At 48.2% G+C, this 67,217-nt stretch overlaps 5 protein-coding genes across 13 annotated transcripts in view; 3 read left to right on the top strand and 2 right to left on the bottom strand.

Moving 5' to 3' along the window:
• The window catches only part of LOC135248590 (centriolar coiled-coil protein of 110 kDa), a 16,188-nt gene extending 11,566 nt beyond the window's left edge, over positions 1–4,622 (top strand). Inside the window, exons 5-14 of the mRNA XM_064323398.1 lie at positions 774–895; positions 1,138–1,237; positions 1,715–1,824; positions 1,958–2,077; positions 2,381–2,510; positions 2,946–3,000; positions 3,355–3,432; positions 3,518–3,583; positions 3,876–3,935; positions 4,044–4,622. Of these exons, the coding sequence (XP_064179468.1) occupies positions 774–895; positions 1,138–1,237; positions 1,715–1,824; positions 1,958–2,077; positions 2,381–2,510; positions 2,946–3,000; positions 3,355–3,432; positions 3,518–3,583; positions 3,876–3,935; positions 4,044–4,119 (917 nt within the window). The 3' untranslated portion in view covers positions 4,120–4,622. The remainder of the gene's footprint in view (positions 1–773; positions 896–1,137; positions 1,238–1,714; positions 1,825–1,957; positions 2,078–2,380; positions 2,511–2,945; positions 3,001–3,354; positions 3,433–3,517; positions 3,584–3,875; positions 3,936–4,043) is intronic.
• Positions 4,623–10,505: 5,883 nt separating this feature from the next.
• LOC135248684 (rho GTPase-activating protein SYDE1) lies at positions 10,506–31,258 on the bottom strand. The gene is made up of 8 exons (XM_064323530.1): positions 30,904–31,258; positions 21,087–21,986; positions 19,476–20,369; positions 17,623–17,852; positions 16,998–17,124; positions 15,988–16,169; positions 12,826–13,096; positions 10,506–12,552 (listed from the first exon to the last, which is right to left on the bottom strand). The coding sequence occupies exons 1-8, from the start codon at positions 30,986–30,988 to the stop codon at positions 12,065–12,067; spliced, it is 3,177 nt and encodes a 1,058-aa protein (XP_064179600.1). The 5' UTR covers positions 30,989–31,258; the 3' UTR covers positions 10,506–12,064.
• Positions 31,259–32,805: 1,547 nt separating this feature from the next.
• Positions 32,806–51,408, top strand: LOC135248689 (cytochrome P450 4F3). 2 transcript variants are annotated; one of them, XM_064323542.1, is made up of 14 exons: positions 32,806–33,180; positions 33,272–33,305; positions 34,545–34,764; positions 41,697–41,841; positions 41,974–42,027; positions 42,992–43,119; positions 46,135–46,256; positions 47,325–47,604; positions 48,080–48,146; positions 48,475–48,604; positions 49,403–49,536; positions 49,843–49,907; positions 50,058–50,140; positions 50,616–51,408. In XM_064323542.1, the coding sequence occupies exons 3-14, from the start codon at positions 34,546–34,548 to the stop codon at positions 50,785–50,787; spliced, it is 1,599 nt and encodes a 532-aa protein (XP_064179612.1). In that variant the 5' UTR covers positions 32,806–33,180; positions 33,272–33,305; position 34,545; the 3' UTR covers positions 50,788–51,408. The 2 variants fall into 2 exon arrangements, with proteins under 2 accessions (XP_064179612.1, XP_064179613.1); XM_064323543.1 differs by lacking the exons at positions 32,806–33,180; positions 33,272–33,305; positions 34,545–34,764 and adding an exon at positions 35,129–35,133.
• Positions 51,409–52,948: 1,540 nt separating this feature from the next.
• Positions 52,949–60,299, top strand: LOC135248690 (E3 ubiquitin-protein ligase TRIM39). The gene is made up of 6 exons (XM_064323544.1): positions 52,949–53,729; positions 55,566–55,661; positions 56,944–57,174; positions 57,913–57,935; positions 58,231–58,349; positions 58,856–60,299. Exons 1-6 carry the CDS (start codon positions 53,319–53,321, stop codon positions 59,389–59,391), a joined length of 1,416 nt encoding a protein of 471 aa, XP_064179614.1. The 5' UTR covers positions 52,949–53,318; the 3' UTR covers positions 59,392–60,299.
• A 2,622-nt stretch (positions 60,300–62,921) lies between these two features.
• Positions 62,922–67,217, bottom strand: part of pnpla6 (patatin-like phospholipase domain containing 6) — a 39,887-nt gene continuing 35,591 nt past the window's right edge. For all 8 annotated transcript variants that reach the window (XM_064323522.1, XM_064323526.1, XM_064323521.1 and 5 more), the window contains 6 exons: positions 66,650–66,798; positions 66,365–66,517; positions 65,247–65,363; positions 65,067–65,154; positions 64,248–64,393; positions 62,922–63,733 (listed from right to left, as the gene is read on the bottom strand). In XM_064323522.1, the coding sequence (XP_064179592.1) occupies positions 63,656–63,733; positions 64,248–64,393; positions 65,067–65,154; positions 65,247–65,363; positions 66,365–66,517; positions 66,650–66,798 (731 nt within the window). In that variant the 3' untranslated portion in view covers positions 62,922–63,655. The remainder of the gene's footprint in view (positions 63,734–64,247; positions 64,394–65,066; positions 65,155–65,246; positions 65,364–66,364; positions 66,518–66,649; positions 66,799–67,217) is intronic.

Here is a 67,217-nt window from a genome sequence, read left to right as displayed (position 1 = left end):
CAGCTCAGTCACAGTCACAGTCTCAGCTCAGTCACCGTCTCAGCTCAGTCACCGTCTCAGCTCAGTCACAGTCTCAGCTCAGTCACAGTGTCAGCTCAGTTTCAGTCTCAGCTCAGTTTCAGTCTCAGCTCAGTCACAGTGTCAGTCACACAGTCACAGTGTCAGCTCAGTTTCAGTCTCAGCTCAGTCACAGTCTCAGCTCAGTCACAGTCTCAGCTGTTTCAGTCTCAGCTCAGTCACAGTCTCAGCTCAGTCACAGTCTCAGCTCAGTCACAGTCTCAACTCAGTTTCAGTCTCAGCTCAGTCACAGTGTCAGCTCAGTCACAGTCTCAGCTCAGTCACAGTCTCAGCTCAGTCACAGTCTCAGCTCAGTCACAGTCTCAGCTCAGTCACAGTCTCAGCTCAGTCACAGTCTCAGCTCAGTCAGTGTCAGCTCAGTCACAGTCTCAGCTGTTTCAGTCTCAGCTCAGTTTCAGTCTCAGCTCAGTTTCAGTCTCAGCTCAGTCACAGTCTCAGCTCAGTCACAGGCTCAGCTCAGTCACAGTGTCAGTTCAGTCACAGGCTCAGCTCAGTCACAGTCTCAGCTCAGTAACATTTTCTGCCATATCTATGTGTATGGATGAGGCTTTGTCCTTCTGTGTATACCCATGCATGTTCGTCTGACTGCATGAATATGAGGCAGTCAGAGTGACTGTATATCCATCTCTGCGTTTGTTTGTGTACCTCCATGCACGTGTCTGTGTACTTACACACACGTGGTTTGCGTGTCACAGAGGAGGTGCAGAGGCGGGTCACGGCTCTGGAGGAGGCGCGGCGGCAGATGGAGGAGGAGCACGCCCAGCAGCTGTCCCTGCTCATCGCCGAGCAAGAGAAGGAGCAACAGCACCTCCGACAGGTGAGCACGTGCAACTGCAGCAACAGCACACATGGACAGCCCACAGACAGGTGAAAACACGGCTGGGATCAATTCCATTCCGATTCAGGAAATGAAGAATCATAGAACATGACAGGCATTTTTCAGCTGGCTCCCTGAGTGATGGAATGGACCCCAGATCTGGTGGAAGCCGGCGCACGGGGCAGTCTGAATGTGCATGTCCCTGCTCAGACGGGTCTGTGTCCCTCTCTGTGCGACTGCAGGAGCTGGAGGAGAGAGACTGGGCACTCAGAGGGCAGGGCGGAGACCAGGCCTTGAGTGACAGCCTGACCACTGCTGAGCGATCTCCTGCGCATAGCATCGGTAACACAGTGTGAATACTGTACGAGCAGCACAGACACAGTACAAACAGCACAGACACAGTACCGTCACAGTACAAACAGCACATACACAGTACAAACAGCGCAGATATGGTACACACACAGTACAAACAGCACACACACAGTACAGACAGCACAAACACAGTACAAGCAGCACAGACACAGTACAGTCACAGTACAAGAAGCCAACCACTCAAACTCAACATCTGACCTTTTGCAGAATGGTGGCTGAAACATGGTAGAACCCATTATATAGCCGGGAACTCCTCTTTGGAACCATGAGTTCCCTTTCCAGGTGTTCTAGAACGGATGGGGTCAGAATTCCAGTTCTAGACAGCTGTTTATGAGCAGAGTTTGAGTTTGAGTGAGAGACGGGGGTTGAGACTGCTGTACCCTGACTGTTACAGAGCTGCAGTTTGTGGTGGGAGGGGTGCTCATGCTTTCTCGTGTGCTTTTTTAGGGTGCCTCCCTGTGTTCAGTCCTGGGGTCCCCCTCCCGGCGGCCCATTCCCCTGCCTACCGCCGGGGGCCCTCCTGGGGGGCCGGCAAACCCCGGAGCAGACTGAACCAGGTGTGTGTGTGTGTGTGTGTGAAAGTGTGTGCGTGCGTGTGTGTGTGTGTGTGAAAGTGTATGTGTGAGTGTGCGTGTGTGTGTTTATGTGAGAGAGAGACTAACTCTTGGCTCCTGTTGTTGCTCCCCTCAGGTGGTGTTTCCTCCAGAGCTGCAGGGGGCGCTGTGTCGTTTGAGTGCTGTGGCACGGGGCTTCCTCACCCGCAGACTCCTCAAAACAGAGAAGCTCAAACACCTGCGCCAGACTGTGCTGGTGAGGACACATACACACACACACACAAATGCACACATACACACATTGACCTCATTAGCCTACACATACACACACACAAATGTACAATAGAAAGAAAAATCCTTGATTTCTGATCTACCAGTCCTGTTTCATTTGAGTTCAGCTTTTCATTTGAGTTGTGACTGTGTGTGTGTGTGTGTGTGTGTGTGTGTGCGTGCGCGCGTGTGTGTGTGTGCGTGCGTGTGTGTGTGTGTGTGTGTGTGTGTGTGTGTGTGTGTGTGCGTGCGCGTGTGTGTGTGTGTGCGTGTGTGTGTGTGTTTTCAGGACACTCGGGCGTTCATCCAGTCGTTCCAGACTGAAGCTCTTCTGAAGAGGGGCTCCCTCTCTGCACAGGATGTCTCTCTGCAGGAGAGGCTCAGAGTCCAGGTAACAGCCTGCATTCACACACTGCCTATCTACTAACCTTACTGAGTTAAACCCTAACCCTAACCCTAACCTTACTGAGTTAAACCCTAACCCTAACCCTAACCTAACTACCTTGAGTTAAACCTACCCAACCTTACGAGTTACCCTACCTACTACCAACCTACTACTACCTTAGTGAGTTAACCTCACGCAGCTCAGGGAGGCGCGGCCTGTGATCTGTGTGGTTTGTGTGCGTGTGTGTGGCAGTGTGGCGGTTGGTGTATGGTGTTGTGTGTGTGTGTGGGCACGGTGCGTTGGCTGTGGTGTGTGTAGTGTGTGCGTGCGGTGTGTTGTGTGTGTGGCTGGGCGCGCTGGTGTGAGTGGCGTGGGGCGGGTGTGTGCGCGCTGGTGGCTGGGTGTTGGTATGGTGGTTCTCTCCCAGGAGGCTCCGTATGATGATGAGGTTCTCGTGACCGCTGGAAAGACTGCCTGCTGCAGCAGGACAGAGAGTTGCGTACTGAGAGGAAGCTCAGAGAGATACTGACCCCCTAACACAACACAGCAGCACCAACACACACACATTAACACACATCACACACACACACCCCACACACACACACACAACACACACACATCACACACACACACACACACACACACACACACACACAACACACACACCAACACACACACCACACATACACTACACACACACACAACACAAACACACACACACACAAACACACACACACACGACAACATTCACTAGACACGTACACACCATGATACACAACCATACAACAAACACTCACGCTGGACTGACAACATATAGCCTGGAAAGACTAATGTGCAGTCTCAGATCAGAGATGCAATTGAAGCCTGTGGTCCCTGCAGAACAAAGGGAGGAGCCCGAGGGAGAGGGCGGTCCTTTCAGCCGCCACTCAGAGATCACTGGACAGGAAGAAGCAGAGGTGAGTGAGCGGCCATCTTCAGGCTGGTTTTTACTGCAGGTGGCTGAGCAGATCAGTGTGCTCACCATTGCCTCTGTCTCCTCAGGGTCACTAACACACCAGGACAGGGCAAGAGGTCACAGCAGAAGCCAAAGAGCCCCCCTATCAACAGGTACCCCCCCCCACACACACATACACGCACGCACACACCTCAAATTTACAATAGAGACAAACTCCACCCACAAATGATACAATGCACCCGAAACGGTACAGTTTATGTGCACACTCCCCCACCCAGCCTTACACACACACACACACACCCCAAAGGCACAGTGTCATACTCACCAACATATATTTCACCAAATAGATTCCAACTGTTCTGTTATTTCACAAGAGCATTCATGACAAATGCTCTGCCTGTTTCACTGCTCTCTTTCTCTCTCTCTCTCTCTCTCTCTCTCCAGAGTTCTGCAGCCCAACCAGGGCTTGAACGCCCCTCTCCCAGGCCAGCCTCTGAGACACGGGTGAGCTCTCTGTCCGGAACATTACTGTTTCCTTGGAGACTCAGGTCTCATTGTTTCATCATAAGCCACCTGACCATCTCTCCCCGCCCCTCTGTGCCTGATTGACAGGAGCCTGAGCAGGAAGAACCCGGAGGAACGAGTGAAGCGGGTGGACAGCCTGAAGAAGCCCAACTCGCTGGGTTAGCCCCCCCTCTCCCCACACCACCACCCCTTACACACTTATGACACTACCCCCCACCTGCAATCTAATCTCAGCACACACCCCCCCCACGACCAATACACCGACGCCTGCAAACCTTCAGTCCCATGGCAACATTTTCCATGCCAACACCTCAGCATTCCTTTGACCCCCCCCCCCCCCAAAGCACCTCTACATGTCAAGCCCGAGTGCCAAGATTTGCAAACGTCCCACACTAAGACCCCAGACCACCCCCCTTCCACTTCCATACCCACGTGGGCCCTGAGAGGGGGAGGTGGCGAGGGGGTTGCCAGTTCTGCTGTTCTGCTCTGGGGAACACAGCCTGCTCCGGAGGCAATGGGGGAACATAACCTGCTCCTCCAGTCTCCCCTAAAATCCTCACCGTTTCCCTCCGTCTCTTTTACACTCAGCATGGTCCCCCGCTCCCTCAGGCAGATGTGCTGTTTCGGTGCTCACGCAGATGTGCTGTTTCAGTGCTCACGCAGATGTGCTGTTTCGGTGCTCACGCAGATGTGCTGTTTCGGTGCTCACGCAGATGTGCTGTTTCGGTGCTCACGCAGATGTGCTGTTTCAGTGCTCACGCAGATGTGCTGTTTCGGTGCTCACGCAGATGTGCTGTTTCGGTGCTCACGCAGATGTGCTGTTTCGGTGCTCACGCAGATGTGCTGTTTCAGTGCTCACGCATTGCCAGGATGGCGCCTGTGACACGTGGCCCAGGTGCAAAGCCTGTTAAGAGTTCACGTTTCTGCCAAACTGTGACTTCTGAGAATGCTGTGAGAACACAGGGGCGACGCCTGCGTAGTTACCTGAGGGTGGGCTGTCTGTGATCCCATTCCCCGTTTAGCACTGGACCCTCAGGAGGGAGGGCACAGCTGGGATTGCGTGCCATTGGCCGCTGTCATTTTAGGCACATGGGCGAGTAGCTCCAGAGAAGAAAGACAATCTTTCCCTCGTCTTTTTCATTCTCCCATCCTCTTCCGTCTCTTCTTCCTTTTTCCGCACCTGAGGAGTTCCCCAGGTCATCACACACACGGACACGCGCACGTGACTTAACACTCACCACCGCTGTGACATTTTATTCTTTTCTTCTCTCCAGAGTTAGGAAAATCAAATGCCCTACACCTCTCAATTTGTGCCGGTAGTAGAATTAGAAACAGGTTCTTTTCGTGAAAGTTTGTGTCTGTTGTGTTTTTTTTCCTCAAAGTTTCAAAGTTTTAAGGCCTTACCTCGCAGCTTTCTTTGGTGTCCGCCTTTAGCATGTTGGTTGAGATTCACGTATTCTTACCTACAAGGCGAGGTAGCGGGAAGGAACACTTCAGTGCTACATAGTAATTACTTGAATGTTCGTGGCCTTTCGTTTAGGATTTCTTAAAAAGAAATACCTCGATTTGTGAATATAAGCAGGTTATTTCATGAATTTGTGCAAATGTACAACATACAAATTCACGAGGTAGCAGATTTTTAAATGATTCAGCTTAACAGTCTAAAGGCAGTTCCAGTCCTGGTTATTGTCTTTTTGGCAGTGCTGCAGTCGTATGTTATTGAAGCACACTATCGCCACCTCCTGGTGGTCTCCGTTTATGCAGCTTCCCTCTCTAGCGTCTCAAACTGACTTGTCACCGCAGTTTCCAGCGGAAGCCAATGTCTCGCCAATCTTGCCATAGCACTCTGTGCAGCAGTGTCACAAAGGGAATTACAACATTTTGTTTTTCCCTTGCATTTTTTTTAAATATGCATTTTGACTGCATTCAGATTTTCTGGCTCAGTGTATTTATTTATTCCTGTTTGTAAGAATGTTATGTTGACAATTCAAAGGTAATAAAATGAAAACTTTTTGCTGACTATTGTCATTTCTCTTGTGATTTCTGTTATGTTCCAGAAAGTGTTAAATTGCCTTGATTTATGTTTTAATTTTATGTGGGGAAGATCAGGGAAATGGCTCATTAACTTGGCATCTCTAAACTACCTGCTCCAATCATGTGTGTAAAATATATTCATCCTTGAAAATCTTGGAGTTATCATCTCAAACTAAATTAAAATATTGAGTTTATTTTTACTTTTGCAACAAGTTAAAAGTATCCATTAATGTTCTATCAAGCCAGATAGTTTTGGTATTGCAGTAACAGGTTAGCTTGCTGACTTGTGCGTTACTACAAGTCCAAATGCAAAAGGTAACATTCACAGTTTCCTTCAGTAGTTAACATAAGCATTTGTCCACGTTTTTACACCCATAATAACAGGACACTGATAAGAATGTCCTGGTCTTATGTCAACAAGATCAGAGCAAAACAGTCATTCATTCAGTCAGATGAATAAATCCGATGCGCCCTCTGTAGTTGATGCACACAGTCTTCTGTTCTCTTCCTTATTTCAGTGTTTCTTTGTTATTGGACTTTTGTGCACAGCCCTCAATATTCACGGACAGGACAGACGGCGGACTCCTTGATCTGACTGCAGCAGCTCAGTGTGCATTTGATGTGGAGTGCACGGCACAGTTATCTTCACTGAATGGCCACCCTCCTGCATGCAGTTCAGAACCGTTTGCTCTGCTGTTTGTGATTTCCTATTTCGAATGGGCCGGTTAGATTTGATTTTTTTGCATCTGAATGACACGCTAAACATAAATTCAAAACCCGCTATGCGCTTAGCTGTGGCTACATACGCAAAAGCAATTTGTCCTGTTCTGCCATCGTAAGTTTTACACTGTCAGTTCTAAGCTCGTTGAATATGAGATGCTTTGCATTTTAACTAGGTCTACCTGAGAAGCCAAAAGGCAGTCATTTTCTTACCATAATTTACATTACATTACATTACATTATAGGTATTTAGCTGACGCTCTTATCCAGAGCGACTTACAACAGAGTAACCAAACTCAGGATCAAGTCCGCTTAAGTCCATTGAACAACATGTAGATAAAAAGCCTTTACTATGATGCATACAATAAGGAGAAACAAGATAGTCTGAACAAAATTTTTTTTTTTTTTTTTTTTTTTATAGTTATGGGAGGGGGTTTAGGGAAGAGGAGAGAGGTACACAGAGAAGAGGTGCGTCTTGAGTTTCCGTTTGAAGGTGCTCAGACACTCTGCTGTTCTGACCTCCACTGGAAGATCGTTCCACCATCGTGGGGCCAGAACTGCAAAGAGTCGAGACCTTGTTGCTGCTCGTGTAGGGGGAGGAATCAGCCGCCCTGTAGTAGCCGATCGGAGCGATCTGGCCGGCTTGTAGGGTCTGATCATCTTCTGCAGATAACCAGGAGCTGACCCCTTGACTGCTTGGAAAGCAAGCACCAGTGTCTTAAACCGGATGCGAGCTTGCACTGGTAGCCAGTGGAGGGAGATGAGGAGGGGAGTGACGTGGGAGTCACGAGGGAGGTTGTAAACCAGACGTGCTGCTGCATTCTGGATGAGCTGAAGGGGTCTGGTGGCTGATGCTGGGAGGCCAGCCAGGAGGGAGTTGCAGTAGTCCAGACGTGACAGTATCATGGCCTGGACCAGGAGCTGTGTGGAATAATTGGTGAGGAGTGGTCTTATTCTGCGGATATTGTACAGGATGAACCTGCACGACCGGATGGTTGCCGCGATATTCTCAGAGAGTGACAGCCTGTTGTCGAGCACAACTCCAAGATTTCGGGCACTCTGTGAAGGGTGTAGGGGAGTGTCTCCTAAAGAAATGGGGAGATGAGAAGTGGGAGAGGTAAGAGAAGGAATATGGAGAAGTTCCGTTTTGTTTGTGTTGAGCTTGAGCTGGTGTTTGGTCATCCAGCTCTGGATGTCACTCAGGCAGGCGGATATGCGATCGGAGACCTGAGTGTGGCTCTCTTTGGCTCTCTCAGCTCAGCATCCTAAACGTCTTTTCTGCCACCATTTGTTTTTACCAAGATGACACCACCTGGCTACTTTCTGATGGGCCCAAATCCACACGTGTGTCTTTATTTCAGCTGCTCAGCCATCAGCGTAACATTTGAATCCTTCTGTGTTCAGTATCTGTGCCCAAACAGCAGGGGGCAGCACTTAGCTACAAACGCTCAGTTGCGGATCAAGACCGTCTGCAGTTGGATGGCTGGCGCTCATACATTACGCACAGAACACGCAAAGCTTGTGTGTTGTGATGCTGCTGAGGCCAAGTTTGGGACGAGAACTGGATCACGCACTGAGGTAGCAAGCTTTACAAGCCCGTGACTCCATTTAAATACAAAACCAGAACTGCTCTGAATGCATTGGCACAACTGCATGCACACGGCACGAAGAGCAGGGTACATTTAGGCTGTTATGAAGGTCAATAACGCGTGTATTTCTGTATATTTACTGGTTTACAATAGCAAAATTCTGACTGAGTAGTCATGGGATAAAAAGTGTTCCTTTTGTTTGTTTGTTTTTTCTACGTCTTTGCACAACCCGGCTCAACCTCTCCCACGATGCTCCCCGGGGTCCTGACTCCTGACCCACAGATTGGGAAGCGCTGCTATAGAAAACATTCCCTTCTCCCAAGGCTGGTACCGCCTCGACATCCGCGAGAGAGTTGCGGCTGGCTCGCTGAGCATCATGGGAAGTCCGCCGCCCCCTTGTCCCCCCCCCCCCCCCCTCCCGCTCCGCAGATGGAAAAAAAACGGTAGTCTTTACGCAGCGAGCCGAGCGTTGAACGCCGGCCCTTGGGTGATCTTCCCTGCTGGTATTCCGGCAAAAGCGCCCAGCTGGGATTGCAGTCTCACGCTCCCGTACCAAAACGAAGCTCGGCTGCGGTCAGCTTGAATTCCCTGCCTCGCACTCGGAGCGTGTGCTAATGCCCATGAATGTTCTGGGTGAGGTTTCTCCACAGATTTAAGCAGAGGCAATGCTAAACTGGATGAAATGACTGCAATTCCCAGTAATAGCAGCTCTTAACGTTTTGGATTTAGCCGGTGGAAACCGTGTTAATGCTGGGGTGTGACTGGAAAAATGTGTCATTTATTTTCCTATTGAAAGCCACGGATAATGGTGTAATGCCACATATTATTTATTATACTGCACTGCGAAAATTCAGCTGAAAAAAAGAAAGAAAAATATGTTCCTGGAGAGCTGCAGTGCAGACCTTTATTGTTTTAAAGTGGCCTAGTACACAGGACTCAAGGAATTGATCCGCTACATTCATATAACTTAAACAACAATGCTGCCGGCTTTCTCTATCATACTGCACTAACAAGGGAGATTTAAAAGCCAACTGATATTTTCTGGTCAATGTATCAGAAAACTTTAATTTTACAACCTGAGCTACTTCTGGCATATGACTGCCAAATTAACACAGTTAATATTTTCCCTTAAGAAAAGTTTGTAGTGTTGTGAACATTTCATTACATCACATCACACAACCATTTGGCAGACACTCTAATCCATAGCGACACAAAGAGAAACTCTTCAGATTGAAGTCTGCATTAATGAGTAATGTGTATCTTCTAAGCAATATTTTCTTTTGTGCGATTAACTGCCTAACGTTGGCTCCAAGAAGTTTTGCGGTCAGCCGTTTATGAACTGTCAACAGTGCATTAAGATCAGACTGAAACTATAAAGTGAAAATGAGATCATAAAAATACCAGCGGTCCCCAACAAGCGTCCACAGCTTCTCTCCATGGCAGTGCCACTTTGTTAAGCCCAGTGCACCCCTGAGAAAGAGCACTGTGTTTAGGAGGCTAGCGTTAGCTCACAGCTCCATGCCCCAGTGGCTGCAGCCACTGCAGCAGATTACAGTGTGTAAGGCCTTCGGTGCATGGCTCTGATAAAAACACTGTCTACAGTAAAGTGAGCTGTAAAAAATGTGTCCAGTCACTTCGGCTGGAAGCTCAGCCGGCCTGGAAAACAGAAAGCTCCTTTCTCCCTTCTGTGGGATGAGTCTGTGCGGTGAACAGGTCAAACTGGTGGCATTTTGCTCTGAGCAGAATTAATGCCTCCTTCTGATTGGACTCTGCGCCCCATGTGACATGTCTGGGGCCAATCAAGGACAAATGCACTTTGCGCACAAAGGGAAAAGAAGCGCATAAACTCTAAGGGTGAGGTGTTGTGAGGACCAAGCAGTGTCATGCTCCATGCACAGGTACCACCAGGGATAGATTCTGCACTGAATTTTCCCATCATGTCATGTGACTGAAGCCAATGCGCATCCAACACAATTACAGGTGCAAGGAACAAAGTAAACGGTCAGCAGAAATTGGACATTGCAGCCTGCATTGCTGCTGTTGCTTTCAAGAGTGAAGATTTGACCGTGTAATCATGTATCCAATCACCACGTGCACAGTAGGGTGTCGCTACCATTTCCCCTCCAGTACCAACATCTCTGTCCTTGACAAGGGTCCAATTTATTTACGTGTTGAAATTCAGAAACAACTAATTGAAACATTATCTCATATTTAATACTGTGCTTTATTTTTTGGTTGATAACACTGTATGGCATGTTACAGTACCCATTTATAGCAATAATGGTGTATTTGCACACACATTTAGAGAAATGCATAGAAAATTTTTAAAACTGTAAGTGCTTTCTGTAGATGTGCAATATCAAGTAATACTGTTTATACAACTAAACAATAGCACAAACAAAACACAAGTAGCAAAAAAACAACAACAACAAAAAAAACAACACAAACACATGAGGTCAACACATGGGCTCCACCACTTCTTATAAGAACTGTTTTTTGTTTTGTTTTTTTAACCCAGAGAGCACAGAAATGCTCCCAGATATATGGCCATCGTGTTCCTTCTGTGGTGCAACAAAATCACAGTTGGCTAAATATTTGTACCGTGTGCAGAAATAATACCAGTAATGCTGACAACAGTAACAAAAACAAATAATAATAATAATAATAATAATAATAATAAAAAATAAGCAGTGAATACAAAACAACAAAAACAAAAATTGACAAGGTGATACTGAAGTGCAATAAAATTATTGGTCTTTGGTCAGCTTGTGAAGTTAATCTGAGAGAGAGAGTGATCCGTAAACGTACACCGTGTGTATGCGTGCGCGCGCGCGTGTGTGTGTGTGTGTGTTCTGAATGTCCATGTCATCTGGCAGCTTTTGTGTGTGCGTGTGTGTGTATGTATGTGTACACATTGGGCTAATACTGTAATGTATGTTTATGTGTTATGACTCTCTACAATATTAAGTTAAATTTATTTACTCCTCCTTAAAAAAGTCATTGAAATTTAAGCTACAAAGAAAGGAAATGTTCCTTTTGACTGAAATTCCTTCCAACAGGACAGGACTGAATGCTGTCCTGCCATTTTTCACATTCTCTTGCAGTGTCATGTGAGCCAAACACAATTCTACAAACGAGCGAACAGACTTTAACCTTTTAACAGACTTTAAAATTAAACAAACCCTTTGCTTGAAAAATGTAAACGAGCTCTTTGTGCCTTAAAAGCAGAAGAATATGGCGGACCAAGTCAATGCATCTGCTTTGCATCTGCCATGCATACGTCACGGTGGTGAGCTGTCACCGCACCAGAGCTAGTTCGAAAATTCTGAAATGTGCCCAGATTTAAGGAATGCCCTTGTCATCATGAAATAAATGATACTGAAAGACATACTTCTGGAATTAGGTATTCAGGGGCTAGCCTCATGATGTCTGCGAGTGTGTATGTGTGAGTGTGTGTGTGTGTGCGAGTGTGTATGTGTGAGTGTGTGTGTGTATGTGTGTGTGAGTGCGAGTGCGAGTGTGTGTGGGTGTGTGTGTGTGTGTGTGGAATACATAAGTAATAAAATAAAGGCAAATATCATTGCCCCTCGTCTGTTCTTTAGTCACTTCTTCAACAAGTAATTGGCATTTCAGAGAAAGCCTTTGGATTTTTGGATTACAATCTGTCTGGCTTTTTCCTCTGTCATGGGGGATGGGGGTGGTTATAACCACTGTCTCTTACCCCCTCCCTGTGCCACCATCTCCCCTCCCCTGTCCTCCGCTGCCTCAGAGGCAGATGTTGATCTGCTTGGAGAGCTCGCGCTCCAGGTCAGAAATGAGCGTGTCGAAGTCCTTCAGACTGAGCCGACAGGTGAAGGGGGCGTCCAGGTCCAGGTCCAGGGCCTCGGGGCCCAGCGCGAACTCGTCCACGTACAGGGGTCCCGGGGGGGCCCACTCGCTCTTCTTCAGGGGCTCCCGGGCCTCCTCTTCCTCGCTGTCGCTCCCCGCCACCTCGTCGTAGTCCGCCTCGGCGCTGGACAGGAAGTCCCGCCCGCAGACGCTCCAGTCGCCCGCGTACCGGTTGCAGGGGGGGCTCTCCAGACGGCCCCGCCCTCGCCGGGACACCACCACGTCCTGGGGCAGGTCCAGGCGCAGGGGCAGGCGCTGCCCCCGGTGCTGCAGGGCATTATGGGACACGCGCAGGGCAGGGGAGGGAGGCTGTTCGGAGACGGAGTCTGGGTTTAGACCCTCTTCTGTGGCATGACCTGTGGGAACTGAGACAGGAGATTAAACATTGAGCTGACATTCTTATCAGAAACAAATACACTCACACACACTCATTCACTCACACTCACACTCTCACACACACTCTCACACACACTCATTCACTCACACACACTCTCACACTCTCTCACATTCACTCACTCACACTCTCACACACACTCTCACACACTCATTCACTCACACACACTCACTCTCACACACACACTCATTCACTCACACACACTCTCACACTCTCTCACACACACGCACACGCACACACTCACTGGGCCAGAGCTGCAGCAGGTAGTGCAGAGCCTCGATGTGCCTCTTGAAGTCCACCGCGCTGGCGATCTCCTCGCTGTCGGTGAAGCTGCGGCCCCCCCGCTGGGCCCCGCCCGCGGCGTGGGCCCCGGGGGGCCTCGGCCGCCAGGACTCCTGGGTGGGGGTGAGCAGCACGGGGCCGAAGCACACCGCCAGGTTCTGACACGTCATGCGGTTGCTGTCGCTGAAGGACGCCACCAGGCTGAGGTGGTCCAGGAGAAGGGCGAGGGTGGCCTGGAGAGAGAGCGGGAAACAGGAAGCCCAGGTGATGATGATGATGATGATGACGACGATGATGATATGCAGGAATCCCCATAATGACACTCTCACATCCCCAGGAGGAGACGAGGATAGTGATGATGATGATGATGACTAGTACAGCATCGGTCACAATTCTGACTCTTCATAATCCCAATATGAATTGATAGCGGCCGGCACGATAATCTCCACCCAAACTGAGAAGCAGCAGCAATGTAGCCGGTTAATATGACAGGGCGTTCTAAACTGGAAGGAAAAAAAGAGGGAAAGAAAAGAAAGTATCTTCTCTGTGATAGTGGACTAGCCAGCTGGCTTCAGGACGGCTTCAGGGAGTAACTCTGTAGACAGTAAATATGCAGAGATAAGATAAAGTCTAAAGCTCTTTAAATGAGATACAGCCACTGGAAGCAGTCATGCTGAGACGTCCGCGTGTAAATCTTAAACTAGCAGACCCCAAAAAATGTTCCTATTCCATAAATACTTATTGTGCAAATGAATTTCCTGTTTCCCAATTTCCTGCTCAACTGCAACTGTAGGCTCATCTTAACAGTGTCCTCTCTGGAGGCAGAACCAACTTGCGTGTTGGCGTGTTCTCAGATCCCTGACTGACTACATTTCCCACTCTGCAATCCGCCAGGTAACCTGCATGGGCTAATGTGCCCACAGGCGTAGGTTTCATTTCGACTCTGGGGGGGGAGGGACACACTGCTCGACCACCTAGTCTTGTGTAGACAAAACGCCAAGTCTCACAAGAATACCAGCTAGAAATGAATTCAAATGAACATATTGAGGGGGTGATGCGTCTCCCTGTCTCCATCCCAAACCTACACATATACCAGAGGACTGTGCAGCAATCAACCATCAACCATTAGAAGACAGGCTGCCAGCTAAATCCCTCCCTCCCTCCCTGGATGGCGCTGTGGGCGGTTATGCATTACATTGCATTACAGGCATTTAGTTGACTTACACAACATTTTATATACCGAAGCAATGCAAGTTAAGTACAGGGGTACAATGGCAGTGTCCTAGGAATTGAACCTATGACCTTCAACAGGTCACAAGCCCAGTTCCATACCCATTATATTATGCACTCATGCATCGGTGCTGGTGCAGTCTGGTTTTGAGCCGAGCTCATCACTACGCTGCTTAACTGCATTTTTTACGCTCGGAAGCTTGGGCCAAACAAATCTACCAGAGAGGGACTTGATTTTATTTCTGCGTGAATGCGAGCTTTTCAAAAGTCAGAGGACCGGAGACTGCATCAGGATATGGGACTCCAGCCCCTCCTTTAACCCGACCAATTAGAATCAGAGAGTCGACTGTGACAGGCGACACGGGAGCCAGATGTCACGGCCCAAGCCAGACGCTCCACTGCATCTGTACTGCCTGGCAGACAGCATCCGTTCCACGCCAAGAAAACAGAACCTTTGGCATCCATCACTGTAGTCTTTGTGATTTAACTGCATTTACAGTCACCACCCTTTGCATTTCATTACAACGTAACATGTCACCAGGAAAACATGCAATACTGTCATACAAATATATGCTATAAATATAATGCTATACTTCTTAAAAACCATTTCATTTTTCAGAACCTAATTCAGGAGAACTGATGTACTTCTCGGCATTACGTTATATTGGATTAAAGGCATTTTAGCAGACGCTCTTATTCAGATATAACTCTTAATTTTTCTTTTGGCATACTATCTATTTAAACAGCGGGATATATACTGAAGCAATGCAGGTTAAGTACCATGGTTACAATCAATAAAAAGTACTTGTGTGTGAAAGTTATTTTCTGTGTAAAACTTTCCAGAGAGTGGCTTAGGCCAAAACAATTATATTTGTCACTTAATAGCAACGGGAGCCAACTGTGAGAAAGAGAGAAGTATGAATGTGTGGAGGGAGAAAAGAGGGGGATGGGAAAGGATGAAAGAGTTTTATTGAAATGCCGGTCAGTTTACCAAGTAGGAAATTTACTGATGCAATTATACCACGGCTACTGCGCAAGTAACGAGTAATTCGCTTGAATCTAAATCTTGTGACAAGATAACTCACTCAGAAGCCAAGATAGGTCTGTCATGCCTGCAGTTACACAAGCATGTTCTTACCCAACAAAAACCCAGCCTCAAGTTCTCTAAGGACTGTATTTACAGAGCGTCTGAGGCCACGCAATGTAAACTGTGACCATAATATTTTGTATCGGGGAAACAAAAGGCTGGGGTGGGCTGGGGGCGGGAGCAAACAGCAAATATACAGAGAAGAAAAGAGTTCTCACAGGGTTAAAGTTTCTCTATTTTCTGAAAGACAAACAAATATCAGATTAAACCAACAAGAAAATGTCCTGGACAGGAAGTGGTTTGAGAAGCAATTCTGAAACATTCTGTTCCGTGGCCCCTAGCCAGAACTGGAGTCTGAGAGAGACTAGTCTGGGCAACCCCCATCCCCCCTCCCCTCACTCTCTGCTTATCCCTCACCCCCCCACCCCTTAATCCCACCCACCCCACCCCACCCCCCCTGCATCACAGCCAGAAAAATATTATTTCAAACCCATAAAAAACTACAATGTTAAAACCAAAATTAAATCCAGAAGGACCCAGCAGAAATGCTGGATGCAACAAAAACCGACTTGTTATCGATCAGTGAGCAGCCATGTTACTGATGTCAGCTTCCATAAACACCTCTCTATTCAGCAAAACATTTATGTGACCTTTAGTGAACTGGTTAAGTTCTTGAGAACACATACTTGAAGATGACCTATGGAAGAGAGAAATCACTGTGAAAGGGTGGGTGAGAGGGTCCATGGATGACAGGAGAGAGAGACAGAAAGGGAGGGAGGGAGAGAGAGAGAGAGAGAGAGAGCACACCTTCTCTGGTTCTGGGAGACACTCCAGCAGGGACACGGTACTGTGGGATCGCTGCACTTCCCCATTGCTTCCACAGGGGGCAGCACGGGGCGGTCGCAGGGTCATGGCCCCCAGCACCACCTCGTACAGGGTCCTCGTGATGAGCGGGGACGGCAGCTCACGCAGGTAGTCTTTCAAGATGCCTGACCAAAAAAAAAAATTATAACATCAACAGCCAAAACTTGAACCCAACTGGAAAGATTACAATATGAACAAACACTACATTCCACAATATTTAGAAGAAGAAATGTCCCTTTTGTCTTTGTGGAGTGTATGCACGCAACACAGAATCTGTCCCTAAATCCACTCTGGAAACACAGCTATGAGAATACACACGCTTACATGACCGGGTTGTGAGAACACAACTGTGGCAAACAAGCCTGCCACAGGCCACCGAAGTGGCTTTCCTAGGGGCCCTCCAGCACAGGGAGTGATGTTCAAACAGTCCATGTTTATTTTCAAGGGTGGCAAGATGGTACAGCCAAAGAGTAGATGTTAACTCTGTCATGACCGAGAGGCTCTCCTTTGTGTGGGTGGGGATGGCAGATTTAACCTGTGCGCACTGCCTCACTACGCACAGGTACAGCCACCCCTGTTCCTGGGTCCAATTAGCCTGGCCAATTATCTAATTAATAACCAATTATCTAATTAGCCAGGTCTAATTAGCTTGACCCAGGGCCGGTGTGGCTGCTTAAACCAGCCATCCCCACACCACAACAACTCTCTCTTCATCCACCCTCTTTTTCTTCCTCCTTCTCTGCACCTCCTTCTCTGCACCTCATCGTCCCCTCATCCCCTACCCCTCCCCTCTGTAATCTCTCCCACATCCCCACTGGCTGATGCACAGAATAGTGCTGGCACTGATGTGATGCCATACTCCATGAATTTTGTGAAACCCCTCCCTTTCTCCCAGCCCTGTCCCACCTCCGCCCCGCCCCGCCCCGCCCCGCCCCGCCCCCCGGGACACTGACCGGTGATGACGTTGATGTCGGGGTACAGCTCTTCGGTCAGGGCGACCGCGCCGCTGTCGCGCTCGAACGCGTCCCTCAGCTCCTTCTTCACCGCCGCCGAGCCGCACAGGCGATACAGGCCCACCACCTGCAGGGGGAGCCAAACCGTCACCTGCCGCTCGGGCAACCGCAACCGTAACATGAACGCGCGGTATTCCCGCGGTCACGACTGTGGGCTAGCTGAAGCCCGGGGGGATATCAGTGTAAATATGGGGGTAGAAGACATGGTGGACACACAGAGTCATGCACAACAGCACACCCATGCAGCAAATGTACATTTAACATGCAGGGGACCGAGCTTATCCCTCACAAACTAGTAAGTGCATCTACCTCGGATTAACAGGGAAAATCTCACTGAGATTATTACACTTTTCCCAAGCAGACTTGGGTGGGACAGTGGCAATCACAGACGACACTTCCACAACGGACACAGAAACGTCACAACAATCCCACAACATTTCCAGAGCAGCACCATGCAGTCACTTTTGAGGATCAAATAACGTGGGGTGTGGGAGGGAGGCCACACACAAAAACAACCCCCCACCTCCCCAGCCTGGGCTCTCTCCACCACCCCACCGGCCCTCACCTTCAGCCCTCTCTTCTCGATCTCAGCCACACACTTCTGTATGATGAGGGGCACCTTGAGCGCAGAGCCCTCCTTGTCCACCAGGCGGCGCAGTCCCACGCCGAAGACGCTGGCGGGCTGCAGGGCGCTCTGGCTGGGGGAGGGCGGGTCCCACTGCTCCAGCAGCGTGAGCTTCACGTACAGCAACCCGCGCGGCTCCAGCTTTACACAGAGCTGCTGGGAGCGAGAGCCTGGGGGGGGGAGGGAGGGGGGGGGGGAGAGAGAGACGAGAGAGGGGAGAGACAAAGAGGGGAGAGAGAGGGAAGAGAGACACAGAGAGAGAAAGAGAGAGTGAGAGGGAAGGGGGAACAGAAAGTGGTAAGTATAGATGAGTGTATAATAAAAAGGGAAGAGTAAATATTGAGCTCCACTGTGGCTCAGAATGTGAATAAAGGTTGTGACCCCTGAGGTGAGGCCCAGCCACCCCTGCAGTGCTGCTGACTGTGGGAACGCGGTACAGAAAAGCCCTGTTTAAAAACCCACAGGTCCCCCTGGAGCAAGGCTGTGCCCCGGTCCAGAGTCAAATAATCATTCAGAACACCTTACCCTTACTTTGACTTCTGATGAATTATAAAGGAAACTAAACAAGAAAAACACGAACACAGTGCCCTTTTCTTTCAATTGGTATGATGGGTTAGTAACGCGCTGCTAAGCTATGATTTCCCAGGGAACTGCGTGATTGTTTTCGAATTGTACCGGCATCTAAAGAGTTAAAGTATTTAAACTGCGCATTCGACCCAGATGTGCTGTCGGTGCATCTCTTCACATTTAAAAGGTTCCCCTTGAAAGGCCTGACCTGCCCCCATTCGGTTACCTACGGCTTATACGGAAGCAAAGGTGGGGAGAAGAAAGAAAAAAGAAGCGTGACCATGTCAGATAACTACGGGATAATTAACAGGGTTATTCTGGAGATAAGCTGAGCAGTGAGTGTGTGTGTATATTTCAGATCCGTTCATCCTAAACGGGTGCAGTGACATTCGTCTTTGGGTATTTATGGAAAGGGTGAAGTCGTACACACGCCTACCTACACTTAAGAAATACTTTAAAAAAGACAGCCGCAGACTCGAAACAGTTTACGAAAAGGAAGTACCAAAATGAAGCCTGAAATTCTTTCTTGGTGTCCACCTACTGAAGCTTCATATGGCCCCATCTGCGACATATTTTAGTTTTATCTACTGCAGAGCGTAAGAGCTCCACAACTTTATTTGCAAATGAAGATTACGGTTACAAATCCACTAGGAAGTCCAACAAACGGTAACATTTGAACTGTATGTCGTGAAGCTGACATCACACGGTCATAATCGTGACATAACGCCCAGTCATGACACGAGTATTTCAGCTTGTGCAGATCTTGTTACGCAGACATAATGTATATCCTCCAGCACAGTTAGATTGAACAGTTATTTTGAAACCTGAAACGACGCTCGTCATGGGGCTATAATGTGCTTGTGACTGGCAATAGTAAATGGTAAATGGACTGCATTTATATAGCGCTTTTATCCAAAGCGCTTTACAATTGATGCCTCTCATTCGCCAGAGCAGTTAGGGGTTAGGTGCCTTGCTCAAGGACACTTCGACACGCCCAGGGCGGGGTTTGAACCGGCAACCCTCCGACTGCCAGACAATCGGTCTTACCTCCTGATCTATGTCGCCCCAATAGCAGGTCCTATGTCACGACCATGGCAGTGATATGTCAGTTTTAGGCAGTGATACGTCAGTTCAAGTAAAGAGCTACCCAAAATATAAGTAGAGTTTTTTTGATACAAAATTCCTCCCCACCAGCCCCCCCCCTCCCCATCCCCCCTCGGTCTCACTTCTGAAGAGCGGCGGGATGGCGACCTCCCCCAGGCCGCAGACGCGGTTTCGGGCGGGCGCGGCGGCGGACGGGGACACGCTGGAGTTGGGGTGGGGGGTGAGCAGCACCAGTTTGAGCAGCCGGGCGCGCTCCAGCTCCAGGTTGAAGGTGTGGTTGAGGGGGAGGGAGGGCCCGCGGCAGGTGAGCAGGGCGGTGCGCGCGCGGGTCAGCCCGTCCACCTGGATGGCGCAGAACACCTCCTTGCCGCCGTCGGCCCGGGGGGCCTTCAGGATCTCCTCGGCCCCCATGAGGTGCACCATCAGCAGGCCCGAAACGCGCTGGGCGCAGCGCGGCTGCTCCGACAGGCAGTACGGCCGGAACGCGGCGGGGTCCGGCACCGCCTCCCCGCCGGAGTGGGGGGGCGGGGCGGGCGTGGCCGCCGTCTCGGCCGAGGGCGCCGCCCCCTGTTTGGGGAGGAGCTCGGGGGAGTCCCCGTCGCTCAGGTAGCCCCCCTTGCTGGCGGACCGCCCCCTGGACGAGCGGCGCAGGGGCCGGGCGGGGGCGCTGGTGTCCAGGTGGTAGCGGCTGATCACGTTGTTGGAGGACTCCTTGCGCGAGTTGGAGGGGGACGTCCCGTGGGAGCCGTCGCCGGCGGGGGTCTGGCCCGCCCCGGGGCGCTGGGTTCGGGAGGACCGCAGGCTCAGCTTCCGCCGCAGCTCCGGAAGCTTCCGCATCTTCAGCGAGAGCCGCCGCACCGTGCCGGGGGACTTTATCCTGTCAATCACGCTGCTGCCGGCCCCGCCCCCTTTCTTCTGCGACCCGGGGCTGTCCGAGGGGCCTGCCCCGGCACCGTTGCCCCCGGCTACAGCCCCCGCCTGCTGGGACTCCACCTGGACAGCCTGCTGGGGTAAATCTGGAGGGCAGAAGGGGTGGGAAGAGAGGATCCAGGAGGAGAGAGAGGGGGAGGGAGAGAAAGGAAGAAAGAAAAAAGAGTGAATGAATATGTCGGACGATTATAAACTATGTGGTTTTGGAGATATTTTGAGATACCTCAGATCTGTTTCACCTAAATGGGAGTTGTGACCTTCGCCTCTCAGTATTTATGGAAAGGGTGAAGTTATTCATACGCCCACCTACACCTAGGCCTGACAGGAAATGCTTTTCTAAAAAGTAGGGTGAGAACTGAAATTGGATAAATATAGAGTAAACAGTATATATAAATTCCGGTAGTGTTAGAATTCCCTTAAAATTTGTCATCTAAAATGGAATTGGACAAAACTAAGGTTGCAAAATGAACACTGCAACCGAGGGTTAATTAAGTAATTCTGAGAAACTTCACAGCGGTTCCGCTGGAAACCAGTACGCCCACTTTGCCGCTGAGCAACGATTGACCAATTGGCCGCAGAAAGATTACCCAAGGTCTGTCTCTTTTTTGGTAGCATGGAAAATTCCAAACAGTTTATTTCATAAATAATGAATAATGCAATCCCAACCATCCACACGGCCCACAAGGAGACTTCCTCCATGTGGCGATGTGTGCTAAGACCTGGTGAAAGTTGCATCCGGGTTCTTAAGACACCACGTCAGTTCTGTTCTGTTGTGTTCTGTCAGGCCTGGGGTGTTTCAATACCTGGGCTCTCCTTGCAGGCTGTGGCGCTGGACTCCACCGCAAACTCTTTGGCGTCACTTCCTGTACCGGGTGCTCCCAGCATGCACTGGGCAGCGTTGCTGCCGTGCCGCTCCAGCCGAGACCCAGAGCTCCCCAGTAACCCCGCCCATCTCTGCGTCCTGCTCTGGGGGTCCCGCCTGTTCTCGGGCGACCCGTCCGCCTCCCTCTTCCTCCAGGGGTTCCCGTAGTCCCCCCTGCCCCCTCCGCCCCGCGGCGGGTCCTCCTCTTCCGGGATGGGGTTATACCAAATGTTGCTCTCCCTGTCCGCACCTCCCGGCCTCCACTCCGCGAGGCAGTTGGGAAGCGATCGAGAGGCCTCTTCGGCAGCCTGGGACTTTCCTGTGGAGAGCACCCAGGCCCGGCTGCTCCTGTCCAGGGTCTGCAGGTAGGCCCCTTGCCCGGAAAGCTTTTCTCCGCTTGAGGAGGCACAGATTTCGGCGTAGCCCGCGGCTGGGTGAGTCAGCTCTGGCAAAGCCGTACCGGGGACCTCGTACGGGATGGCAGTGACGCCGGGGTCCCTCTCGAAATCCTTCCGCCTGCTTTCCGGGCCCTCCTCACATGCGGTCTTCTGGCTCCAGGCCTGTTTTGAAACCTGGGCTTTTCCTGAGCAGCTGTCCCAGGTGTGAGCCCGGGAGCCAAGGCCGTGGGGACCCTCTGTGCTGGGCGGGTCCCGGGAGGAGGAGGAGGAGGAAGAGGAAGAAAGCTTGGCCCAGTTCTGTTTTTTGGCCACGGTGATCTGAGTGCCTCGCCTGCTGGTGTCCTCCACGGGAACAGCCTGTGGAGGCTCCGCCTGTACTGCCGATGATGACGACGACAGCGATGATGAAGAGCTTTGTAAGAAGTCCACTTTCCCATGGATTTCTAGGGGGAATAAAAGGAAAACCTCTATTACATATGTCTCTTCATCCATCATCCATGACCTTTAACCTTCTAACTGCAGAATTCTGGGATTTGCAGCTGAAAAGCAGTAATGAGAAGCTCCATGCTTGGGACTGTCGCACAAACAGGGACAGACTAACTGACTGAACTGGATAATTATGACTGGTGATTGCAAACCCATGCTGTGGCACTTCGCTGGTTATGATTGATGTTCCCAGCCCAAAAATACTCTCTTTCACAAATTGAGGAGAGGTTTATTCCTCTCCTGTGAGTCACACTGTGGGAGTTATTCCAGAGAGAAATAGAAACATAGAAAGAGAGAGACAGAGAGGGCTAGAGAGCAAGAGATAGTTGGGGGGAGAGAGACAGGGAGCAAGGGAAGGACAGGTAAACAGAGAGAGGGAGAGAAATGGAGAGATTTGGGGAGAGAGAGAGAGAGGAAGGGAAGGATAGGGAGAAAGAGAGAGAGGGAGAGAGAGCTGTGGGGGTAAAGGGAGAGCGTGAGAGGGACGGACGGAAATAGAGAGAGAGAAAGAGAGAGACCAGGAAACGAGGGAGAAGGGTTGAGAGGGAGCAAAGTATAAGGAAAGCAGCTGAAAAGTAGGGAGAAAAAGAGGGGAAATGAGAGCGAGAGAGAGAGAGAGGGGAGAGGAAGGGGGCTGTAATATTTAGTGGTCTGTTTAATAAGCCTCCTGCTCTTACATCCTGCACATCTGGCCCCGCTCTCCTCTCTTCCTCCTCTCCTCTCCTCCTCTCCTCCCCCTCTCCTCTCCTCTCTTCCCCCTCTCCTCCCCCTCTCGTGTTCCTGCATGTGACTCCCAGCGAGCGGCAGCTCTACCCCAGGAACGCTGGCCATGAATGGCTGCTCTGTCCGTGCGTCTGTCCGGCGGGCGGCCTCCCGGTAATCCATTTACACACTGTCTGTACGCCTCGCATATCTCCCCACCCATCTCAACAGCTGTCTGCCGAGCCTGTCCGTTTGTCTTGTGTGTTTGTGTGGAGGCGGTCAGTTTTAGCTTCACAGTTTATACAACAGTTCCTTGACCCCCCCCCCCAACCCCCCAACCACAAACAACAGCGGAGAAAATTTAGCTTGATTGAGCTTGTGCACCAGTAATGCACAAGGCCTCAAGCTGATTGGAGGAGAAGTAAGTGAGGTCAGAGGCAGGGAACATCCTGCTTACCCAACTCTCCCTCTATGTCTAATGGCCGATTATGCTTTGGGCAGTGGAGCGGCTGGCTACAGAAGACAATGGCACGGTCAGAACTTGGTCAGGATACGTTCAGGAAGTGGTCAAGATACAGTCAAGATACACAATAGCAGCAGTGAGCCCAGTCTATGTGTCTCAGCTGTTCACACCCTCAGGAGCACTAACAATCAGCTAGCCTATATAGACTGATGTTGGATGTAAAATGTATGCCCCTCAGCATAACTCCTGTTCTGGGGAGCTGGATCTGCTGAATTCTTGTTTTCATCTTAAAACCAGCAACCAGTTTAAACCCAAGAAACCAGGTGAGATGGCTCAGGGCTCAGGGCTCCCCAACCCTGTTCCTGGAGAAATATCATCCTGTAGGTTTTCACTCCAACCATAGCAAAGCACAGCTCGTTCAACAGCTAGAGATCTTCATGAGCAGCTATATTAGTAGAGTCAGGTGTGCCAAATTGGTATTGAAATGAAAGCCTACAGAACGGTAGATCTCCAGGAACAGGGTTTGTTACCACTTGTTACTACTGCGGGGAAAATGCCAAGGGAGGTTTGGCTGGAGCCGAAAAGTTTTTTTTTGCAGAATAAAATGTGACACAATGAAACAACCGGGTGCTTTCAAGCGTTCTTCACACTTCAAACTGCAAGCGAACGGGCCGTGATGCCCCAGAGCACCGTGACACGCCCCTGACCCTGGCAGAGCAGGACAAACAGCAGCGCGAAGCTACGGTCGCTACGGTCGCTACTCCCGGTCAATGACACCGCGGTGTGGCCTTCACAGCGCGCTACATCCCAGCTGCTCTCCAGAACAGGAAGTCGAGCGTCACAGTCTGTTCGCCGCGCAAAGCTTCCTCTCCAGGGAAGGCAGCCAGGCCTGAGAGCGGCGGAGGAGTGGGCCGGGTTCGAGGACCTCCGGCCCCCGTTTTAACAGGCCTTCCGCCTCTGCGAGACCGTCTGTGAGACGGAGGGGTTTAAAAAAAAAAAAAAAAAGGGAACAGAAGGTCGAGCTGCTTTGGGAGGAAAGCTGTCCAGGCTCTGTCAGGCAGATGCGCATTTTCTAGATGCTTCTGGAACGGAGCGGAAGAAGGGAGGGCGAAAGCAAAGCAAAGAAAGACAGATGGATGGAAAGGCAGAGGGAGAAGAAGAGTGTGACTCTGCGCGGGCTCTCGGGGTGACGTGAATGACTGGTCTGTGCTCCCGTCCCCTCCACAGCTGGAGCCGGGGGGGCACGGGAAATGGGCACACACACACACCCCCCATTTACTATTCATTACAGCATACACACAATAACACTCGCTCACACACACACACACACACACACACACACACTCTCCAACAAATATACAGCCTACACTCTCATACAAACTCACAAATAAACGCTCACGCATACACACACACATATACACATACATAAACACTCGCCCTAACCCTAACCCACACACTACGTACATATGTGTAAACATTAGTCTGTCGTATATGGAGAACTGAAACTGTAGCCTCAAAGCACCTGACCATGTCACTGCACTCTCTCACAAGCTCTTGTTGCTCTGATACTTCAAATGAACTTGAGTCAAGCAGACGAAAATAGCCTTTGACTTTCGTTTCTCAAAATACGACATTGAAGAAAACATGATCCTATATCATAAAGTAATACATACTACATTGTAAATTAGCCATTTGAAATGGATTTCTTCGCGTTTTTGTGATGCCATTTGCATAACCTGCAATGGGAAAAATATATATTCTGATGACACCGACACAGTCAGTCCGTAGGCATGTCTCCCCTTTAGATGTGTGTGATGTCATACACTTTTTGAACTTTGGTTTCTTCACCAGTCACATGACATCATCCAAGCTGTCCCTCTAGTCTACCCCGTCTATATATATCAGCTGTGCTCTACACTCAAGTGTCCCTGCAGTTTCTCCCCACTGCCTGAAAACACATGGAATAAAATCCCCGGTTTTTTTTCTTTTAATTTGCACAGCCATCAGACCAAAGTCATCCCCGAAACACATTAAAATAATTCAATAGTTATAAATCTCCACCAGGAAATAAACTGTCTCTTTTTACTGGAAAGACTGTTAAAGCTACATTTTTCCACTCAGACCAAAAGTCCTTAAAAAAAAAAAAAACCCTCTCACATCTAATGAAACAACAATAAAACATAACAAAATAAAAATACATTTTAAAAAACAAAACCTAAATGCTTCGGGCATTCATTTGTGGTCAAAGTCAGCTTGAGAAAAACAAACAAACAAAACAAAACGCAACTTAAATAGCCTTCCTCTGACACACACAATTTTCCCAGACTGCATTTTGCCAAGCACACTACAAGCCTTGTGAAAATATTTCAGCTTCCTTATAAGTCACCGTTTGAAATTCCCTCCCCCTCCTTCTGCGGCCTTTCCCCGCGCGTCAGACGCCCACGGATCTCGCTGGTGGCCCAGCTCCGATCGCTGGACTGAGGTCAGAAACAAAAACATGTCTGGGACTATCTCGCGGCCCATCTCGCTCCTCCGAAGGGATTTCTCCCAAAATTACAGGAACCCTGTGCTTAGCTGATCTGCTGATAGAGAGGACAGGGACTCGGGGAAACGGCTGAAGAAAGAAAGCTCTCTTTTATGAAGGAAACTCCCGATCTTTACATTAGAGCTTGACCCAGTTTTTTCTGTTTGTTTTTTGAGGGAAAGAGCAGCACATCAATCCTCAAAATGGCCACCGGTCATGGGGGGGAAAATGCCAGACCTTGTACTCAGCGCACACACACACACACGCATGCACCTACACACATGCACACACACACAAAATTCTTATGACCGTTTTCCCAAATGTGATATGGATCTACACACACACACTCAGACATACACACACCAACATATGATTATAGGCGCAGAATATAATCTCAATGCTAAAATATGAAAATAGGTCCAGTAGTGCTAGCGCAAACAAACAAACCCCAAAGAAACATAGGGAATTAAACTTAAACAAAATGTCAGAAAGCTGGCCAAATAAAGATTTAAGATGGTTTGGCTTGTTGTACAGGACTTTTATTTATGAAGAAAGCTTCTCTCCATTCTTAACACTCCCTTATAGACAAGTACTGTTTGCTTGATATCGAATTCAATGAGATCCTGTTGTTGTGCTCCTGACTCCGCCTACTTCCCTGATTTTATACAAAAATAATTTTAAAAAAATGACTTCCACAGGGCAGCTTGCAGGAAGACCAGGAAAGGGAAGTTGTAAAAACAAAACATAAAAATAAAAATATTTCTAAACGGAAAGACAGGAAGGAAAAGAACGGAAGGACAATTGCATCACACCAATGGCCACACAGTATGTGTCGATATTTCGACCTTCTATTTCGATATCTTCTACGAAGAGTCAAAGGCCCATCAAATGTCTTAAAGTGAAGTTTAAACCCTGCAATGTTTGCTCATTTCACTTTGTGAAAGTTTTCTTAAATTTATTTTAAGCCTCATTATAGCTGATTAGCTGGTGAGGAACAGAGCCTTTAAGAGCAACAATCAACTTCCTGTTCTTGTTCCTCTAGGGGGTGTGGGGAGGGGGGGCGAGGGGTGCAAAGCAAGTAAAGTTACGGGACGTTTAAGCACATGCAGATTAGATGTGCAGATAAAATCCTGCTTGCAGGGCCTAAATCGCAAAAAGACACTGCACTGTGTAGAACCGCACTAGCATTTTTACCAAGATAAACTGCCATCTGTTTTATAGCACAGACGCAAGTGTCTGTCTTGCAGCACATTTAGGCTGTTCAATGACTATTCGGGAGACATGCCTTTCTGCCATGCGAGTGAAGTCAGCACGTATTTGCGGGTGAGGAAGAAAGAGGCTGACCAGCACTGAGAAACAGGGAGGGCAAGAGGGAGTGAGGGAGCGAGGGAGAGAGAGAGAGAGAGAGAGAGAGAGAGAAAGGGGGCTCTGTTGTCCTTTCCTCATGTGGTTCACAGATGGAGAGAGATAAAGAACTCTATTGACAGTTAGTGCTGAGCTGCAGATCACACGCACAGCCACACACACGCGCATGCGCGCGCGCACACACACACACCACAAGCACTAACACACACACACACACACACACACAAGCACACACACCACACACACACACGTGCACACACACACACACACACACAAGCACACACACCACACACACACGCGCGCGCACACACACACACACGCGCGCGCACACACACACACACACACACACACAAGCACACACACGCGCACACACACACACACACCACAAGCACACACGCACACACACAAGTACGCGCACGCACACACACACACACATAAACGTACAGGCCTGCCCCCCCCAAACACAAACACACACACACACACAGAATTTCATCACAAGGTCAAACACACAGACCCTGGAACACAGGGAGTTGCTACTCAGCAGTTCTGACCCGGCCACTGAACATTGTGCAGAGTGCTACTGAGACACACACACTGATAAATGCACACACACACACACACACACACACACACACACACACACACGCCCATGCACACACACACACACAAATACACACACACACACACAATTACACACACACAAACACACACAATTTCACACACACACACGCGCCCATGCACACACACACACACACACACACACAGATAAACTTGTGATCACACTCACTCACTCACTCACACACACACACACACACACACACGCACACACACAGATAAACTTGTGCTCACACACACTCTCTCTCTCTCTCTCACACACACACACACGCACGCACACACACACAAACACAGGCACACGCACACAAACTCGTGCTCTCACACACACACACACACACAGAAGCGCAGGCGCACTTAACTGGGAAGGCTCAGCTATGTTTAAGTGAGATGTCCATTTTTAACCGTGTGGACAGGCATTTAAAGAGGCACCTGCAAGCTCCAGACGGGTGAAGCAGCCGGAACTAAAGGCTCTGGTAGATGGCATTTACACAGCTGCCTGGAGCCGATTTCTCAAAACTGATTATCATTCTCACACTCTTTCCCATCACCTCACAGCTCACAAACACGTTTCAAGTACACACTCACAAGCACGCACGCAGCCACACACACACACACAGCCAGAAACTTTCCCTATTTTAGACATAACTGTAAGGGGGGGGGGGATTGGAAGGTACGGGGGAAGAGAAGGAAGGAGTAAGAATAAAAAGATAGAGGGGGGAGAGAGTGAAGCATTTAAGGCATGTGAAGAAGGGCACGGAGTAGGGTGAATGGGAAACACAAAAAAACGAGAGAAATAGAAATAAAAACTGAAAAGGTCAGTGCCACTGAGAGAGAGCCGCCAGTACGAGTGAGGTGACAGTCCTGCTGCACTACCGAGCGGGGGCTCTCTCACACTGTAAGTGTGGGGGGAGGAGGAGGAAGAGTAAGAAGAACGAGGAAGAGGAGAAGGAAGAACAACTGGAATAAGTGGAAGAAGAGGAAGCAGCAGTAGTAGTAGTACTGGAAGTTGTAGGAGCAGTAGCAGTACTAGTAGTAGTAGTAGTAGTTGTAGTAACAGTAGTATTAGCAGCAGCAGTAGTAATTCTAGTAATAGTAGTAGTAGTAGTAGCAGTAGTGGTAACTGTAGTGATAGCAGTAGTAGTAACAGCTGTAGTAGTAACAGTAATAGTATTATGGAAACAGTCCCATTATAGATCATGAAGTAGCCTGTTTGGTGTGCAGCCTTACGGGAAGGTTCTCTGTGCTGGGCCTAGCCAAAATGCCCGACAGGAGAGAGAACAGCCATTCCAGCCAGTGCGGGTATCAGTGCCCGTAACAGGCTGGCACTTCAGGAGCGCGTACACACACGCGCACACACACATACACACACGCACGTCCCTTTACCGTCCCATCAGCACGCACCCCCGGTACCTGACCCTGCAGGACTAAGGCCTGCCCCGCCGGTCTCTGCAATGCAGGTCAATGAGCACAGAGCCGGGGCTAAATAACTCCAGCCCTCCGCCAAAACCGCTCCTCATTCTGGCGTCCATCACAGGTGTGGACAGGCCGCACATTCCCACGCAGAACGCGCTGATCCTGGATCAGTCTCAGCTTCCGCTTTTGGCTGGGGTCAGGCCTGTGGTCGGATCAGCCAGCTGATCCAGACTCACTGCTTGGGGGGGGGGGGCTTCTGTAAAGTGCTGCTAATCTCTGCCTGGCTTTAGACTGTCATTTGTTAGGGAGGGTGGTCGCAAAAAGGTACTGCAGCTGAACTTGTAAGATGAGTATTAACGCTCTGTATTAATATTAACTCATTTACAAGGGGGAAACAGATTGATACCTTCAGAAAGCATTAGAAAAGTAAAAAAAAGAGTATACTTGCATCTAAATAAGCAGCCAAGGAACTGAGCAAATGCTTAAACAAACGCAAATGCAGTTTGCAATAAATGTACATTTTAGACACAGAAAAGCTTGAAGTAAATTTAATTTAATTTGAGTTTGAAGTCCTGAGAGAGCACAACAAGAGAGAGTATAAAAATAGATGGAGTAACACAAAGAAACCTTTCTTCTTGGATGTTCCAAACTTCCAAATATGAAAATACAGTGAGAGTGAGGGAGAGAGAAAGAGTGGCCTTTTTTCGGTTAACATAGCGCAATATGAGCCTTCGCGTCCACAGAAGCCCCCTATTCCAAACGACCGCACGCGGGCACTCTCCAGGTCTAATGCGCCGTCATCCAACCCAAACCTGTCTAGAGAGGGGTAATTTACAAAGCAAACCAAGCTCTGGAGATGCTGGGGCACACAAAGTGTTTCATTCATTTTTCAAAACGCGATTTTTGTAATGTTGGTGGGGAAACATGGGACCTGCCCAACGCCCTTGATGCCTCCCCGCCTCTGCCCTGCCAACCCAAATTAAATGGACGCCACTACAGTCCAATGTTGACATGAAACGCTAGCGCCGATGGAGACCCAGAGCCCAAGCAACTTGTGGCAGTCCCTGCTAATTCAAGCCGTGGCGCTGGCTCTTGAATGGCTGAATTACGTAACAGCGCATTTTTGCAGACAAACGCGTTTCTCGCTGCCTTTGCCAACATAACGGTACCCTGTCTACTCTACCGACCCTTCATCCCGCGCTGTTGCTTTAACTTCGATTACCCACCACCCGCTTCACGTGAAATCAGACGGTGTCTACGAACGCAATAACGAAGTTAGCTGGGGCCGCTGCGTGTCCACGCTGTGCACAGAAACGCTTTCTTCTCTGTTGCGAAACAAGCTTAAATGCATCCAAATGTTTTAGATCGCCAACCTTGACGTAACCCGAGTCCAATGATTAACAAACAAGACACCAACGACGCACCGTTAAACAAGAATTGTAGGCTACATAATGAGAAGAATATACACATTTAGATGAGCATAGAAGGGTAAAATATAAACGCTGCGTTTTCAACAGTAAACATATGCTGAGGGGAAAATGTTAAGGTATAAGTTAGTCAAGTCACGAGACACAAGAAAATGTTTTCCGACCACAGAACATTAAAAATATATCTAGCTGGCAACATTCCTCGTTCGTTTACATATTGATATTAACATTCACCAATATTCACATATGTTAACAGATACATCGTCATGTCTACTGATTTCAACTGCATGCGAATGATGCGATTTAAAAAGACTACTAGTAAGTTAAATAATATACAGTATAAGTAAAATAGAATTTTCCCTTACCCCCTAGTTTTGGGTCTGTTTTCCTACGATATTTCTCCTTTCCCCGGAGCCGAGAGAAGGTCCTTTTAAGTAAAGGTTCAGCCATGGCTGCAAACCCCGTATCCTATTCTTGCGCGCTGGAGGGGACGAAAAACGGATTTATCCCCCTAAAACTACGCGGACTCAAACATCCTCTGTTCCCGCAATCGCTGGATCCAGCTCCGTCAGGAAAAGAGTATCTGTGTGCAACTCCATCGCTATGGACCTTGCTGCGACTTCCCAGCTTGTCCTGCTTCTTTGGCCAAATTTCACAGGAAACAAATTCTTGGGATTCTTTCCCAAACTTTTTTTTAACCTCCTCCAGCTCCAGACGGAGAAGAGGGGTCGAGAAACAATGAGCGCTCATGGGATTTGTAGTTCTGAATTCAACTCAGCATTAGCTTTCAGGTCTATATATAGTCATAACATTAGATTGACGCACATACGTTTCTTAAAGCGAAATTGGAACTATGTGACTATCCGCAACATTCTCATGTAAGTTCTATGAAACACCATCTAAACTGTGCATCTAAAGTGGTTGACTCGCATTCCCAAACATACATTAAACATATATTGTGTATCACTTGTGAGTTATATGATATATATACCACCAGGGATTTTTGGGCCCCATGAAGATCTCACATAGGGAGCCACCATCCCTAATTTTTTTGAGGTACCCACCTCCCCCCCACCCCAGGACCACCCCACCCCACCCCACCCCACCCCAGACACAGCGGCTGTGAGATTTAGCATAGTATTATTTAATTGTAGAGATGTACGTTTCTGAGAGTGTGAGGTCATGTGACAGTAAAGAGTCAGGTATAAATATACAATTAGTGCATGGCACTTTCAGTTTTGCAGTCAAAATTGTTCATTCATATCTTTACTTTTATTGTTTTTACACCTGGGGACCCCAACATTCAAAGTCAAAGTGTTTTATTTATCAAGTGCACAGTATAACACAAGGTCATTCTGAACAATGAAATTCTTAGGACATGGCAAGCAACAACTATGTAATAAGCAAAAATATAACAAGAATAGCAATATCAGAAATATACATAGCAGAACATAGCAGAAAAACAAAACATTCTTTGCTTTTCTAACTTTTTGTCTTTGTTTTTATATGCCACTTTTTCAGTTCAGTTCAGTTCATCTTGGCTTCTTCATTCACAAAGATACAGCTGTATGTTCTAAAATCAGTAATGCCTTTAAGATTATAAAAGTTCGTTAAACTATGGTCAGTCACCTGTCCTACAGGTCAAACCAGGGTGTGGTGTCCACAGGAAGTGCAAAGGTAGGCATTCACAACCCAGACAGGCACGCGGAGACTGGTGGAGACCTATTTTTTACAGTCTCTGGTGGAGACTCACGCGCCATAGGGTATCTACCGTAGCATATCTGCGCCTTACAGTCTCTGATCTGCGCACACTGCAGGCTGCTACTGGTCAGTGCCGGAAACAACGTACCTGCCTACTATTGAATATCGAAGTTGTGGAATGGCCTGTCAGTGACGGACAAATTACTCGGCCATAGCGCCCTCAACTGGTGCAACAACGATACAGGACAGAGAGAGAGAGAGAGTCCCGCAACAAACATTATGTACAATCAGTTGAAACAATTATTTTAGAAATTAGAAAAAACACACAAATAGTTTTACAATCTGAAGGACGCTTATACCCGCTGGCCGCTGTATAACAGAGATAGTGTGAATCTGAAGACGAAATTCGCAGGGGTACGAAAAAATAAAGCTCTAATTCGTCAACTGGCCCGGTATTCATAGACATCCACAGCTCTTGGAAAGGGTTTGAAACCCCGACTTTGCAGGTAGTGTACCCAGGCGGGTACCTTATGTGTTGTTTCAGTAAATATCCACCTGGCTAAACGGATTGCGTATAAAAATAATGCAAGCTCAGTAAATCGCTCTGGATAGAGCGTTTGCTAGATGTCTAAAATGCTAATGAGTTTCAACTCTGCAGAGCCGATTGGATAGAACATCATATTTCACAAGGCGGGTTATCACCAACACCTTCCGATTAAAAAAACAACAACAACAAAAAAAACAGAGTCGATAAAAAAAGCACGGAAATAGAACACATAACGTGTGCTGCCTTTAAAATGCCGTTGTTCGCGCGCACAACTAACTAACCCTTAGCCTATTAATAGATCCAAATTGGGAAGAAGATGCTGAAAGCAGAAGTAGTATATCGGGTTTCATAAAAGGATGTCAAACATTTAGGCAAGTTCTGAAAGAACAGAAGGGTAAGCAACGAAGAAATTGGTCATGAAATAAATCCTCCTAACACTGAACGTTCGTCCACGGTGCCTTAAGAGCCTTTTATCGTCTGAACAGATCCCCGTCGCACTGTCAAGCAGAGCTTATCCAGGTGAGTTAGTATTTTAAGCAGTAAGATCAACAGCTACTCTGTACACCCGTAAGGAATTGGGATGTCGGGTAGGAATATTTACGTATTCATTAATTTGCTAAAGATCAGGGGCTCTCATACTGAGTGGGATGTACCGGGCACCCGCGGAATATTCAGATTTTTTATTCCACTCATATTTAACACATTTATATCAAATTCATTGAGCAGGTGCTATTCTCTGGTAGAAATTCCAGCGTGTTTCGATCCAGGTTTTAAACTAATCCAGCTGGTTTGGTGCTGGCAACAAGACCTGTCTCTGTCATTGAAAAGGCTAAGCAAATGACAGAGCCAAACCTGCATTGTCTTAAAAAAGTCCTTTAATGCTTTAAAGTCAGGCAGCAGTGTAGCAACCTAAAGGTCACAGGTTTAATTCCTGGGTAGGGCACTGCCGTTGTACCCTTGAGCAAAGTACTTCATTACTGCTAAATGCCTGTAATGTAATGTAACACCTGTAATTGATCAAAAAAATTGGATGCTACAAAAAACAGCATAAACAGGAATGAGCACGAAACTTGCTGCTCTAGACTCTATGATATTGTATATATTCCTTCTCTTTCACAAGATGGGTGAGTTTACATCAGGGGTGCACAACAGGGGCCGATCCGTTTCAGGATTTTGTTCCAACTTTAATCATTTAATTCAATCAATCGTATGTATTCTTGATCTGACTTTTGTGTAAGCACCAGCTACAGCTACAGACCTCAAGTGTATGCTAAAGATTTTACTGTGTTCATGTGCATGAGTGAACCAGCGTAGTTTGTAGAGCTGTCAGAAACGTAAAACAAATGGATTTGGTTGGAACCAAATCTAGTGCACAAACCGAACCCTCCAGGACCAGAGTTGTGCACCTCGGTTTACCAATACATGTGTATACCAGGGATACTCAAATATGGCCCTCGAGACCAGTAATACTGCTGGTTCTCTTTTTTTCCTTCTAATCAGGGATTTAAACCTGACACACCTGGTGAGTGTAATCTCTGGCCAATCACGGACATTATTGGACTATGGACTACCAGGCAGAAGAGAAAACAAGCAGTACTAGTGACATTAACGCCCAGCTTTGAGTATCCCTGGTTTATGTAGTCCATACATACACATATACATGCACACTTGCCCTCTGAGGCCAATACAGAACCCCCCCCCCCCCCAAATATGTTATCTTCCTGTCTGACCTTTGACCCTTGTGTGCAAACATCACAGAATGTCTTTCAAGCTGGATGGAGTTTTTGGGCGTCTCCTGGCACGCCTGCCCCGCGTCTCCTCCCTCCTGGGGCTGCTGCAGCTCTCCGCGCTGGTCCTGGTGCTCGCCGTCCTGTACCGCGTCACCCGCCTGCTCTGGAGGCACGCCTGCAACGCTCACCGCCTGCGCTGTTTCGCCCACCCGCCCAAACGCAACTGGCTGCTGGGCCACCTGGGGATGGTGAGCAGTGGGCGGGGTTCGGGGTACCTGGGGATGGTGAGCAGTGGGTGGGGTTCGGGGTACCTGGGGTGGTGAGCAGTGGGGGGGGTTCGGGGTACCTGGGGATGGTGAGCAGTGGTCAGGGTTCGGGGTACCTGGGGATGGTGAGCAGTGGGGGGGTTCGGGGTACCTGGGGATGGTGAGCAGTGGGCGGGGTTCGGGGTACCTGGGGATGGTGAGCAGGGGGGTTGGGTACTGGGGGTGGGTGGCGGGGGGTACCTGGGGTGGTGAGCAGTGGGCGGGGTTCGGGGTACCTGGGGTGGTGAGCAGTGGGGGGTTGGGGTACCTGGGGATGGTGAGCAGTGGGCGGGGTTGGGGTACCTGGGGATGGTGAGCAGTGGGCGGGGTTCGGGGTACCTGGGGGTGGACTGCCTGGATGGATGGAGTACAGCGTCACACTGTGTAGTTCTTAGTTTGTAGCCATGAGTTGAGAGGTTAGAGATGTGGGTTAGCAGGTGAACACTTGCTGCAGGAAGTGACATCACCCCTCGGAGCTGCAACAAGTTGGTGCCGTTGGTTCTCTTGGCTGGGGACCTTGGCCTTGGCAGGCTAGTCGCATCACTTCTTGTGTAACGATGGGCAAAGAGTTGCGATTCCAAAAACCACAGCAGACCTCCCTCTACCTCTATTACACGGTTACGTTAGGATTGTTGCTGTTGATTCAGGCTCTTCTTAATACTGTACATGGTTATTGACTTTCTGGATGTCAATTGTCCTTTTCTCTTGTGCCACTGCACATTTTATCCTGTATGAAAGCACTTATGTGCTCAGTTTGGTTAAGTCACCGCTGGTTGAGAATGGCCGCTGAATGACTGTACTTTAATGTAATAGAATGGACTGGATGCAAAGCATGGCGGGAGTGTAGTATAATGGGTGGTGAACTGGGCTTGTAACCTACAGGTAGCAGGTTTTAAAAAAAAGTGTCCCAGAATAGCATTGCCTTCTAAATGGCAGTAATGTAATGTGATATGACCTCGTAAGGTGACAGTGTCAGTTGGTCTCAGCCGTGTACGTGTTCTCCTTTCTTCAGAGCGAGACATGAAGGAGCTTGTGTAATTTCCTCATTCAATGTTTGTTATCTGATGCATACAGAGAGCGGATGATTAAGTCTGTTTTTGGCTCAGCCTTGCAGGAAGGGTTGATTCTGGAAATTTTATTTGTATCACACAGAGAACTCGCAAAGGTGCTGTACAGGGTAACAGAAGGGATTTTTTTTGCAAAAAACCAGGCCTGTACCCCCAAAAAGCAAGCAAGTGAGGTTTAAAAAAACTCCTCAGTGAGAAGAAAAGCACTCAAACAGTGGCAAGAAAAAACTCCCCGATTCTATCCATCCATCCATCCATCCATTATCTATACCCACTTATCCTGGTCAGGGTTGCGGGGGTTGCTGGAGCCCATCCCAGTGTGCATTGGGCGAGAGGCAGGAATACACCCTGGACAAGTCACCAATCTATTGCAGTCTCTGATTCTAAGCAAACCCATTAAAAAAATTTTTAACAGTGGCACACAATACAAAGTTAATTGTTTAAATTTCCACATGAGAGTGCTTGCCGTGGTACAGGGTCTGTACCATAGAGCGTATAAAGGATCATAGAGTTCAGTGGTCTGTGCACACCCACTGTGTTCACTTCCTGGTCTGCCATGCAAAGCGCCACGGCCTTTTATGGGCACTGTAGAAACGGCAGCTGCGGGTTCTCGTGGGCGATGTGCAGATTAGTGACTCTCAGTGTGTTGCAGAGGGTGGGGGTGACAATGAGGTAGTCACTGGGCCTGTGCTGGTTGTTTGACCATTCAAACTCAAAGTTGCATCACCTACAGCAAAACTTGCAAAACTAGTTTAATGTGACTGGGGCTGTTGTTTGTCTAATGCTTCATGCAAATCATGCAGGTCATTCATTTGCATTGGTTTGCAGCGGAGCTTTCTCATGGAAACGTATTCTAATGCTGCTAAACTGTTCGCATTAATCTGCAAGATGTTTTGTATCGTGCTATGGAGGAAATCGGCATTATGAACATTCGTACAGATATTGCTGTGTTCGGCATGATTTTCAAAGCGACATGCTGGCTGCAAGCTGTTGGGTTTGGTACTGCGTGTCTTATCTGTGATGTGCCATCATGATTTGGCCCGTGCTAGGTTGACAAAATTGCTGTACACTTTTGTGGTTTCTAGCAAGTGAAATGAACCCGTGTTGTTTTGCTCGCTCTACACTGCACCAGGAAAACAACTGCTGATTAGTCGGCGTTCACTTCGGCCATAACGGCGCAAACATTGTGTTTTTCTGCTTTGGTTTAAGCACAGGCTGTAAATACTAGGCGGTGGGATTCTCTAGACAGCGTCATGGCCGCAGAACTCTTCCTGCAACAAACTGTACTTTTTACAGTTCTGCAAGCCGCACAATCACACATCTTAGCTAGCTAATCTCAGGACAGAGCGAAAATGAATGCTTCACGCCGTTGGCAATTTCATATTCACAACTTTCTCACTGAATAACCGCTTTGATTAACGGCTGGTTTCTTTATGCAAGCCTCTCTCTCTCTTCCTCCTGTCTGAATAAAGAGAAGGAAATGCATAATATGGGTGAGCTGTCCCCTCTCTTTTTAAAAATAAATAGAATACCCAAAATGGGTAAGGAACTGGGCGTGTAACCTCTGTAAGGTTGCGGGTTCGATTCCCCGGTAGGACACTGCCATTGTACCCTTGATCACTAAGCCTTAAATTCCTTCAGTACATGTCCAGCTGTGTAAATGGATGCTATGTAAAAATGAAAAAAGTTGTGTAAGTCGCTCTGGATAAGAGGGTCTGCTAAATGCCGGTAATGCAGTGTAATAGAAGCAGGTGGATCCGCTGATAAACATCCAGCCTGCTGCTCACCACATCGCCTCGCTGCTCGTTACTTCAGTGGCTCAACCAGTGAACTGTATTGGTGCGCTCAACGCACAGCGATTTCTCCGCACATGCAGTGCTTAGGCAAACGTCGTCGCCTCCGCCATATCAAGAGGGAGAGAGAGAGAGAGAGAGAGAGAGAGGGGGGGAGGGGGGTAGAGAGAGAGAGAGAGTGGGAGAGAGAGAGAGAGTCGCTGAGGTATTCTCGTTCCACCGCAGCATTAGCATCATCAGATCGCACTTCACATATCACGCAGCCCTCGGGGAACTGCCTCGAGCCACTTTGGTGTTTCAGGGTCATCTGTGGACGACCGCAGAATGGTTCTGAGAGCGGAACTCAAAGGCTCCAGCAGAAGTGGAAACAGAGCTGTTGGGAAGCTTATGAATTCTTTCCCTTTGAAATAGGCTGGTAGCCTGTTATCCAGTCAGCAAAATATGCGTATTGAAAATCTATTACTTGCTTTTTTCGTGAAGCCGTTTCATTTTTATTTTATTTATTTTTCCTACAAGAACACTCAGACTCAGTCTGCATCTCATTTTCCTCTGGGGTTGCCAACAGTCCCATATTAGACGGGACGTCCCATCGTTCAGCTAAAGATGGCGTGTGCCGTCGGCGACACCCTTTGTCTTGTATCTCCCCCGTCCTGCAAATTTAACATACAGCACACATATTATATATGCAGTGGGGACCAACGGTCTGAGGACACTACCACATCCTGGTTGTTTTCATTACTCCTCGAGGAATAATGTAATTATGAAACACAAATTACACTCATTCTTTAAGAAGGCTTTATTGAGAACACGGTGAGCTTATTAGGATGCCTTTCCCCCCACAGTCACCGGACCTGAACCCAACTGAACACCTGTGGGAGCAGTTGAAAACCGAAAAAGGCCAAACATGAAGTAACAGCAATCCCTGACTTAGGGGAAGTGTTGAGAAAGTTCTGGGACAAAATGGAAGATGTTGCATAAGCTGGTGGAACCATTTTACCCCCACATTTCCCTCCACATTGTCCTCAGGATCAGGAGCCAGCTTGTTATTATCTCTCTTGTTATTAGTGTCTTTATCTCCTGTGTAAATAGACGAGTGGCAAGTTCAGCCCCACCCACTTTCATGACAACTCTTTCTGCGTGGTATAACAAACAGGTTTCCCAGAATCCTCAGGAGTGGCTGAGTTGCCTTGCGAAACCCATCCTAGTTCCTGCTTGGCAGGAGTTCTTTCCTATAGCCGACAGTGAGTTCCACAGAAGTAAGACACAAACCGTAAATATGTAAACATAGACATGAAATATCAAGCTTGTTATTTGTCCTGCAATACCCCAGCACAGTACTGCCCTGCCCATTATTATCTTATATGTAGTAGGCAGTGCCTGGCACAAGCTCGATGTCTCCTGTGTGTTAGCTCGATGTCTCCTGTGTGTTAGCTCGATGTCTCCTGTGTGTTAGCTCGATGTCTCCTGTGTGTTAGCTCGGTGTCTCCTGTGTGTTAGCTCGATGTCTCCTGTGTGTTAGCTCGATGTCTCCTGTGTGTTAGCTCGATGTCTCTTGTGTGTTATCTTGATGTGTCCTGTGTGTTTGCTCGATGTTTCCTGTGTGTTAGCTCGATGTCTCCTGTGTGTTAGCTCGATGTCTCTTGTGTTTGCTCGATGTCTCTTGTGTTTGCTCGATGTCTCTTGTGTGTTATCTTGATGTGTCCTGTGTGTTAGCTCGATGTTTCCTGTGTGTTTGCTTGATGTTTCCTGTGTGTTAGCTCGATGTCTCCTGTGTGTTAGCCCAATGTCTCCTGTGTTTTAGCTCAATGTCTCCTGTGTGTTAGCCCGTTGTCTCCTGTGTGTTAGCCCAATGTCTCCTGTGTGTTAGCTCGATGTCTCCTGTGTGTTAGCTCGATGTCTCCTGTGTGTTAGCTCGATGTCTCCTGTGTTTTAACTCAGTGTCTCCTGTGTGTTAGCCCGATGTCTCCTGTGTGTTAACTCGATGTCTCCTGTGTTTGCTCGATGTCTCTTGTGTGTTATCTTGATGTGTCCTGTGTGTTTGCTCGATGTCTCCTATATGTGTTAGCTCGATGTCTCCTGTGTGTTAGCCCGATGTCTCCTGTGTGTTATCCCAATGTCTCCTGTGTTTTAACTCAGTGTCTCCTGTGTGTTAGCTCGATGTCTCCTGTGTTTTAGCTCGATGTTTCCTGTGTGTTAACTCGATGTCTCCTATATGTTAGCTTGGTGGCTCTTGGCAATAAGATGGATAGATAGATTCCTTTATTGTCATTGCACAGTGTACAACGAAATTAGTAGCAATTAGTAGCAATCCTGAGGGTGCATTCACACATAACAAACAGCAATTAAAAATACAGCAGAGTTCAAGCTAAACTAATTTAGAGTGCTACATATATAAATAAAATATAAAACGTATATATTTGCAGTAACCTAATAAAGATGCCAGCTTGATTTTAATAGTCCTAAAATGGCAGTTCAGTGGCTGTTTGACTTACCATAGCATTTGTGGCTATGCTAATAAGATATCTCACACCTTTTAAATTACCCTTTGACATTTGCAGAAGCCATTGCTGAAATAAATGTGAATACTCATCCTTTTATAAATGTCCGTGCCTCTAGAGGAAGTAAGTTAAATAACCAGAGAGCCCCATTAGTAATTTGACCAGAAACCCCTCTTTTCTCTTTTAAAGTGGCACGGGCTCCCGAACGGTCATAATAAGCCAGGACTGCAGTTTGTCCTATACGGTCTGTGAGTTTATCATACCGTTTTGATGACAACATCTACGGAAGAGTGTTTCCCCTCACCGCACTGGCTTTCCTGTCTGTCCAGAGGGAGAAGTACCCCCTGCTGGCCCATCAACACGACTTTTGGCAAAAGCCATGGTGTTACCAGTGGGTTGTCCCAATCGACACCAGTCCTGCTCAGTTTCAGCCCAGACAGAAGGAAGTTGCAAGAATGTGCAAAATGTCTGTGTTGCAACTGCTCTTTCCTGTTCTGCCATTTTTACCAGTGTGAGTAAAAGGAGAAATATAGGCAGATGTTGTACAATAACATTGTACGCTTTCCACACTGATGGTTTTGTGAACAAATAATCATAATTTTAGTACAGTGGCGTGCTGTTATGCTCAGTGACATCCTGAACATGTCCCTCGCTGTCGTTGCACAGGTTCTGTCCCTCTACGCAGTCTCGGATGCACAGCTTTCGCCATCACTCCCGATGGCACACCCCCCCACCCACCCACACACACCATCCCCACCTCATTCGCGATTAACCAACAGTTGCATGTTGTCCAAATTTGTAAATTTGGCAACCCTGGTCATTCTGCTTGCTAATGTCTGATATCAGGGTTGGGACGCATCCAGTAGTAGCTGGACCTGCCCACGAGCACCCCCCGGAATCACATCAGCAGGGACACTGTGGCGCGGAAGTGCGTCATAATAGAATGACTCTTGGTGAACTTTGATTTGGGAGTGGTGAGATTTCACAAGGAAGGAGTCTTGGGACCTAAAGCCTTGTTTTACAACACAAGCAACAAAAGAAGATTAAAATGAAGCATAAACAAAGGGTCTTTCATTAATCCTTGTTCCACAACTGACAATAATGCAAACTTAATTTTATTTACTGTTTTTAGCATTGTTGCTATCATTGTAATATTATCATAAACATCATAATGTTAAAATAAATATGTGCAATGCAATGTTTGTTTTTGCCAATATTTGTTTTGCCAACTTCCTTGCAGGGGAAAAAGTTTAACCCTCGTCCCGAGTGTACAATACTCAGGAAATATTGAAGGAATAATCAGTGGCTCTAAAGACGGGACCACTATAAAGAGGCTCACCAACATCAGGATCAATAGAGGTTTCAGAAATCGGGGAACAACCTATTTCTATTCTTACAGTCAGAAAAGACCATAGAACTATTAAATAACTCAATTAATTAGCAAATCCTTGCGGGGATTCTGGTGTGCAGCCTTGTGCTCCTGTGCAGGTTGTGTGACCCTTCGCCTGTTCCCTCAGATCCGGAACTCGGAGGAGGGGCTTCAGTCCGTGGACGAGCTGGTGAGGACGTACCGTCACTCCTGCGCCTGGTTTCTGGGGCCCTTCTACACCCTGGTGCGACTTTTCCACCCCGATTTCACCAAGCCCATCCTGACGGCCTCCGGTACCTAACCCCCGCAAACCGACTCTCACATCAGCTGTGTTTGTTTACAGCACTGCTTCATTAGGCAGCTTCCCTGCATGCAGTTCTGAATTCTCTCTCTCTCTCTCTCTCTCTCTCTCTTTGGGTCTGCAGCCTCCATCACCTTCAAGGACGAGCTGTTTTATGGGTTTCTGCGTCCGTGGCTGGGTAAATCCGATCCCCCCACCCCCCCCACTTCAGTTATGGAACTGAAGTGTTTGTGTTAATGAACTCGGTGTGTGTGTTTGTGTTTGTGTTGTGGAACTGAGGTGTGTGTGTTTGTGTTACAGAACTGAGGTTTGTGTGTTTGTGTTACAGAACTGAGGTTTGTGTGTCTGTGTTATGGAACTGAGGTTTGTGTGTTTGATTTTGTTATGGACCAGGATGTTTGTGTATGGAACGGTCGTTGGTATGAACGGAGTGTTTGTGTTTGTGTATGGAACGTGGGTGATGGAGGTGTAGTGTGTGTTTGGACTGAGGTTTGGTTATGAGGTGTTGTGTTGTTATGGACTGAGGTGTTTGTGTTTGTGTTATGGAACGGAGGTGTTTGTGTTTGTGTTATGGAACTGAGGTGTAAGTGTGTGTGTTATGGAACTGAGGTGTAAGTGTGTGTGTTATGGAACTGAGGTGTTTGTGTTATGGAACCAAGGAGTGTTTGTGTTATGGAACTGAGGTGCTTGTGTTTGTGTTATGGAACGGAGGTGTTTGTGTTTGTGTTATGGAACTGAGGTGTTTGTGTTTGTGTTATGGAACTGAGGTGTTTGTGTTTGTGTTATGGAACTGAGGTGTAAGTGTGTGTGTTATGGAACTGAGGTGTAAGTGTGTGTGTTATGGAACTGAGGTGTTTGTGTTGTGTTATGGAACTGAGGGTAAGTTTGTGTTATGGAACGAGGTGTTTGTGTGATTTGGAACTGAGGTGTTGTTAGGAACTGAGTGTTTGTTGTGTTATGGAACGGTGAAGTGGTGTTTGATGGTTTGGGGTGTATGGAACTGAGGTGAGTGTGTGTGTTGTGGTGTGTGTTGTTATGGAACTGAGGTGTAAGTGTGTGTTGATGGGTATGGGTTATGAACGAGGTGTTTGTGTTGTGTTGCTGGTTTTGGTTAAACTGAGGTGTTTGTGTGTGTGTTGCAGGCCCGGGTCTCCTCTTGAGCAATGGGGAGCACTGGTCCCGGCACAGACGCCTCCTCACCCCCGCCTTCCACTTCGACATTCTCAAGAGCTACGTGGAGATTTTCAACAAGTCCACCGACATCATGCACGTGAGTCCCGCTGCGGGCCGGGGGCCGGGATGCCTGAGTGATGTCACACCGGCGCGAGAGAGAGCCGGGTTCACGCGCGCGCGTCTGGAATCCGTTTGGGGAAGGAATGCGCGGCCCGACGGCCTCCGCTTCCCGAAAACGAGCGCAGGGTCTGCGGCAGTACCCGTCGTTTCGCGTCAGGGGCACTTGGTTCAGATCCGAACAGGGCAGCAGCCATAATAAAAAACAACAGCCCTAAAGGTTTTTTTTTTTGCACTCGTTGTGTCATTCCCAACATTCCTATGTCTGGTTATGGAGAGAAAAACTTCCTTCCGTTTTTTTACCTTCTTCCCATAGTGCCTGAGCAACGAGCGCTCTTCTCTGTACCCTGACCTGCTCCTGCTGTTCTGCAGTCCTCTGGCTGTTTTATGTCTTCTTTTCCACCGTGTTTTTAAGACACTTAAAAACAGCGTTATCGTCTTTTTGTTATGAACTTTCCCAGTTTCCCAAGGGGCAGTGCTCTCTTTTTATTTCAACAGCATTGAGAGTAGTTCAGTGAGAGGTCTCAGAGTTATTAAGTGTCTATAAAACCGTTTCAGACCGTTATATGTCACAGGCATGTACATGAATAGTCGGGTCCAAAGGTGGTTAAAATACCGCATTTATTAATTAGCTCTTGTCGTTTTTTAGATAGTTACAGTAAAAGCTGATAACCTGTAAAACTAACAGATTGATTTTGTGTTGCTTGAAGTCCCTCATATAGCCGGTCGGTGTTAAACAGCGCTGGTATTTAGAGTTAATGTAAAGGTGTCACATAAGTGATTACGGTTTATGGGGATATGCCACATTAAGTGTAATTTGTGCCCCGTGTTTAACTATAACCATTTAAAGTCTAATTTCTGCCCCATGTTCTATGTAAACAATGGAGGACCAAAGTAATACTCCTAGTCTGGTGGCTGTTGTGGATATGACAAATGAAGTGTGATTCTGCTAACGTGTGATCATTTGTCACCACTTTACTGGCAGTGGAAACAGACTCTTAAAATAAAGGGAGACCAAACAGACACGCTCAGGTACTGCCGTTCTGTGCTGCAGTATCTCAGGGGGGCCACTGCTTCCTGTTCTCCTGTCAGTTGCTCCTAATCGACAGAAACACCTCTCTCCCTCTCTTCATGCTGAAGTCCTCTGAGTGTGAACTCTGAACTAACGCAGATCTATCCTTTATAATGCTCCACCTCCTTTTTTTTCCTCCAAGTTTGGGATGCCCCATCCTTTTGTTATCAGCCCCCATTGCCGCTATCGACCTAGCGCTAACCGTGCGTTGCCCTGCGGGGCTGTCGGCCACAGTCATCGTTGCGCACGGCCTGTTGACCCCCTGAAACAGTGCCTTAACAGGATGAGCCTCCCAGCAGCCCCAGATCTCACCTTTCACACCGATACTGTAATAATTAAATCCCTGAGATTATATAAATATATGTATATATATATATATATATATATATTACTGCATTCATTCATGTGATTATTTATTTCAAAAAGGCATATTTCCTCATTTAATTTAATCAAAATGGGGTTCCATAGGCACGCCGAATGCAAGTGTAACGGTTAGAGCAGTGAGTCAGTCCGTCACAGTCTGTCACTCTGTGGACTTGATGCTCTTAGGGTCTTGGTTCCAGTTGAGATGCAGAAAAATGTTCTCAGATTTCTGCAGCTGAGAAAACAGCTGGAGTAGAATGCTATGAATGTGTCTGATCGGAGCCCAGTGCCTCCTGCAGTGGATTCTGTGTGCTGTGAATGTGAGAGCAGGAACAGGGCCAGCATTTGGCAAGTCACCGATCTGTCACGTGAAGCTTTTCTCAAGCAGTACTTATAATAAAACGAAGGGGAAAAAAACTTGTATTAAATCCGGTTGTAGTATTGTATGCGGAATCAGTGCCATAAACTCCCAAGAACTGTTGCAGAGGAAGTAGGGAAAGAACTGCAGACAAAAACTGTTTACTTCCTGTGCAGAATATAGATCATCTGTTCTCTGTCCTGTAATAACCCCTCTGTCAATCTCTCGCTCATTCTCTCACTCTCCGTCTTTCTCTCTGTCTCTCGTACGCATTCATGCACAGACATACACACACATCATATATATGCACCAAAAATATTTTGAAACTAAAGCTAAAGATACGTTCGCATTAGCGCTTCCAAAATGGGAAGATAGTTGTGATTTTTGGAGGGTGGCGAGCACGCGTCTCCACAGCAGCTCCCAGTGGGAGGCCCTAACGAGGTTTACATTCGTTACATTATCACCAGAGGCCAATCAGTGATCAGGAGCAAGTTTCAATAGAGTGTATGTAAAGGTTGGGGGAAAAAGAAATTTGTTAGGCGTCATGGAATATTCCGGAAGACTGTGCCATCTTGCGCTCTCTTTCGTTCTGCTCAGCAGAAGGAACAGTCAGCAGACTGATGCAGATGCCCAACCTGTAATACATACTTTCGTTTGGTTTCAAAACTTGCGCCCAAACTGGATTTTCTGTGTTGGACCATATACTCTCAGTATTCCCTGTTTTGGTCATTTTGCAGCTCAGGTCAATGCAATAATATTTTTAGAAAATATTTTCACTGCAGGTCTCAAGACAGTATAGACCAGACCTGGGTGAAATACATATTTGGTTTGGATTCAAATGCTTTTCAACGCCTTACTGACCTTGTCTGGTGTATTGGAACCAATGAAATACTCTCAAAAAGTATTTACTCCTGCCTTTTGGTCATATTGGCAGCCTCAGTTACACCAGGCAAGATCAATAGATCAATAGAATCCAAAACAAATATGTATTTCGCCCAAGTCTGGCCTATACTGTCTTGAGACCTGCAGAGAAAATATTTTCTAAAAATATTATTGATTTCATGTTCAGTGAATGTCCCTGGCAGTGTAGGTTTCAGCGAAATACAATATACGGCTCCTGAGATGAATACCTGCGACTCGTCAGGACGGTGCGTGTAAATGCTCCTGCGTGACAGCACACCTGTGCCTTGCCCCCGCCGCAGGACAAATGGCGCCGCCTGGTGGCCGATGGGCAGCCCTGCCTGGACATGTTCGAGCAGGTCAGTCTGATGACCCTGGACAGCCTGCTGAAGTGCACCTTCAGCTACGACAGCAAGTGCCAGGAGTGAGCTTCCTTCTGCCCGCACCCGTTCCCACCATACACTGAGACTCAGGGAACAACGCACAAGACCCACGCTGCACGTTGTTTTCTGCAGTTGAAATAAGTTTCATGCCCACTGATAACTTCCTTTGTTGATTTTGTTTGTATGTTATTTCTGACTATGCTTATCAAATCAAAAATCTAATAATATTTATGTAGCGCATTTTACCAGTCGTTTGTCATAGTATGCTTCACCCTACAGACCGCAGCCCAAATTCTGTGATCACTGTGTTGTTTGTAGGGCTACCAAATTTTGCCCCTTACTAGCTGAGAGCACAGTAATAGTTTTTTTCCATTCAATTTCAATTCAGTTTTATTTGGTTTTTACAGAGAACTGTGACAAAGACGCTTTACAGAGCAGCAAGACAAAAGACAAAACACGAGTCCTGAACCCCCAAATTTGCTCCAGCCTCTTCTTTTGATTACTGAAATCACACTGTCAATTGATTTGGGTGTTTCTGGCTCTGACTGTGCAGCCATAGAGAATAGATCTTCACTGTCTGACTGCCTGAGCAGCTCCCACCGAGAACAGTCGACAGCAGTACCTTATTTGACCACCAGGCGACAGTGTACCCTACGGCAGGGATTCCAGTGGAGCAGCTACAGAGGCTGAATGGTCTCCACTCTGACATTTTTAACATTGTTTCACATGATAAATCCCAGCTGCAGACTGAAGTTAAGCTCTTCTGTCACACACGCGCACACACGCACACACGCACACACACACACACACACACACACAATACCAGACTGCCTAGTAACTGCATTTTCACTCCGCCGTACAACTACTGCTATTCATTTTTGCACATAGCAATTTGTGTTCATCACATATACACAATTTTCACAGTTTATGTACATAACGATTCTATTTTTAGAAATACTTTTAAATTATGTATTTCTGTATTGGCTGGACTGTTTATATTGTATTTATTGTATCCATTTTTCAGAATAGTTTTGCATTGTCAGGAGCCTTTTTATTTTAAAACTGTTCTAAAATGAAACTTGCTTTGACTTGGACACGCTCTCAAACAGCCACCCCAGCGAGTACATCGCGGCCATCTACGAGCTGAGCGCTCTGGTGGTGAAGCGGGAGTACCGCATGGCGCACCACTGGGATTGGCTGTACTGGCGCTCTCCGGAGGGCCAGCGTTTCCGCCACTCCTGCGCCGTGGTGCACAAGTTCACTGCCGACATCGTCGAGAGGCGCCGCGCACAGCTGGTCCACCAGGGGGAGCCAGAGAAGCACGCCGCGGACACCGGGACTCGCAGGAGGAAACTGACAGACTTCATCGACGTGCTGCTTCTTTCGAAGGTGTGTGTGTGCGTGCGTGCACATGTGTGCGCATGTGTGCGTGTGTGTGCGCATGTGTGCGTGTGCGTGCGTGTGTGTGTATAGTGTGTGGAAAGAGAAATAGATATAGATGGAATGAGAAAGACGTGGAAAGAAATTGAAAAACTTTGTAACTACAGGGGTGAACAAAGTAAATATCCTGTACCAGAGAGCAGGATGTATGGCAGAGAACGACAGGAAAAAACGAGGGATAGAAAAGAATGGAGTATGACTGAATATGAAGAAGGGAAAAGGTTGAGTAAGGGTACACTGGAGTAAGAGGTGGAGAGATGGCGGAACTTTATGGGTTATGAGGGCTGGCATTTATAAAGCAAAATCAGCAGTATTTAAATTGGTTGCAGTCTTGTTATTCCGTAGCTGAAACCGAAACACCCGTAGCGTTCACTGTGAATGTGGATTGAGTGAAACGAGCGTGTGAACCGACGCTGTTTTTCAGGACGAGGAGGGAAACGGCCTGACGGATGAAGAGATCAAAGCAGAGGCAGACACATTCATGTTTGAAGGTGATGCTTTGTGTGTGTGTGTTTGTTTTAGTGTGTGTCTGTGTGTGTGTATGTGTGTGTCACAACTTATTCCTTTATTTTTCTTACCCTTTCTGCCTTCTGTTCTTCTCTTCTTATTCTATTTTTCTTCTACCTTCTCTCGCTGCCTCTTCTCTCTAGGGTTTTCGTCATACTTGTTCCTGGTTATGGTTATACACTTTGTTGTACGTCGCTCTGGATAAGAGCGTCTGCCAAATGCCTGTAATGTAATGTAATGTAATGTCTGTTCATATCCCCTAATCTTGTCTCTCTCTATCTCCCTTCCCCCCCCCCTCTCTTTCTGTCCCAGGTCATGACACCACTGCGAGTGGTATCTCCTGGGTGCTGTATAACCTGGCCGCACACCTGCAGTACCAGGACCAGTGCCGCGCCGAGATCAACACCCTGCTGGACGGCCGGGACACGGAGGAGATCGAGTGGTCAGGGAAAAGTCTTCCTCTCCTCTTCCTCATAACCTGCATGACTCATTCCCTACCTTAGTCCTAACCTGGCTGTGGTGCTCATTGACACTAATGGCTGAGGCACTGTGGGAGTGGCTGTGGTGGTGATTGACAGTAATGCACTTCCAGAACACGTCTCCTGTCTGTTCTGGCCCCACGATGGTGGAATGACCTCACCGTGGAGATCAGAACAGCTGAGACACTGACCCATTTCAAACGACGACTGAAGACTCACCTCTTCAGGCTGCACCTCTCCCCATCCCTCCCTACCCCCCTGTAAATGACTGTAAGCTTAGGGCTGTAACTAGGCAGCTGTTTCGTAGGTGACTTAGGTGCATTAACTGTCTTAACTACTGCTTGTATTTTTTCCATAGACTGCGTTGTTGCCGTTCTCGTTGTGTTAGTGTTAATCAGTTTAACCTTCAGGGTCCAAGTTGAACTATGCGGTTGTTCCCTGTACTTGGACCGGTACTTCTCTCTAGGGGTTTCGTCATACTTGTTCCTGGTTATGGTTATGCACTTTGTTGTACGTCGCTCTGGATAAGAGCGTCTGCCAAATGCCTGTAATGTAATGTAATGTAATGTAATGACTGAGGCATGGTCTGTGGGAGTGGCCTTGTTGGTGGTGATTGACAATAATGACTCAGGAAAGATTTGTGGGTGTGGCCTTGTTGGTGGTGATTGACAGTAATGGCTGAGGCGAGGTGAATGGGTGTGGCCTTGGTGGTGATTGACAGCACTAACTGAGGAAGGATGTGTGTGTGGGTGTGGCTGCAGGGACGATCTGACCAACTTGCCCTTCACCACCATGTGCATCAAGGAGAGCCTGAGGCTCCACCCCCCGGTCACCACTGTCACCCGACGCTTTAACCAGGACATGACCGTGCCCGAGGGGCGGGTCATACCAGAAGGTGGGTGGGTTTAGGTTCCATTCACAGGTGAGGCACACTGTTGTACCTTTGAGCAAAGCACCAAAACTGAATTGCTTTGAGTAAATGTACACCTAACCCAATTAGTAATATATAAAAATGCCAACTGCTAGTCACTTCAGAGAGTACTGCTAAGGTCATAATGAGGGGGTGGATTGTACCATTTATCAGATCTGTAAATTGTGGGGGGGGGGAGGGGGTGTTGAAGGCTCTGTTTAAAAATTCATGGTGACATTTTGAAAGCATTTGGAAAGAAACTGCTTCAAAAAGAACTGCTTCATTCCCCAGGAAACATCTGCCTGGTGAGCATCTACGGGACCCACCACAATCCAGAGCTCTGGCCCAACCCAGAAGTGAGTGGTTCTGTACACACGCACTGCACTCCTGTGACAGCACTGCAATCTGGCACTAGGTACTGAAAGGTGACACGCACGTCTCTCTCTCTCTCTCTCTCTCTCTCTGATCTCCCCCTCTTTTTATCTCTCTGTCTCTCCTCTCTGAAGGTTTACGACCCCTCGCGCTTCGACCCGGACAATTCAGCCAATCGGCCGTCCCTTGCGTTCATTCCTTTCTCTGCGGGGCCCAGGTACGGTGCTCCCACGCACCCCCACACACCCTCACACACCCTCACACACACACCTCTGTGTGCCTCAGACGTTGAGCTCAACGGAACAGCGGCTCTCAGCTGATCCTAACGCAGCTGAGGCCAGAGCCAGGGTCAGTTATTAGTGTTCTGGGTTAAAGGTTTTCCGCAAACATTCACTAAGCTAAATAAAAAAGGGGGGAAAAGTATCGTCTGCTGGCAATCTCGTTGTTAGAAATAATTTTAGCCAATGCGATTTGTTCCTAGTTTTTAAAAATAACATGCAAGTAATGCATGGCAAAAATCGCCCTCCTTCCCGTTTGTCATGTCCGTTTTAGTTAATTAATCATGATCTGCGACAAAAATAGAGCCTTCAGTTTGAAATTGTTCAGCGGTAACGGTCACCAGGGAAACTGTTTAGCCGCACCCCCGTTCTAATGGCCGAAGCGGCTGTCGGCTCCCGTTCCTCTCTGCACAGGAACTGCATTGGACAGAACTTCGCCATGGCAGAGATGAGGGTGGTGGTTGCCCTGACGATCCGCAGGTTCCGCGTCACGCCGGGGAAGGCCGAGGTTCGGCGGCTCAACCAGCTCATCCTGAGGGCCGAGGGGGGGCTGTGGCTGCAGCTGGAACCCATCGGCGCCCCCTAGTGGTCACTGCCTGCATCTGCCCAATAATGACCCGCTGAAGCCCAGCCATGCTACTGTCCGTTGTCAGATACTGTGTTTGCATTTGTTACGTACCGTGTCTCAGTGCTAGTACAAGAGCCTCTTTTACCTCCACGTGTCCTGTAGTTTCTGTCATTTCTTTTACATTCTAGAGTGCCTAATTATTGGAGAAAACAGTTTTGCATTAAGACAGAGGGTGGCTTGAATGGAAAAATGCCTGCTGATTGAAGACATTAAATCCTTAACCAATCGATGACTTATGACTGAATTGTCATTCATTATCTCCTTAGCCAATCAATGACTTATGACTGATGGGCCAGTTATTCGTTCCCTAGCCAGTCTGTGACTTACGACTGATTGGCAAGTCATTCATTCCTTAGTCAATCAATGACTTGTGACTTATTGGTTGATCATTAATTCCTTAGCCAATTAATGACTTAATTACTCAATTAATGAAGCTCTTATGCGCTGAACCACACCAGAAACCAGTAGACACCTCAGCCCTGCAAGACTGGAGACATACTTACATCATTTGTATTTTTTTTAATTCTTGGTCAGAATGAATTTGAACTCCAAACTGTTTAATAAATTTTCTTGTGTATATTTCATGGTCCTTACTGTTTATAGTCTGTAAAATACACAGAAACAATGTCCGTAGCGTGAGTGTTGATGCTGGGATGGGAGGAAGGTGGAGCTGAAAGAGCTGCTCCGCCTGATTGGCTGCTCTCAGCTATGGGCTGCTCCTCCTGATTGGCTGCTCTCAGCTATGGGCTGCTCCACCTGATTGGCTGCTCTCAGCTATGGGCTGCTCCACCTGATTGGCTGCTCTCAGCTATGGGCTGCTCCTCCTGATTGGCTGCTCTCAGTTATGGGCTGTTCCCTCCCACAGGGAGGCCTACAGGACCTTGGACAGCAGCAGCCTCACACCTCACAGCCATGCTCACCTGAGGCTGATCTGCAGTCAGCCCAGGCGTTACCAGTTACCTGTGTTAGGCACAGTCACGGTGTGGTCGTGGATTTTCAGAAACGGGGATTATGAACATAATATTAGGCTGTTTGTTTATATATGGTCTGTGGAATGAGCGAGCCTAAATCCCTGACGTTCTAAAGAATGCAGAAATCCCACCCAGACACATATTCTCTGTCCCAAAAAACAGGGACCTGGTTTTCGGAGCCTGGACTGGAGAGGATATTATTTGTTTTTTCAGAAATAAACACCAATTTAGGTTCTCTCTTGCTCAGTCGCTGTCCCACATGGAGGTTCCCCCCAAAATGGTGGTTCCACCCAACACTGTCAATGAGCAGAAAGAAGAAACAGCAGACACACCTTAAGAAAATATAACCACCACACCAAGTGTCACCATAAACCATCTGCTTTTATCTCAGATAAACATTACTGTTTTTTTTCATTCCCATGATCCAATATTTGAACCAAGATATACCATTGAACCGAGAAGCCCGTTTATTGGATAACCATTTGAATAAATGGCGATATACCCTGGTCCTGGAGAGCTGCTCATATCTTTGTGGTTACTCAGTACTTAGTTGATAAGTTAAAGCAGGTGGTTACACAGGTAACTCACCTCACCTGGTTTACTGAGTCTGAATTGGTTGCCGGTTTTGAGCTGCAAATAAAAACCAAAAGATCTGGCTCTCCAGAACCAGGGATGCAGGCCCCCGAACAGGACAAACGGGTTCATTCATACAATTTGAGCAAAACATAATTTCCAAAAATACATGTCTAAGTGGCTGTATTTAGACAACACAAGAGTACACAAGTACAAGTACACAAGACACCTGCTCCATTTCATAGTCGGCCCTGTACTTCTGTGCCACGTAGATTGTTGTTGCTGGTATATTCCAGGCAGCTGTCCCAGCTAGCCGGTGTAGAGTTTCAGCTGTGTTTCGCGCGCCCCGTACGGTGCCCTTGGGCCATGTCAGCCGGGGGTGGGGGGGGGGGGAGGGAGCTCAGACCAACAGGAGCACTGTGACTCAGCAAGTGCCACCCCGCCCCCCTCCCGGCCTTCCCTTTTCCCCAAAATGTGCCCCCTGAGGGTCAACAGAGGGGATCTGTCTGCCCCCCCCCCCGCCCCCAACCCCATCCCGTGCCGTACGAGTGCAGTCGCAGGTCTGCTGTCTAAAGACGTCGCGCTAAAAATAGCCTCAAAAATCAACACTCACTCAGAGATACACACGCAGACAGAGGCACGCTCGCACAGAAACACACTGGCACCGGCAAACACACACTCGCACTCAGGCAGGCTCCCAGATAAACACACAGTTCCGGAGTGAGTGAGAGGGGTTGGGATTGGGTTGGGAGGGGGCGTGTCTTGTTGTGCCAGCCGAGCGGCGATTGTGAAACCGGCGACTGCGATACAGACACAGAGGACGCGACGGAGCGGACGGCAGAGAGGAGTGCCTCGGGCGAGCGAGAGAGCGAGCGGAACGAGCGCGTGAGAGCGAGCGAACGAGCGAACGAGCGCGTGGAGGATAAAACGCCACCGAGCGAGAGAATGAGCGAGGGAACGAGGGAGATGGAGGGCGAGCAGACGCCTCCCGCCGCGGCGGACCCCTCCTGCCCGGGCTGCCGGGGCGGGGACCCCCTGCTGCTCCCCTGCGGGCACCGCCTGTGCGCGCCCTGCCTGACGCTGTGCCAGAGCGAGCTGGGGGAGCGGGCCTGCACCGTCTGCTACGGCCGGGACGTCCTGGACAGCGTGGTCAAGGGGCTGCTGGACTCCCTCTTCCGGGGCCAGCCTCGGCGGGACGCGCCCCCCGGGGGGGAGGCCTGCTCCTGCTCCCTGCACGGGGAGAAGCTGACGCTGTACTGCATGGAGGACGAGGAGCCGGTCTGCTCCCTCTGCAAGGCCGCCGAGCACCAGGAGCACGAGTGCTGCTCCAGTGAGGAGGCTGTGCAGGACTGCAAGGTAGGACACACACTCTCATACACACGCTTACACACACACTCACATACACTACACACACACACACTCACACACACACTCTCATACACACACACACACTATACACTACACACACACACACTCACACACACACTCTCATACACACACACACACTATACACTACACACACACACACTCACACACACACTCTCATACACACACACACACTATACACTACACACACACACACTCACACACACACTCTCATACACTACACACACACTATATAGTATACACACACACATACACACACACACTCTCATACACACACACACTATACACTACACACACACACACTCACACACACACTCTCATACACACACACACACTATACACTACACACACACACACTCACACACACACTCTCATACACACACACACACTATACACTACACACACACACACACTGCACACACACTCTCATACACACACACACACTATACACTACACACACGCTCATACACACACTATACACTACACACTCATAAACACACACACATACTCATATACACACACACACTCATACACACACTATACACACACTCATACATACTCTTACACACACTCACTCATACACACACACACTATACACTACACTACACTACACACACACACACTATACACCACACTACACACACACACGCTATACACTACAGATACACACACACACACACTATACACTACACTACACACACACACGCTATACACTACACATACACACACACTCACACTATACACACACTTACACACACTATACACCACACGCACTCATACATACACACACACTATACACTACACTACACACATACGAATACACACACATGCTATACACTACACTACACACACACACACACATACACATGCTATACACTACACTAAACACACACACACACGATACACTACACACACATACGAATACACACACACACATGCTATACACTACACTACACACACATACTCATACACACACATGCTATACACTACACTACACACACACACATGCTATACACTACACTACACACACACATGCTATACACTACACATACACATACTCATACACACACACCAACTCATACACATACACACTATACACTACACTACACACACACTCACACACACTAGACACTACACACACACTCACACACACACACACACACATACACACTCTTACACACACTATACACCACACACGCACTCATACACACGCACACACACACTTGCACACTATACACTACACACACAAACACACACTTAAACAATACACAGACACTAAAATACACTACACACACATAAAGCATACAAAGAAGCATTCTACAAACCATTCACAATTCACCGCATTTACATTGTTTATACTATCATAAACATTTCAAAAGAAGCTCTGCAACAGAAAAGAGTCAGATAACCTGCACATGGTAAAGCAAGGAGGACTGCTGGATGGAAGAGGACTATCTTTTACTGTTAGCTGGCGCTTGGTATTCCACATGTGCATTCTATATGTGGGACAGAGAGCCTTTGGTGAAGTCCAGGCTTGATGCAGTGCTGGATACACTCTGCACACTGTCGGTAAACTACGAGCCCTATAGGTAAATACTGTTGGAGCTTTAGCAGTGGATGTTTGCTGTGTGCTGGGGGTCTTTGCTCACGCTGGATGCTGTCATGTTCTCAATGTCAGTGTGCAGCTGCTGTGGGCCTCGAACCCGGGCCTCCACCTGCCTTCACTGCACAGCAAGGCACAACCTCCCAGGCTAAAGACCAGGGTGCCCCAGGCATCTCTAAACTCTGTGTTTCCCCTGCCCTCAGAGGGAGCTCAGGACCACGTTGAAGATCCTGGAGGAGAAGCTGGAGGCTCTGAACGTGGCCAAGCAGACCTGCGATGAGACAGCTGAACACATTAAGGTAGGGCAGGGGCGTCCAATCTTATCCGAAAAGGACCGGTGCGGGTGCGGGTTTGGTTGTAGCTCAGCGCTGAGACACCTGATTCTACTGATGGAAGTTATTGATTGAAGACCACAACTAGTTAATCAGTTGAATCAGGTGTCAAGGTGCTGGCTAAAACAAAAAAACTTGCACCCTCAGTGGCCCTGTTCAGATACGATTGGACGCCCCAGGAGGTAGGGCCTCCTGGATTAATTTTTAAAATTGACTTTTTATATAAGGGAGACACTGAACTCTCCTGGTTGTTTGTTTACTTTAGTCAGACCAGTCGAAAGCAGAGAGGCTAACAGACAGAGAAGGGACCACAGCCAGTTATATCCGCGTAGGGGGAACCGCATCTGAGCCACCTGTTGTACCAACACCGCCATGCGTGTTACCTAACAAATTTACTTCTAACGTTTTCCAATTTGCACGTAGAGGTCACACATTTCACACCGTGGCAACACGGCTTCACACATCTCACGAGGCAGCATGCACACGCACGCACGCGTGGCACATTGTCTCTTACATTCATTCGGTGATTGACAGCACCCAGAGACATGCCGCTCCATGAACTCCTGTCCCCTCTGCGACGGGTCAGCCAGTTCTCTAAGGGAGGTGGTCCCGCAGCGGACACTGCGGTTCAGTAAATATATTCCTGTTCCCCTTTGCCTCCGCATTTAATCTCTGGGTTAGACCTTTAAAGTTTTCCCAACGCCTGTGTGAAAAAACTGTTGGTGGCTCAGTGGAACTTGCTTTACGAAAATAACGAAACAATATTGGAACAGAATATGGAAAAATAAGGAGGACATTTGTGCCGCACGGTCTCGAAAAGAATCTGGACCGGTGCCAGTGCCGACTGTGGCCGGTTGCTCCACAGGGCGATGCGCTCCGCCCAAGGCATGGGAGGGTTCAGTCGGTTAGGGGTCAGCGTTTCACCACTCTTCAACAAGCCCCGCTAGTTGACTGGGCGCCCGTGGACTACACAGTCAAAGCCGCATAAAGAAAGGTCTTCCTCCGACTCCACCCTATGCAATCTTAGCTGTAGTCTGCGTGGTGAAAAGAAGCGGCTGGTGACACCACGCGTTTCAAAAAACCACGGATGTCTGAACTCTCCCAAAAAGGTGAAGTGAATGAACACGGCTGTGGTTGTAGATAACTGGATGTTCAAAATCAGTATGAGAAATTGAATTGTTCCACCCCACATAGGGCACCAAATAAATTTTAAAAATAAAGATATACATTTTCCCTTTGTTGGCCCCAGACCCAGAGTCTTCAGACCGAGAGGCTAGCGAAGGAAGAGTTTGAGAAGCTCCACCAGTTCCTACGTGATGAAGAGGAGGCCCTAGTAGCCTCTCTGAAGGAGGAAGAGGAGGAGAAGACCCAGAAGATCAGGGAGAAGATTGAGAAGATGGCGGGGGAGATAGCCTCCCTCTCCGACACCATAAAGATGGTGGAGGAGCAGCTGGAGGCCGAGGACATCTCCTTACTGCAGGTAAAGGCAGAGGAGGACACCTGACTGCCACTGGAATACAAACACCCCAAATACAGGGTGCCAAACAAAACAAAACGGATGAATTTATCAAAGAACCCCACCTTGAATAATGCATTTTTAGATTGTATTTAGACAGTCCTGCTGTAATGTTCCGAATCCAGGATCCAAATTTTTAAGGGATTGGGCGAGTGTTTTCAAGATTATTTCTCCACGCTGAATTAAAACAGTTTGGTGCAGGAGGATTTGGAGGAGGTGTGGTGCTCATTGAAGCATTCACAAGCTGTGCTCACTTTTCAACAGTGACAAGTTCAGATGATAGTTTCTTTATGGGGGGTGGTGGTGGTGAGAGGTGGGGGAGATGTGTCAGGAATGTACCTTCTATAAGCCTCTTGTCTTTTTCTTTGTGAAATCTTGAATAACATCCAGAATATTTATATAATTTATTAAAAAACTGTGAAATTAATACTTTGGCACAGCAGCCTTTCAAAGTTATTTGACCCAAAAAACGTGGGGGAACATTTACAATAGTGGATATATAATATGGATCTATAGAGTGATCAAGCTTTCCTCCAATACATGTTTGTGTGTGTGTGTGTGTGTATGGTGTGTGTGTGTGTGTGTCTGTGCACGTGTGTGTGTGTGTGTGTGTGCGTGTGTGTGAGTGGGAGCTGCTTCTTTAGTCTTCCCTGAATGAGTGTGATTGAGAAGCCTCTCCTCTCTCTGCTGTCTGTCCCGCAGAACTTCAAGACCACCGTGCAAAGGTAGGTGACCCTCTTTTAGCATCTCTGCCCCACTCTTCCTCTGAATAGAGCACACTTCCACTCATCTGAACTGTGAGTATTAACAGAGTAACACTGATACTCATCCAAACTCTGAGTATTAACAGAGCAACAGACACCCAGACTTTGAGTATTAACAGAGTGACTCTGAGTATTATCAGTGTAACCGTGAGTATTAACAGAGTAACAGACACCCAGACTTTGAGTATTAACAGATTGACTGAGTATTAACAGAGTAACTCTGAGTATTAGTAACCCTGCTGAATGTTGGCGGCAGAGCGCAGAGTACGCCGCGGGAGCCAGACAAGGCTGTGGGGGCGCTGATCGATGTGGCCAAACACCTGGGCTGCCTCAGGCACCGAGTCTGGGAGAAGATGCAGGGGATCACTCAGTACAGTGAGTGTTTGTGTATGTCTGCATGTGTATGGGTGTCTGCCAGCGTACTGTATGCATGTGTGTGTATGTGTATGTATACGTGCGTGTACATGTACATGTACTGTGTGTAGGAGTATGAGTTCGTATGCTTCTGTGCTTGCGTGTGTGTGCTTGCACGTGTATACGTGTGTGTGTGTGTGCGTGCACTGTGTATGCATGTGTGTACGTGTGTGTGCACTGTGTATGCATGTATGTGTATACTTTTGCTTGTTTGCATGTGCTGTGTGTGTGTGTGCCTAACTCTGCTTTAAATGTGTTGCCTTCTCTCTCTCTCCCCCTCCTTTCCTCCCTCTCCACTTCTCTCTCCCTCCCTCCCTCTCTCTCTCTCCCTCTCTCCCTTTCCCCTCCTCTCTCCCTCCCCCTCTCTCCCCTCCTCTATCCATCTCTCTCTCTCTCCCTCCCTCTCTCTCTCTCTCTCTCTCTCTCTCTCCCTCCCTCTCTCTCTCTCTCTCTCTCTCTCTCTCCAGTGCCCGTGGTTCTCGATCCCAACACGGCAGACGTCTGCCTGGTGCTGTCGGACGACCTGACCACCGTGCTGTACACCGACGAGGAGCTGCGTCTCCCGGACAACCCCGAGAGGTTCAGCTACTACGAGTGCGTGCTGGGGTCCGAGGGGCTGGGCGCGGGACGGCACGCCTGGGAAGTGGAGGTCGGGGACAGCTCCGAGTGGGCGCTGGGCGTGGCCAAAGAGACGGTCCCGCGGAAGGAGTGGTTTCCCATGAGCCCCGAGACGGGGCTGTGGAGCATCGGCCTGTACGCGGGGGAGTACCGCGCGCGGGCCCCCGTCTCCTCCCCCATCGCGGTTAAGAAGAAGCCCCACAGGGTGCGGGTGCAGCTGGACTGGGACAGGGGGAGGCTCACCTTCTCCGACCCCAGCGACAACGCCCTGCTCTACAAATACCAGCACCGCTTCACCGAGAGGGTCTTCCCGTACTTCTCCAACACCTCCAAACGGAACCCGCTCCGCATCCTGCCCGGGAAGGTGTCCGTCGCCGCGGAGTAGCGCCGCGGAAACCGGGCCGGACTCGGGTTCTGACGGCGCCTCAGTGTCAGTGTTGGGGACGGCACTGGCACTGCCCAGAGTATGCATGCAGTAGTGCGGGGATCTCAAACAAGTCGCCATTCATTCAAAGTGCACTTCAGAGAGTTCTGCACATTTAGAAACAAACGTTTAAAGATAAAAAATAAATAAAAAATAAAGATAATACGCTGCGACAGAGCGACAGCCAAACTGCCGTCCAAAGCTGACGGCCAGCTTAGTCCTTGTAAAAAAAGGGTGTGTGGAGTCCTTACCCAGTCAGGCCCTGAAACTTAACACTTGAGGGCTGAAACGCATCGGAAACCAGCAGGTACCATAGTCCCCCGCGAGTGTTGTGAGATCCCTGAAGCACTGAAGCCTTAAGATATTTCATCTGAGTTTGTGAAAAAGCCAATGACCTTAAATTGAACCTTTGGTTGCAGTTTGTTCTTTTGGTTGAATAATTGTCGTTGTAGTGTGCTTCATTAAATTGTATCCGTTTTCATTGCTGTTTTCATCACATATCAATCAGCATTTTGTTGGTTCAGATGTATGCCAGAGGGAAGAAAATAATGTTTTTTTTTTGTGGGAGTTACTGAAATTCAAATGCATTTGAAAGCCGTTTGATTTCACTGTACTGAAGCTGTTTTTTTTTTTACTGTAAAAATAGGCAAACTGCATGTCTGGCTGTGCATATTTTGCCCTGTGTTCCTTGTTTTGAAAAAGACTTGGGTTACAGGACAAACTGTGCAATGAAGTTCTGGCTGGATGCCGAATTCGCCTACCGGTGTGTGTGTTTATTTTGTGAATGGTGTTCCTTCGCGTGAAGCCCGGGCGAGTTCATATTTCTGTTGGAATTCAGACTTGCATTTTAATAAAGAAATTCACAACCAGGTCGTCTGTTCCGATGTTTTCTGCACAGGATTAAGCGGCGGCGTTGTAATAACTCGATTTCACGCGGGGGCCGTCACGCCGCGGCAGTTCAGTCTCTCCAGCAGGATGACGCCGCACCTGCTGCGGTCCGTCCGCAGCGCCCTGGGCCACGTGACCGTCGCTGGGACACCGGGGTTGCGGAACTCGATGCTCCGGCGTTTTGGCGCCCACACAAGTTTGTGACCTTTCCATCTCGGTGCTCGTTAAAACAGACATGCGGATCGATGGCTGCACCCGCACGAGCAGCCGCCAAGTGTAAACTGGAGAAACACACGGACAGAAAAACAGCTGGTGCTGCCTGGCTACGGTCTACTTCAACACCGCAGCCGGTTTGGTCCCCCCCCCACCCCACCCCACTCCACCCCACTCCACTTGCATGCAAGCAGCGTCGGCTACACATTTTCATGCAGTCCATGAAGCCCCTCGGCCAAATATTTGCCACCTTCCTCACCGTTTATCAAAATTGAATCTGTTCAATAGCTTCCGCGGCTTTATTATATTGGTCTGTTTATTTCACAGATGTCAGATGCCAAGGTCGCATATGCAAAGCAATTCACAAAGCAATAGTAATGGCCATTCTGCAGAGGATTATGCAGGTAAAGTGTAGGTAACAAGTCAATACGCAAAGTGTAGAAGACATAAACTACACACACACACACACACATACACCACGCATTCACACACACACGTACGCACACACACACACCACAGGCACGTACACACACACACACATCTGTTCAGTGAAAGAGTATTTCCTATATTTGCCATAAGTCATGAAATGATAAAATAGTTTTTTGTCAGTGTGATTGGTCCCTCTGAATCCCCAGGAAATAACTGTCTACAGTATAATCTTTCATTGCAAATATAAGACAGTCTACCACCTAAAACAATAACAGTCACAGTGAGCTTGTGGCTTCTCTCTCACAGGAAAAGTGGAGCCACAGCGTCTCCTACTGGAGAACTGGCAGAGCTGCAGGTCAAGGTGCACAACAGTGACTCATGCAGGGCGTTAAAATGTCTTTAAGAAACAGAACCTGCGCCGCTTGACGGCTCTGGAACAGAGTGCTTAGACAGTTGCACAAAGCAAAAAGAAGTGCTTCACAACGGCCCTAAGAGATAAAGAGAGTGGTGCAATGACACGAAAACAAAATACCAGCTAAAAGAAACCGCAGGCTCAAATGAGGAAGAAGACAAACTGAACTTAAAAATGGGCCGCAGACAAACTGCAAACAAATTTCACATTTTCTTTTACTCTTGTTTAATTTATAAAACAAAATTGCTGCCGGACCACAGGGCTGTCTGCAAGCAGTTGGCAGTTGGGCGTCCGATGGAGCTGCCAGCCACGGTCGGTCAGCGCCGATACGGTTCGAACCCGGGGCCGCGAAGCTCACCCACGCGCGACCGTGCGGCGCCTTAACTCAGTGAGCCGCCCAGCAGCTTCCTCTACTGATGACCTTAAATGGAGAAAAACTTAAAACGTTCACACACCCCTGTGCCACCAATGTCCAGTGCACTTGTGAGGACTGGGACAAAACACTGGAGGATCTCTTCAACGTGCTGCATACGGTGTGTATTAAAGCAGCAAAAACACGGCTGTGTGTTATAGCAGACTAATCTCTTATTATACACAGGTGAGCTACACGCTGAGCCCCAGGCTACCTCACCAGTGCATGAGTGAGAAATATGTAAAGCAGTGAGCTGTACAATCCCCCCTGGATAAGCACAAATATACGAAACAAATATATAACAATATATAACACAGATCTCACGCATTCTTTCATCATATTAAACCATGGCTCAGAAACAGGGTGGCCTCAGTCTTCAGTCCCATCATCATCATTATCATCATCATCACTCTACTCTGGTTCTTCATCCCAGAGGAGAACATTCTGGATACAAGTGATAAAGGCCGAAGGTCCATCTGTAAACTGCACACTCTTAATCTGGCCTTCACGACCCAACGGCTTAAAAATCAGTCAGAACTCCGGTTACCATTAGATGTGGATTTATTTTTAAAGCATTTTACTCCCTTTGATACATTTCTTAAATTATATATATTTATTAATATATTTATTTATATATATATCACATCCGGTATACAGTAGGTCTTCCTATTCCATCGGCATCTTGTAGCAGATCCAAAATAAAAGTCATCAGTTTCTCCCAAGTGGAATAGTTCTACAGTATCAGTGCAAAACGACCAAAGCAAAGCTTTAAAAAAAGTACATTTTATCATATATGTATCCACACAGTATATCCTGCATTTAAATTTTGTTTCCAGTGTTAAATAAAAAAAAACACTTCTTAAAAAGAAAAGCCACTATTTTAAAAAATAATTAGGGTAAAGTGTTTACAGTGGAAAACCATTCTGTGTAGGTTGAATGGGTTCATTCAAATCACACACAGCACAAAGCAGTATTCTTCAGAATAGCACACTGCCACATTTCATTACACGGTGCGATGTAAAACGCCGTCTCGAAGTATGTAACGCTCCGCAGGGCAGCGTTGATCTCCCTGTGTGAATTCGGACCTCGTGAGGTGTATAAAGCACCGGAAGTGGGCACAGCACGAGGTCAACAGGCTGGCAGCCGCACACATCGGAGAGGAGATGCTGACGGACGCTCAGGCTCTGGGAATCAGTCCCACAATGCTGAAGAGTGCAAGCAGTGCTGCGGCACACACATACAAATGCACACACACACACACACACACACACACACACACATACACACACACACAAACAAACGCACGCGCACGCACACGCACACAGACAGACAGACGGATGGTTGCTGTGGAGACGAGATGACCTCAGTGACCTCAGATGCCTCTCTTTGCCTCCCTGCTCAGCTCCACAGCTGAGAGAGACTCCAGAGTGGGGCTCCACGGGGCTGTGCTCACCACCAGCACACTGGTCATCGGTCCTCTCCAGTCAACTTCCCTTCAGTTTTCACTGGACGTAGGCAGAGGGAAAAGGCAGACCCCCACCAAGCAGTGTTTTTCAGTCCAATGGGGGGGGGTGTTTGTGAGGGTGGGGGCAGGGGACGCGATGGACACCCTTTGCGGCTGACGGTCGAGGTACGCAGAGAACCAGAGCCGCCCCGGCCGCAGGGTTCAGTGGGGAGGAAGTTTTCGACGGCTCGCAGCCCGGAGGAGCTGAGGTCACCGGCGTCGGATTTGGGCATCCGTTCCTCTTTGGCCCGGCCTCCCGCCGATACGGTCCACTTCCTGCCCGACTCCGAGGAGATCGAACGCCATCGCACTTCACGTCCTCTCCATCCTTCCCCTTTTCCTCTCTGCGTCTCTCCGCACCGCGCCGTCAGCAGTCGGAGACCTCCGAGCAGGTGTTGGAGTCGCTGGGGTTTGTCTTCCGCTGACGGACGCACTTCTCCTCGTCCTGGAGTGAGAAACACGGGGACGCGCTTCAGACACACCGCGCCCGATTGTGAACACGCCAAAATGTCTGCAGGGGCTCAGGAGTTACGCTGTTTCCAGTGTAACAGTAAACTACCTGCAGGCTGCTGAAGTTGCACATAATCGTTAGGCTACCTTTGTTAGGGTAGTAAGAGTATTCTTAAAGGTTCGTAAAAGCATGTGAGCAAGGAGAAGGTGTGTGTACCTGCAATGATAGTAATGTGAGGTAGTTTGTGTGTGTGTGTGTGCGCATGTGCATGCATGTGTGTGTGTGTAGAAGAGCAGGTGTGTGTCCCCACAATGATAGTAATGCAAGGTTGTGTGTGTGTGTGTGTGTGTGTGAGCGCATGCATGTGTGTGTGCATGCATGTGTAAGTGTGTGTGTGTGTGTGTGTGTAGAAGAGCTGGTTTCCCCCCCCAGAATGATAGTACTGTGAGGATGTGTGTGTGTGGGTGCATGAATGTGTGAGTGTGTGTAGAAGAGTAGGTGTGTGTACCGTCTGGAAGACCCCATTGGGCCCCCACTCTCCAGGGGAGTGGTCCTCTGGGTCATCTGCCTCATCCTCTTCCTCCTCCCCCTCTTCCTCCCTAACCGTGTCCATCCCGTCCTCCTCGTACTCTGTCAGGCAGTCAGACTCCTCTGCTGCGGGACAGACAGACAGATGGACACAGTCACAAACACACACATAAGCAAAGAGAAATACACACAGAGAGACAGGCAAGGACAGAGGGACACAGTCACAAACACACATATAAACAAAGAGAAATACACACAGAGAGACAGGCAAGGACAGACAGATGGACACAGTCACAAACACACATATAAGCAAAAAGAAATACACAGAGAGAGACAGGCAAGGACAGACAGAGGGACAAAGATGACGGGTGGACAGTTGAGAGATGCTGATGGATATTCAAACTCCAGGAATTTCACCCATAATGCACACACACACACACACACACACACACACACACACACATACACACTTAAAGACACAGACCACCTAGATGTCCAATGACCTCACTGGACCAAAGGTGAGTTAGTGTTTGTCGCAAAAATAGTCTTGGATTTTATGTATTTTTACATAAGTAAAATATTTCTCAAATGAGTTTGATATCCTGCTTAGAAATAGGTAAAACATTTAAAGAAGTAATTCCTTGGATAAAGAAGCACATAATTTACATCAATCATTTAGTTACATCTGAGTTGAAAATGCATGAAAACTTCTATAAAAATCACTCTAAGTTTTCATTAGTAATTAGCATATTATTATTAAAAGCAGCATGAGCTCATGTTCTAGTTGTGGGGACCTCACCCTCAGCTGAAACGTAGCTATGGACCGGTTCGATACGGGACACGATCTCGGCCAGGTCCGTGAAGTCTGCTCCAGGGCACGTGTAGGACTGAGAGGAAACAAGCGTAACCATGGTGATTAAGACCCAGGCATCGAAACGGATGTGCACTGTGTGTGTGTGTGTGTTTGAAAGGGACTCACGTCTGTCTTCTTGCTGTCATTGTAGTCAGCAGAGCGGTGATCTTTCAGCATGTTGTCGATGATGTCACCTCGAGCCCATCCAGTGAACAGAACCTTGCCGTGGTCGTAGCCCACGTCCTGAAAGAGGAAGCGGGGACATTAACATAAATTACACAACCGATCCTTCACACACACAATGTCAATATCAATATCACGCCAAAATCAATCAGCACAAGTTTCAAACAAACCAACACAGTAAAGACAGCCGAAGTGTCTGATGTCACCTCTGTTGTGTTTGAGGAGAACATTCCACGTCCCCTCACCCCCATGCCCCCCCCCCCCCCCACACAGGCCCGCCTCAAAGCCCACACCGCTAATAACAGCGCTGATGCTCCATTGATGGTAGACACCAGAAGCATTTACGGGTCGCGTTTTGGGTGATGATTTGTAACGGCACCCAGGAATAGTGGAAATGCATTTTATTATGGCCAGGTCGTCACTATAAAAGAGAATGCATTCTCAATGACCTATCCGGTTAAATAAAGGTGATGAATAAAGCAGGAACAATAACCGGAACTGGGCAATCCCAACAAGACAAGAGATTAAATTGTTAGTCAGCTAGCTTCTGTCACGGATAGTTAGCTCAAGCTAACTAAACAATTCTGCTCATTTTAGTATGAATGAGAGTAGATTCAAAATTATTTATGCCATTGATTTATCAATATTTGTTAAAAAGAAAATTGAGATATTAGATAAATTACTGTAGCAAGCAAGCTACACAAAGAGTGTTAAGGTTTTCCATGGAAGCAAATAAATAGAAAGTTAACATTAAGGATAAAAGAACAATATCTAAACTTTCACAAATACCAAGAAAAACAAGTAGAGGACTGTGAGCAAAATAGGTGTGGACAGTAGGGAAGAGGATTGTGGGACAGTTTAAAAACATGTGGACAGAAGAGAATTGTGGGACAGCATAAAGCAATTACAACCAGAAGAGAAGAGTATTGTAGAACAGTGGAAGGTCGGTACAGACAGGAAAGAGGAGGATTGTGGGTTAGTGTATTGACAGGACAGAAGGAGATTCTCAGCAGAAGACGCAGCCTCGAAGGCAGCGGAGGGCAGGGGGAGGAAGGACTCACGTAGATCTCGTCGAACTTGCCGAAGTCCATGGTCTTGAAGCGGTCTATGGGCGGGCGGATGTACTCGCAGTAGGCGCTCTTCTTCACCACCTCCAGCTGCCGAACGCACGACACGTAGGCCAGGCGGGACTGGATCTCCGCCATGTCTGGGACCTGCAGGAAGACCCCAGGAAACGCCTCACTCGAAAAAGCACAGGAGCAGCAGGCCCCCCCCCCCCCCCTCTCAGCACCTCCCAAAGCCCCGGCCCCCCCGCCCCCGCCCCACGACGACGTCGCCGCTCGAACCTTGACTTTCTCTGCCCAGGGGTTTATCCGTTTCCACAGCAACCACCAGCCGGACAGGCTGTCTCCGTAGTTGCAGAGGTCGGTCTCGTCCTGGCTGCCCACGTCGATGGCGATGACCGTCTTGGCGCCCATGTTTCGGGCGATGTCCGCTGTGGGACGTGCGATGCAGGGCAGACGTTTGGGGCGTGGATGGGAACCCACCGGCAGCAGCAGCGGGAAACCAATCAGAGTTCAGTATCATTCATGTGGGTGGAGTGGAGGAGGTGGGGTGGGGATACGAGGGTGTTCATGTCCCCCCCAAGACACAAATTTGTTCTAGCATTTACAGATACCAGGGAAAATGCAGTCACACCCCCACAAAAAACGGGTGCTTTATCGAGACCTTGGCTTAAATCAACACTACACAACACACGCACACATACACACAAACGCACTCATACACACAAATAGTACTTCTATAGAACGAGGACTCATTTTGGCTGCTTGACGAGGCGAAATCTCGAGGTCATTCCTTGACCCCCAGTAGAGTCAGAAACGTCAGATCAAAGGTCACGCTCAGGTCTCAGGT

Source organism: Anguilla rostrata, chromosome 2 (assembly GCF_018555375.3).
Source record: "Anguilla rostrata isolate EN2019 chromosome 2, ASM1855537v3, whole genome shotgun sequence".
In the NCBI taxonomy this organism is placed as follows: Eukaryota; Metazoa; Chordata; class Actinopteri; order Anguilliformes; family Anguillidae; genus Anguilla; species Anguilla rostrata.
The sequence above is the reverse complement of the archived record's forward strand: the minus strand, read 5'-3'. Positions and strand labels throughout refer to the sequence as shown.

Coding starts and splice junctions, on each gene's coding strand:
- LOC135248684 (XM_064323530.1), bottom strand. CDS start 30,988: ATGGCTGAACCTTTACTTAAAAGGACCTTCTCTCGGCTCCGGGGAAAG. Junction 20,370..21,086: donor AGCCTGCAAGGAGAGCCCAG/GTATTGAAACAC, acceptor TCTGCCCTCCAG/ATTTACCCCAGCAGGCTGTC. Junction 13,097..15,987: donor GTCTCCCAGAACCAGAGAAG/GTGTGCTCTCTC, acceptor CTCTCTCTCCAG/GCCACCCTCGCCCTTCTCCT.
- LOC135248689 (XM_064323542.1), top strand. CDS start 34,546: ATGTCTTTCAAGCTGGATGGAGTTTTTGGGCGTCTCCTGGCACGCCTG. Junction 41,842..41,973: donor GCCCATCCTGACGGCCTCCG/GTACCTAACCCC, acceptor TTGGGTCTGCAG/CCTCCATCACCTTCAAGGAC. Junction 49,537..49,842: donor GGGGCGGGTCATACCAGAAG/GTGGGTGGGTTT, acceptor TTCATTCCCCAG/GAAACATCTGCCTGGTGAGC.
- LOC135248690 (XM_064323544.1), top strand. CDS start 53,319: ATGAGCGAGGGAACGAGGGAGATGGAGGGCGAGCAGACGCCTCCCGCC. Junction 53,730..55,565: donor AGGCTGTGCAGGACTGCAAG/GTAGGACACACA, acceptor CCCTGCCCTCAG/AGGGAGCTCAGGACCACGTT. Junction 57,175..57,912: donor AGGACATCTCCTTACTGCAG/GTAAAGGCAGAG, acceptor TCTGTCCCGCAG/AACTTCAAGACCACCGTGCA.